Source organism: Rattus norvegicus, chromosome 13 (assembly GCF_021556685.1).
Source record: "Rattus norvegicus strain SHRSP/BbbUtx chromosome 13, alternate assembly SHRSP_T2T, whole genome shotgun sequence".
Lineage (NCBI taxonomy): Eukaryota > Metazoa > Chordata > Mammalia > Rodentia > Muridae > Rattus > Rattus norvegicus.
In genome coordinates, this window is record NC_141546.1 from 34,320,978 (window position 1) to 34,393,066 (window position 72,089).

At 45.5% G+C, this 72,089-nt stretch overlaps 1 long non-coding RNA gene across 3 annotated transcripts; it reads left to right on the forward strand.

The window, feature by feature from the left end:
- Nucleotides 1-13,303: 13,303 nt before the first annotated feature.
- Nucleotides 13,304-47,641, forward strand: LOC134481552 (uncharacterized). Of its 3 annotated transcripts, XR_015636335.1 has the most exons (9): nucleotides 13,304-13,430; nucleotides 19,673-19,802; nucleotides 36,278-36,484; nucleotides 43,517-43,634; nucleotides 44,109-44,364; nucleotides 46,291-46,445; nucleotides 46,631-46,796; nucleotides 47,078-47,213; nucleotides 47,369-47,641. It is a non-coding gene; the product is annotated as an uncharacterized LOC134481552 (long non-coding RNA). The 3 variants fall into 3 exon arrangements; XR_015636334.1 differs by lacking the exons at nucleotides 43,517-43,634; nucleotides 44,109-44,364; nucleotides 46,291-46,445; ... (1 more) ...; nucleotides 47,078-47,213; nucleotides 47,369-47,641 and adding an exon at nucleotides 37,122-37,575; XR_015636336.1 differs by lacking the exons at nucleotides 13,304-13,430; nucleotides 43,517-43,634; nucleotides 44,109-44,364; ... (2 more) ...; nucleotides 47,078-47,213; nucleotides 47,369-47,641 and adding exons at nucleotides 13,564-13,926; nucleotides 37,122-37,575 and having other exon boundaries at nucleotides 36,333-36,484.
- The last annotated feature ends 24,448 nt before the right edge of the window (nucleotides 47,642-72,089 follow it).

Here is a 72,089-nt window from a genome sequence, read left to right on the forward strand (position 1 = left end):
GATAGATAATTAAAATTTTATACAGTTATTTCTCTATATGACAATCCAGCAGATTTCCAAACCTGCCTCATCCACCCGCCCCCGCACTCAACAGACACCCTAAGAATTAGATCAGAAAACTCACAAACTTTCAGTTTAAGGTACAGAAGTCTTCGTGACAAGATCTGAGATTCGTTTTTGGATGGAAGTTTAGACGTCTGGCCAGACAAAGCTTGGTCTTCGTCAAATAAATAACTGGATTCCACTGCTAATATTGTAAGAGCCACAAACAATGTATATGGGTGACTTTAAGGCTTCCACTGGATTTGTTAGAATTGAGTACTCCCAGACAGCAGAGGCAGTAAATGTAAAAAGATTAGTGAAGAATTGCCCTTTCCAGATGCCTGTTATATTTAGGATTAGAGGTCCCGATACATGTTACATATCACACGAACTGCACAGAGTGCTAAAGTATCAGGTTCATCAAGAAGAGGAAAAGTCTTTCTTCCCTGGAATTTAAGAACGGGGGCTGGTTTTTCGGCTACTTACGGCTCGGAAGAGGATTTCCGGATGGTGGGAAGATCCAGCGTTAACGAGAGAGGCGACCTCTTATTCTTCCTGTGCAATTTCCCAGTCTAGACCCCGAACATTCATCTGAGCCCAGACTCAGCCCCAAGGGGTTTGGCTCGAAATTTATCAAATCATACTTACTTGGTTTAGGGGAGGCACAATTCCTCATTTTGATTTTTTTTTGCCACTAAAAAATAGTCATTGCCAAGCTCTGGGAAGCCTTGGGTCTTGCCATTATTATTATTATTATTATTATTATTATTATTATTATTATTATTATTTCATAAATAGGCAAACCAGAGACTTGCCCATTTAGTTCTATTTGAGTTTATGCCACTGATTAATGCAACTTTTTCTTTAGGGAAAATATGAATGCTGCCTTTCAAATACTTCTTACCCAGTCCAAAGGAGGAAGAGGCTCTGAGTTACCAAGCCACGGCTCTTACTTGATGACAACCACGGTCTCCTCAGGCCCTCGAGGTCTCCCAGGCCGCCCTCAAACTCCTTACGTAACTGAGCATGACCTTGAACTCGTGATCCTTCTGCCACCGCCTCTTGAGTGCTGGGATCACAGGCTGGTGCCACCAAGCCCAGCTTATGAAGTGCTGGGGTAGCACCCAGTTTTGTGCATGCTAGGCAGACACTCCTCCCTTTTCGTTTCGGTGTGGCTTTTGGTTCCTTAGTAGTTTGTTTGCATTGGATAGGTGTGGCAGGGATGCTTGGGTCTGTGTGGGGACAGATGGCTCTGTATGGCACAGCTGACATCGTATGTTCAGCACTTGACATAAAAATTTCCCTCCTAATCATACAGTCTTAGCAGCAAGTTTTTTTTTTAATTTCTTCCTCATCATATGTGGTGTGGTGTGGTGTGTATGGTGTGTGTGTGTGTGGTGTGTGTGTGTGTGTGTGTGTGTGTGTGTGGTGTGTGTATGGTGTGTGGTGTGTGTGTGTGTGTGGTGTGTGTGTATGGTGTGTGGTGTGTGTATGTGTGTGGTGTGTGTGTGTGTGGTGTGTGTGTGTGTGTGTGTGTGTGTTTGTGTGTGTGTGCTCCTTCATGCATATGTGGTGATCAGAGATCAACTTAATATTATCCCAGGAGATGACATTCTTGTTTGTTTTTTTTTAAGCTTGCTCTCTCTCTCTCTCTCTCTCTCTCTCTCTCTCTCTCTCTCTCTCTTTCAGTATCTAAATCTTCTGTCTATCTCTCTCTATTATTCTATTCTATCTATCTATCTATCTATCTATCTATCTATCTATCATCTATCTATCCACCATCTATTTCATCTATTTACCCTCTATGTGTGCATGTGTACCACGGCATGTCTGTGGATATAGATGACACCTTGGAGTCATTGCCCGTCTCTTTCCACCATGTGAGTCCCAGAACTGAACTCAGGTGGTAAGGTCTGCTAGGCCATCTCGTTGGCTCTTTATTTTAAACTTTGTAGATAACAATTTTGTGTTTGCAATGTCAAAAATTTGGACATGCTAAAAAGGTACCTATTAATCTCTTTATTTCAAGTTCATGTCAATGTAATATACAGCCATGACGGTCTGTTTGGCCTGGGACGGTCCTGTTATCGCTCCACTGGAGCTAGAGGTCTTCTTCTTTCTTTTTTTTTTGTGATTTTTTTTTATTAACTTGAGTATTTCTTATATAGATTTCGAGTGTTATTCCCTTTCCCGGTTTCCGGGCAAACATCCCCCTCCCCCTCCCCTTCCTTATGGGTGTTCCCCTTCCCACCCTCCCCCCATTGCCGCCCTCCCCCCAACAGTCTAGTTCACTGGGGGTTCAGTCTTAGCAGGACCCATGGCTTCCCCTTCCACTGGTGCTCTTACTAGGATATTCATTGATACCTATGAGGTCAGAGTCCAGGGTCAGTCCATGTATAGTCTTTAGGTAGTGGCTTAGTCCCTGGAAGCTCTGGTTGCTTGGCATTGTTGTACATATGGGGTCTCGAGCCCCTTCAAGCTCTTCCAGTTCTTTCGATAGAGGTCTTCTTACCTCTTGGCATATGTCTGGAGCAGCAGGTAGGAGAATAGGGTTATACCTGTGAATGACAGATCCTGACGAAGAGACTATATAGGGTAGTGAGGCCCATAGCAGACTGATGTGCTAGACTGTCTCATAGGACTGCGGGCACATCCCTGAGGACTTGACATTCTCACTCAGACTGCAGAGGGACACCCTGAACTTTCCAGGGTGTGTTTCTATGTCTTTCTGTCTTCAATGGCCTGTGAATTTCTCTTCTGGTCAAGATTAAGTTTCTCTGTTTGCTGTGCAGACCTGGCATCTCTAGGGACACAGCGAGCCAAAGAAGAGCTCATTTTAACTGGGGCTGGGAGACTAGAAACTGGGGGGTCATTCAGACTGGAACAGGAAGGGCTAGCAGGATCATATAGCAGAAGCAAACGTAGGTAGTGTTCGGTTGGCATTCTTCCTTAATTCTCCCTTTGCTGCGGTGGTGTCACTGAGAAATGTACTACGTTGCACGCCAGACACAGCCTAATGTCAGGCGAATCTGAGCTTACCCTCACCCCTACTCCGTTAAATTGGTTTGATCAGCCTGGTGGCCTGGAATGTCTGAGGGCTTTCGAAAGACACAAGGGCATTTGTTGGGGGGTCTCACATATACTCCCAAATTTGACATGGCTTAGCAGTTTCATGGCTCCTGTCTGCCTCCAAGACAGACTCAGCTCACTGCCCAGCCCCTGCCTCCCGACACAGGACAGTTAAGACAGGCGGACTCCATTATTTTTTCAAGACAGGGCTTCTCTGTGTAGCCCTGGCTGTCTTGGGGCTTTCTCTGCAGACCAGGATGACCTCGAATTCAGAGATCCACTTGCGTCTGCCTTCCGAGTGCTGGGATCAAAGGTGTGCACCACCACTGCCCAACTCCAGGCTGACTCCTTTAAACAGTGTCTGATTATAAGAACATTCTCATTAAAAAAAAATGAAGCCAGGTTCTGGGGAGGCAGCTTAGTTGGTGAACTGTTTGCCCTGGAAGCATGAAGACCCAGGTTTGATCCCCAGAAAGAGAAGCAAGATGAGACGGTAACTGGTTGGGTTAACAGCACTGCGGGGTGGGGATGGGGAGAACTCCGGGATTCACTGGCCAGCCACCCCAGCTCACTTTAAAAGTTGTAAGCCAGGGGTTGGGGATTTAGCTCAGTGGTAGAGCACTTGCCTGGGAAGCGCAAGGCCCTGGGTTCGGTCCCCAGGTCCGGAAAAAAAAGAACCAAAAAAAAAAAAAAAGTTGTAAGCCAGACAAACCCTGTCTAAAACACAAAAGAATACAAAATAAAAGGTAGGTAGCACCTTGAGGCTGATATCTGACCTCCACGGCACTTGTACACACATACATATGTAGCTACCCACACACGCACAATTAACTAACACTAACTAACTAACTAACTAACTAACTAACTAACTAACTAACTAACTAACTCACTAACCAGCTAGTTCACTAACATAGTGAGAATTTCCATGGAAAGTAGCACATAAATACAAGATAGGATCTCCTTGTATCATTCATAGCTCAGGCCGTCCTTGACCTTGAGAGCCTCTCGCCTCATTTCTCCAAGTGCTGGGATCACAAGTGTGCACCACTACACCTGGTCTAAAGAGGATTTGTTTGTTTTGTTTGCTTTGTTTTTATTTTTGGAGACAAGGTTTCTGTGTAGGCCTGGCTGTCTTAGAGCTCTGTAGACTAGGCTGGCTTTGAACTCAGAGATCTGCCTGCCTGCTTCTGCTGCTTTAGTGCTGGTATTAAGGATGTGCACCACTATCACCCAGCTTTCCAAAGGTGATTCTGAGTGTGTGTGTGTGTGTGTGTGTGTGTGTGTTGTGTGAGTGTATTTTTGTGTGCGTGGATGCACAAGCACGTCTTCTCCCCTCTCTCTTTCTTTCTCTGACTCTACCTTTCTCCCTCCCTCCCTCCCTTCTTTCTTCTCTTCCTCCTGTGTCCCTCCCTCTCTTGATCTTCCAGGGTCAACCTCCTGAGTGCTAGGATTAGAAGCCTACACTGCCACAGCCGGCCTTCTGAATAGATTTTTTAAGAGATTTATTTTTTATTTTTCACAACTATGTGTATCCTGTGTATCTGTGTGTGGGCAGGAAGAGGCCAGAAGGTATCAGAACCCCTGGAACTGGAGCTCCCCAGTTGCTCTTTTACATGGGTACTGGGAACCAAATTTAGGTCTTCCGTTGGGACAGCAAGTGCTTTAGCTGGTAAGCCACCATCCAGCTGCTCTCTGAATATTCTTTCCATTGTTGTTTGGTGCTGACTTAATACGCTTGAGGCATTTTAGGCTTAGAGAGCCCTTGAGAAATTTAGTAGCAGGAAGGGCCTTGCTTCCCCAGTGTGTTCCTAGATGAGCCCATGTCCCCTAGAAGCTGAGTGGCCTGCACTAGGTGTACAGCTAGGCTGTCTGCTTAGGTGAGGGTGAAGTTGTTATGGCTTTTATACTTGCTCTGCTAAGAGCTGGCCTCTCAAGGACTAGATGGGACGTCATATCATCCAAGTCACAGGCCATGGGAACCTCATACTGTATGGGTCACTGGACAGTGCTTTGGAGCAGTGAGCTGTAGCCTGAGAGGTTGAACCTGACCCATGGTATGAGGTTAGAAATTAGGATCTAGGGACCTGGGGTATGTGACTCGAAGCCACGTATGACATGCAAGGCTGTTAGTGGTGTCATCAGTACCATAATAAAATTAGCTCATTAGTTAAATAAAAGTAAGTAAAAACATCTCTGGGGAGATGTTTTATTGGGTAAGAGTGCTGGCATGTAAGCATGAGGACCTGTGTTCAAATCCCTAGCACTCATGTAAAATGTCAGATGTGGCTGTGTGACTGTCTGCAGCCTCAGGTGCAGGGATGGGGGTTTTGTGGGTGTGGACAGAGAATCAGTGGGTCCTACAGCCCAGCTCCAAGTTCAGTGAGGAGACCCTGTGTCAGGGGAATAAGGTAGAGAGTGATGGAGTAGGACATCCAATGTTCTCTCTGGGGCTCTCTCCCTTCTCTCTCTTTCCCCCTCTCCCTCTCCCTCTCCATTTCTTATTCTCTTTCTCTCTCTCCCCCCCACCCACAACTAATCAAATAAATAGATAAATTTGGGAATCTGAAGAGGTTGTTCAGTTAGGAAAGTGTTTGCTTCGTAACTGTGAGGAACTGAGTTGGATTCTAATACCTCAGGGACAAGGGACATTTGTAGCTCTGGTACTTGTGAAGGCTGAGACCTGGAGACTCTGGGCCCTCAAACTAGTCTACTTGGAGAGCTCTAGGCCAATGAGAAACCTCGTCTCAGTAAAATAAAAATAAAGTAGACAATACTTGAGGAATGACCCCCGAGACTGTCCTCTGACCCATGCACGTGTGGGCACACACACAAATGAAATAAAATCAAACACCTGAGATGAGAGTGGAGGGGGCAGGAGGGGGCAGAGCACAGAGTGTCCCTTGGACACTGAGTTCAAGCTCTTAGAAGTATTTTCTTCTCTGCTCAATCTTGTTTCTTATCTCTCATCAGCCCACATGGCTTGATGGGAGATGGCCTTCATCGAGGACACCCTCTCAGTAGGATACAGTCTATGGTGTTTGCTGAGTGAATAATAGTGGCAGGCTACTGACACAAAAAGATGGTGTTTGTTTCCATCCTTCCCCCTAGAGACAGAAGGGATGAGTCATTTTACTGGTCCGCACTGTGTCTAGGGAGGGCTAGACACAGGAAGTGGTCACCTGGTTCTTCGCACAAGGATCAGTGGCCCCTTCATTCCATATCCGTAACTCCATACTCGTGCACAACAGCACCAGTTCTAACTCCACTGTGGGTTGCACTGAAGTTTTGAGTTAAAAAAAATAAAACCCAAAGAAACAAAAACCACAAGTTGTTTCTTTTATTAAAGAACTCAATTCATGGACAATTTTTCTTGTCTAGTATGGCAAACAGAACTTGCTATGTTGAGATTAAAAAAGGAAAAAGAAAAAAGAAAAAAAAAGGTTGGACTTGGTGGCACTTACCTTTAATTACACCACTTTCGAGGCAAGAAGCAGGTGGGTCTTTGTGAGTCCAAGACAAGCCTGGTGTATCTAGTGAGTTCCAAGACAGCCAGGGCTACACAGTGAAATCCCGTCTTTTTTTTTTAAGATTTTTTTTTCTTTTTTTTTTTTATTTTATTTTTTTTTATTATCTTGAATATTTCTTATATACATTTCAAGTGTTATTCCCTTTCCCGGTTTCCGGACAGACATCACCCTCCCCCCTCCCCTTCCTTGTGGGTGTTCCCCTCCCAAACCTCCCCCCATTGCCACCCTCCCCGCATAGTCTAGTTCACTGGGGGTTCAGTCTTAGCAGGACCCAGGGCTTCCCCTTCCACTGGTGCTCTTACTAGGATATTCATTGCTACCTATGGGGACAGAGTCCAGGGTCAGTCCATGTATAGTTTTTAGGTAGTGGCTTAGTCCCTGGAAGCTCTGGTTGCTTGACATTGTTGTACTTTTGGGGTCTCGAGCACCTTCAAGCTCTTCCAGTTCTTTCTCTGATTCCTTCAACGGGGGACCTATTCTCAGTTCAGTGGTTTGCTGCTGGCATTCGCCTCTGTATTTGCTGTATTCTGGCTGTGTCTCTCAGGAGCGATCTACATCCGGCTCCTGTCGGTCTGCACTTCTTTGCCTCATCCATCTTGTCTAATTGGGTGGCTGTATATGTATGGGCCACCTGTGGGGCAGGCTCTGAATGGGTGTTCCTTCAGTCTCTGTTTTAATCTTTGCCTCTCCCTTCCCTGCCAAGGGTATTCTTTTTCCTCATTTAAAGAAGGAGTGAAGCATTCACATTTTGATCATCCGTCTTGCGTTTCCTTTGTTCTAGGGATCTAGGGTAATTCAAGCATTTGGGCTAATAGCCACTTATCAATGAGTGCATACCATGTATGTCTTTCTGTGAGTGGGTTAGCTCACTCAGGATGATATTTTCCAGTTCCAACCATTTGCCTACGAATTTCATAAACTCGTTGTTTTTGATAGCTGAGTAATATTCCATTGTGTAGATGTACCACATTTTCTGTATCCATTCCTCTGTTGAAGGGCATCTGGGTTCTTTCCAGTTTCTGGCTATTATAAATAAGGCTGCGATGAACATAGTGGAGCACGTGTCTCTTTTATATGTTGAGGCATCTTTTGGGTATATGCCCAAGAGAGGTATGGCTGGATCCTCAGGCAGTTCAATGTCCAATTTTCTGAGGAACCTCCAGACTGATTTCCAGAATGGTTTTACCAGTCTGCAATCCCACCAACAATGGAGGAGTGTTCCTCTTTCTCCACATCCTCGCCAGCATCTGCTGTCACCTGAAGATTTTTTTTTAATTTATTTTATGAGTACACTATAGCTGTCATCAGACATACCAGCAGAGGGCATTGGACCCCATTACAGATGGTTGTGAGCCACCATGTGGTTGTTGGGAATTGAGCTCAGGACCTCTGGAAGAGCAGTCAGTGCTCTTAACCACTGAGCCATCTCTCCAGCCCCGAGATACTGTCTTAACAACAACACGTGATGCTTCTGTTCTCCCTGAGATGTGTGTTTGTGTGTGTGTGTGTGTGTGTGTGTGTGTGTGTGTATGTGTGTGTGTGTATGTGTGTGTGCGTGTGCGTATGTTTCCATGGGTAGAATCACCAGGTGTATGTATGTATACATGAGTGTGGGAGGGTGTACACACAGTGTGGTGTGTGTGTGTGTGTGTGTGTGTAGGTGTAAAGTGTGAGTGTATATGTGTGTGTGTTTCCATGGGTAGAATCACCATGTGTATGTATGTATACATGAGTGTGGAAGTGTATACATACAGTTGTGTATATGAGTGTATAGAGGCCAGAAGACAGCGGCAGGTGTCATCCCCGGGCACACGGTCTACCTCCCTTGAGACAGTCTCTCTCATTGGCCTGGAGCTCACCAAGTAGCCTGGATGGCTACTGAGCACCAGGGAGCCTCTTATCCCTGCCTCCTCCATGTTGAAGTCCCACACTTGCTACCTTGCCTGGAGCTCTGAGGCTGGAACTCAGGTCCTTATGATTGTTAGGCAAGGGCTTTACTGACTGAATCATGTCTTCTATAAATAAAATAAATAAATAGTTTCAAGTTAAGCATCATACATTGTTCCCCCCTTCAGACATAAAGCTATTGCATAGTTTTCCTGTCACAGTATAGTATAGTTGCAGTTTTTATACACAAAGGAGGCAAAAATGTAGGGGGTCAAATAGTAGTATTTGGCTTATTTGAGAGGCCTAAAAATTAAAGACATAGTATTTCTGAAATATATTTGCACAAAACCCAGAAAAGAGGACAAGATGAAGGCACAGAAAAGTAGTTCCAACAGTGCCAATAAAACACACACACACACACACACACACACACACACACACACACACACACTCCAGAAAGACTAGAGAGGCCTGGTGGTTCACACTCAGGAGGCAGAGGCAGTCTGAGGACAGACCGTGAATTCCAGGAAAGCTGGAGATGTAGAGTGTGTTCCCATCTCAAAATCCCTAATCTATGGCTAAGGGGGTGGCTTAGTGGTTGAGAATGTTTTTTGGTCTTTCAGGGGACTGGAACTCTGTCCCTCATGCCCACACTGGGTGACTCACAACTGCTTGTCTCTGTAGCACCAGGCCTCTTCTGGCTGTCATGGGCATCTTCATGCATATGCACACAGACACACAGACACACAGACACACAGACACACAGACACACACATGCACGCACACACACACACGCACACACACACACACACACACACACACGTAAGTAAAAAATAGCATAAAACTTGAACCCAACAGACAAACTTAATCAGTGAACTATAAAGGAGGTTGCGTATTGAAGAAACTAAAGATGTGTAATAAAGGTAAATTAAACAAAATAATTTATTTGTAAAGAGAAAACATTTTATTTCACTCAATAATTGTATTAGTTTTACGGTCTGGGAGATGTAGAATCCATGTAAAAGCCGGAAGCAGACAGCATCTGAAGTCCCAGCATTCTTGAGGAGAGATGAGAGGTGGATGGGACAATCCCTGAGGGCAGTGGGGCATCTAGCCTGGTGTATGAAGCAAGAAATAACAGACACTGCGTCCCAAACTTGGATGGGCTAACCTGGCACTCTGAGGTTCGCCTTTATGCTGTGACACGAATATACTCAAAACTTACACGAGTGTGCACACACATAAGCAGACACAGTGCATGTGTGTGTGCACGCACACATTATTAGTTTTAGAGTAATGTACCGGAATACATTTTAATGTTAGTTTAACTTTTTAAACATTTAATTCAAAGTTCTGGTTCTAAATTCAGGTTTAAAAATACTTTGCCTTAACAAATGTGGAGCCAAGAAAAGAATCTTTGCAAACTCTTCGACCCAAATGGAAGAAATGCCCCGTTGGCTGTGCTTACTAAATCAAGATGCTCATAAAAAAAAAAAACTGTGGCAATTACGCTCAGGTTTTTACTGAAATTCGTCTAGTCAGCTAGTCGGTTTCCACCTTCCTTAATGTCAATTTGTATAAAATAATCAAAAGACATACTTTAGCAAGTGGGTCTGAGAGCCACTGAAGCTCTTTTTCTGGAAAATGTTTAAATAGGTTCAAAATTGTTTCCAAGTTTGGAAAGCATGCGAGCGTCAGAGCGGCTCCTAAAGGTATAACATGTAGTCGTTCAGCAGACAGAATGGTACAGTCGTGGAGACATTTCCACACATCTGTGCATACCGTATCTTCACAGCACATGATGCTCCAGCAAAACCGTTTGTCACCCACTGTTAGAATATTGCTTCTACCTGGAAGGGAAAGATATTTTTAAAACCTAAAAATATGCCAACTCTAGTATTATAATAGCCAGTTTCGCCATAGACAACCCTTAGATATAGAACATGCATTTTTGTAAAAGAAAAATGTGTAATTCGCCTTAAAAATCAGTTACTTAAAAAATTGAACTGTAATACTTCCTTTGTTTGTTTGCTTGTTCTTTCCATTCTTCCTTTCCTACTTTCTTCTTCCTCCCTCCCTTTTCCTTCCTTCCTTTTCTTTCTCCTCCCTTCCTTCCCCTCCTTTCCTCCTCTCCTTCCTTCTTCCTTTTCCTCCCATCCTTCCTCCCTCCCTTCCCCCTCCCTCCCTCCCTCCCTCCTTTCCTTCCTTCCCTCCCTCCTTCCTCCCTTCCTTCCTTCCTTCCTTCCTTCCTCCCTTCCCCTCCCTCCCTCCTTCCCTCCCTCCCTCCTCCCCTCCCTCCCTCCTTCCCTTCCTTCCCTCCTTCTCTCCCTCCCTCCTTCCCTCCCTCCCTCCTTCCCTTCCTTCCCTCCCTCCTTCTTTCCTTCCTTCCTTCCTTCCTTCCTTTCTTCCATTTTCGATGATAGGCCTATATAGCCCACGCTGGCCTCTGACTCACTATGTAACCAAGTGTGATCTGGAACACTTTTATCTTCTTTACATCCTCTGTCTCCAGAGTGTTAGAATTGTAGGCGTGTGCCTCCACATCCAGTTTATGCAATGCTGGAGATCAAGTCCAGAGCTTTGCTGCTGTATCTTTTATTGTCCCCTCAAACTCTGAGCCAAAATAAACCATTCCTTAAGTTGCTCTCTGCTTATGTATTTTGTTGCTACAAAAATGTAACTAACATGTTGGCAGAAAGAGGGTCATTGTGATGATTGCACTTTAAGGAAGAAAGTTCTGAGGTGAGGCTTGATGACAGAGGTAAAGCAAGAGGAAGAGTGAGAGGATATGGGATGCAGGCCTCTGGCATCAGAGAGAATCTTAACCCAGCCAAAAACAAGAGCAAGCCCCACATCAAGCAAACAAAGTAAACTGGTCAGTGCGATTGAGCCAGGAGCCAGTAGGACAGGGACTAGATTGCAAGTGGCCTCATATGAGCGGTCAGAAAAGCAATGAGAGGTGGGAGTAGGGGAGGGGAAGGTGGAGTGAGAGAGAGAAACATGTGTGCAGAAGCCCTAGGTCAACCTTGGACATCATTCCTCTGGTGTAGTTCATCTTGTTTCTTGACACATGGTCTTCTGCTTGGCTTAGGACTTGCTGCCTTGCCTAGGCTGGGTGAATAGTTATCCTTGGGGACCCACCTGTCTCCTCATTCCCAGGGCTGGGATTGCAAGTGGACAGTACCATCCCTGGCTTTATTGTGATTATTTTTTATTGACCTGGGTTCGAGCTCTGAATTTATATGGTCGTGCCCTCATGCTTACACAGCACACACTTTAGAGATAAAGCTATCCTCCTAAGCCCTGCCCTGAGCCCCACTAGCCCACTGAATCTAGTGAGTGACAGGGTCTGACTGTGTGTTTAGCAGGTTACTCGGGCAGGCATATGGTAGGGTTGAATAGAACAAGAGGAGAAAGTGTCAGGGTAGACACATGCTACTGGAAGAATTCACACATTGGCGATGGTAACTTAGAATAACACCCTGCACACAGAGGTATGAGAAAGATGCATGTTATGACAACCCTAGTAGTTGGTATTATGATCATAAATATCTATATAGAGATAGCAGGAGTTGCATGCCTTTCAGACATATCCAACCTTTTGACATTGTGAAGTTGTAATTATAAAGTTTATGCTGGGGAAATGATGTGATCAAATTAAAAAACCAAAAACCCCAAAACAAAACAAAACAAAACAAAAAAAACCCTAAAAACCAAAGAAGCAGACAACCACAAGCTGGAGAGAGGATGGCTTAGTCAGAAGTGCTGGCCTTGCAAACATGAGGACCCGAGTTTGTATCCCAGGAACCCACATATCAAGGTGTGGTAATGTGTCATTGTAACCCTAGCACTGGGGAAGCAGAGATAGGCAGATGCCCAGGGCTCGCTGGGAAGCCCTAGGACACACTCAAAAGACAAGGTGGATAACACCAGTGCTGGATAGTTTTATGGTCAACTCAATGCAAGCTAAAGCCATTTGAGTAGAGGGAACCTAAGTAGATGTCCCTATAAGATCAGGCTGCAGGCATTTTCTTCATTAGTGATCAATGGGAAAGGGCCCAGCCCACTGTGGGGTGGGGTACCTCTGGGCTGTTGGTCCAGGGTTCTGTAAGAAAGCAGACTGAGCTAGTCCTGGGGAGCAAGCCAGTAAACAACATCCCTCCATGGGGTCTGTATCAGCTCCTGTCTCCAGGTTCCTTCTGTTTTTGAGTTATTGTTTTGACTTCCTTAGATGATGAACATCCCTTTGGAAGTGGAGGCAAAACCTTTTCCTCCCCAAGTCGCTTTGGTCATAGTGTTTCCCTGCAGCAATAGTCTCACAAACTAAGACAGAAACTGAGGAAGGACACTCAGGATTGTTGTTTGACCTCTACACACATGAATGGGTACCCTCACATACCTGTGTACCTGCATATACTTGAACACACATACTACATCCAGATCTCATAGTGTTGTAAGTAAGTTTATGATTTTGTGTCTGGCCACATTTATATCATAGCTTTCGTCTGTCACATGTGAGTGGTCAGTGGGGCATAGGTTGGACACGCCTACTCACTGTCTGTGGGGGATGCCTCTCATCCACTCAGAGAGCCTGCCAGCATCATTTCAAACAAAACACTCGGTGATGTCACTTGGCCTCTTGGAATCAGGGAACACAGTTCCATTTATGCTGTAGAAATGATCCAATGCTATAAACCAGGGCTTGCTGTTTCCTGGAGAGCCAGTCGTTAAACATTTACTAACCCATCACTAGTAACATGCAAGCTCCTTTTACTATCTAGCATCTAAGGGCTCCCTTCCAGAGTGTGCCACACTGTGGCTCAGGGATCTGCTGCCTAGACAGTCTCTCTGCCCGAGCTGGCAACACTCCATGCTTGAGCTGTGTGGGGTGCATCTGGGCAGCTGGTGAGTACACATTCTGAGCACACGGTGATTCAAACTCAGCAAACATTAATAAGCTGCCGCTGTCTGCTGGGAGCAGTGCCTGGCACGGGGTGGCCGCTGGGATGAACTCTGTCTCATCTTTTCTCCTTAAACCGGGACAAATGAACCAGATTCCAAGAAAATAGGTGCCAGGCCCCAGGGGAAACTGAAAATGAAGAATGAGTGAGGTTTCTGGAAGATTTGAGAGAATAATTTGTTGCAAGGGAGAAGTGAGAACAGTGTTGTCTGGAAGTGAGGTGCTAAGGGTGGGTGAGCCTTGGAGAATGAATAGGTCGTCAGAAAGAAGAGTGGAAGGAGGAACTGCTGGCTAGGAAAGAGCACAGAAGGAGGAAGGGATGTGACATGATGCTCTAGTTTCAGTTCTGTCATAAAATATACTGACAAAGACCAGCTTAGGTGAGGAAAGAGTTCATTTGACTTACACTTCCAGGTCAGAATCTTATCTTTGAAATGGAAGGTAAGTCAGGAATTCAAAACAGCCTCAACTTTACGGTTCTCTCTCTCTCTCTCTGCATCCATCCACCTATCCATCCATCCATCCATCCATCCATCCATCCATCCATCCATCCATCCATCCATCCTTCTGTACTATCTGTTATCTATCTATCTATCTATCTATCTATCTATCTATCTATCTATCTATCTATCTATCTATCTATCTATCATCTATATCTATCATCTATCTACCTATCTATCATATATTTTCACTTGCATATATTTGTGTGTGAGTGCGTATGTTTATGCCATGTGTAGTGTATGGAGGTCAGGGGTTACTTGAAGGTTCTCTCATTTCATTACGTGGGTCCCTGAGATGAATTCAGGCTGTCAGACTTGGTGGCATGGCTCTGAGACATCTTGTTTGACCTCATTTATTTACATGTGTATACATCTTCATATGTGTTTATGCACATGTGTGCATGTATGAAGAAGCCAAAGCCAGATGTATTTCTTAATAATCTATTCATTATTTTTTCTTTTTAAATTGAAAATGGATTTTTCATACAATACATTTTTTCCTACAATTTATTCTCCTCATTTCCCCCCAGATCCTCCCAGCTCCCCAGCCATCTCATTCCATGACTTCTTTCTCTTTAGAAAACAAACAAACAAAACAGAATAGAACAAAACGGGGTGGGGGAACCCCAAAAAGAGCATGAGAAGCACACAGACATCAGAGACACATGTACAGAAAACCCATAAAAACCACAAAATCAAAAACCATAATATATATAAGCAAATGACTAGTAAGGAAAAAAATGCATTAGAGACAAAAATATCTCCCTCCAAATCATTGAGTTATATTTTCAAACAGGATTTCTCTAAGGAGCCCTGGCTGGCCTCTAACTTTTTTAACCAGGCTGGCCTTGAACTTGCAGATCCTCTGCCTCTTAAGTGCTAGGATTAAAAGTGTGCACCACAATGCACAGAACCACATTATTATACCTGGAGCTCACTGAGTCTGCTAGACTTGTTGTTGAGCAAGCATCAGAATCCTTTTGACTCTGCATCCTCAGGGCTGTGATTACAAGGTCATGACCCTTGTGATCCTCCCTCCCATTTTTATGTGGGTTCTGGAGGTCAAACTCAGGACCTTATCCTTATGCAGTGAGTACATAGGTGATGACCCACCTAGTCAGTGCCCTCCTTCTGTGCAACGTGTATCTTGTGGGGCATCAGCATGACCTTAGCACGGGGCAGGCTATGTCCTTCAGCAAGATCCCATGAAAATTTACACACATGTTCATGTGTGGGAAGCTCTGGCATGATCCTCAGAGTCCCTTAGATCTGATCGAAATCTTTGCTGACCTCAGGAACAAAGCAAGATACCCTGGGTATTTATCTTTCCAGTGTCTTATGAGCCTTTGAGCATCCTTAGCCAGAATAAAGAAGAGCAGTGTTCTTTTTTTTTTTTTTTTTTTTTTTTTTTTTTTTTTTTTTTTTTTTTTTGAGCTGGGGACCGAACCCAGGGCCTTGTGCTTGCTAGGCAAGCGCTCTACCACTGAGCTAAATCCCCAACCAAGAGCAGTGTTCTTAATGTGCCAACAGCAGGTTCTTCTCTTTAATCAAGTCCATATGCCTTGGGTGACCACCCCCCAGAATGTAAAAATAACCCGTTACCACCTCCTCCTCCTAGTAGCCTTTTCTCTGTAGCCAAGTTAATTCCAAATAGAACATCTGGAAATTCTATTTTGCCGCCTAATTTAAACCAGACTAAGACCAATCTGCATAAAAGTTTATGAACTTTCTGGGGCCTCACACCTTATATTTCCCCCATCTGCAGAAGCCAGCAACTTGGAGACTGGGAAATGGAAGGACATAGGCATCCCTTTCAGGGACTGGGGAGTGTCTGTGGCTTTGGGTATTGGGGCAGGGAGCTGAGCTGTGAGGACAGGGGTCAGTTGCAGGGAGAAGGGAAATGGAAGCGGAGTGACTTGCATGCAAACGTATGCATGAAAATTTAAAGGGTCTTCGGCTTTACGCTGAGGTGGCAAAAGGGGTGCAGGGGATGTGGAGATGCCAGGTGAGGGGAAGAATGGAGAGTCAGGCAGAGAACATGGCCTGGGGATTGAGGGCCACACTGCCAAAAATAAACTGGAAGATAGCTTTTAGCCACAGTCCATCAGATTCAGTGACTGAGGAAATTGGTAGAGGCTAAACCCACTTTTGATTAGGGATCCCAGACTAGGAAGATGCTAGGGCAGCCTAAAAGCGAGGAGCTGAGGGACCCTGTCTTTTGTTAGTCTGGATGAAGGGAAAAGACTTGAAATTGTTCAAAATATTGCAAGCAAAATCGCATGTGTGTGTGTGTGTGTGTGTGTGTGTGTGTGTGTGTGTGTGTGTGCTTGCAAACCAACCATGCTGATTGTGAAATGTATCTGGAACAGTGGCTGGGTAAGGTGGTGATATGACTTTAATCCCAGCGCCGAGAGAGAGAGAGAGAGAGAGAGAGAGAGAGAGAGAGAGAGAGAGAGAGAGAGAGAGAGAGAGAGAGGCATGCAGATTCCTGTGATTTCCAGGCTAGCCAGTGCTACATAGGGAGACCCTGGCTCGAAAATAAATGAATAAAAGCACAGACTAGCAAAGGACTGCCACTAGCCAAGTCAGTTTTGAAGACCAACGACAAAGACGGAGAACTCCTAGAGGCTTATTTCAAGATTTACTGTGGAGATATGGTAAGCAAGACAGCATGGTGCTGATGAGAGAGTGAGTGCATGCATGGTTTGGATGGGAGGAACTCCATGAGAAGCAATCACACTCTTCCTTAGTCCACGTGAATTGCTGTGAGAACCATCATTTACTCTGTGGCTTACGAGCCATACACCCTTGGATTAAGGAGAGAGCTCAGCTGGTAGGGTGTTTGCCCAGCAAGCACAAAGTCCCGGGTCCTAACCTTTGAACTCTTCAGATCTGGTGTGGGAACCCACACCTGTAATCCTAGTGATTGGGAAGTAGGAGCAGAAGAATCAGGAGTTCAAGGTCATCCCTGGCTACATAACAAGCTCCGGTCCAGTCTGGACTGCGCAAGACTTTGTCTCAAAGCACAGATAACAGCTGCACCCTTAGTTTTTCCCAGTTGTGCAGGCTGAGATGCTAAGTATCAAGGCATGTGCGGACCCATGTGAGGGTCACAGGTGACTCCTTTTACTGTGACCTCGAATGAAGGAAAAGATGAGGCAGATCTCTGAGGACACTCTTTTAAAGGGCACTAGTCCCATTTTCTTCTTTTCTTTCGAAACAGTGTGACTATGTCTCCCTGGTTGACCTCAGACTAAGTCTGCTTGCTGTAGCATCTCCGATGCTGGGGTTACAGGTGCAGCACAGCGGTGGGTTTACTGATCCCATTCTTGAGAGTTCTACCTCGTGACCTACTCACTTCCTGTGTTAGGCTTCTCTTTGCTGTGACGAAAGCAACTCCAGGAAGAAAGGCTTTATCTGGGCTCAAAGTTTGGGGGTACAGTTCATCATTGCGGGGAAGCCACGGTGGGGAGAGCCTGCGGTAGCTGGTCATATTGCATTCGTATTCAGGAAGCAGCGTGCTCCACGCATCAGGCTGAGAGGATGAGTATGTCCTCATCCGTCCAACCCCCTGACGGAAGAAGCACCAGGATTTCCCCACACTGCACACAGAGAAGTCAAGGCCAGAACAGTGGTGTATCCACCTGCACAGAGTAGTGGTGGCAGAAATGGGATTTGAACTCAGGCCACCTGGGTCTTACCCTCATTTCTTTCTGTTCTGCTATACCATCTCAAAAGTGTGCATCTAGGGGCTGGGGAGTAGCCAGGATGGTAAAGTGCTTGCTGAGCATATTCAGGCTGAATTTGCATCTCAGCACCTATGTAAAAAACTGAGCATATCTATCACCCTGCTCTTGGGAGGCAGAGACAGGAGACCCTGTTTCAAAAACTTAGAAGAAGAAAGCTTGAGAAAGGCCTCTGGTGTTGACTTCTAGCCTCCACATGCATGCTCACACATATACTGTCTCCCATACATCCCCAATATGGTGGTGCATACCTATGATTTCAACACTTGGAACGTAGAGACAGGAGGATCAGGAGTTTAAAGTCATCCTGAGCTACATAGTAAGTTCGAGTTCAAGGCCAGCCTGGGCTATCTGAGACTACAAAAAAAATAGAGGCAAGAGAGATGGCTCATTGTTAAGAACACTTGTCAAGTTGCCAACACAGACACACACACACACACACACACACACACACACACACACACACACTGCTCACATGTATGAATGATGCATGTATATATAAACACATTGCACAAATGGAAGAAGGAACAACAAACACATAGACACCAAAGGTCACAACTCTCAAGGGAGGGAAGGACAGAGAAACTGCCTTACGTCATGCCCTCCACCAGGAGGCCCCTGATCCCTTTCAAAATTACTTTGTGAGTCTAGTGCTTTGTAAGCCATTGAGATAATCAAATACAGTTCATTTTTAAAAGGAAGGAATTTTTTATGTGTATATGTGTGTGAGTGTGTGCGTGCCTGCCTCTGTGTGTGTGTGTGTGTGTGTGTGTGTGTGTGTGTGTGCGTGCATGTGCCCATGCACACTCACTCTCAGAGGACAGAGTAAGGTTTAAAGATCTATAAGGCTGGGTTACAGGACACTGTGAGATGACCTACATGGGTAGTAGCTATTGAACTCGGGACCTCTGCAAGAGCAGCAAGTTCTCTGTAAGTGCTGAGCCAAGTCTCCGGCCTCCAGTTTACCTTTTGGTTTTAGACAGTTTTATATAGTCCAAGGTTGCATCGAACTTGTTATATATCTGATGATGGCTTTGAACTTCTGATCCTCCCACTTCTAATTTCCAAGTGCTAAACACACCACCATGCCTGTTTTACGTGATGTTGATGCTGGATCCCAGGGCTTTTGCACATGCCAGGCAAGCACCCTATCACTGAGCCACAGCCCAGGCTCTCAGTTAACTTTAAGAACTTTTGTTTTATTTTTGATTATGTGTATGCATTTGTGTTCATGTTTGGATATGTACATGTGAGTGATGGTGCCTGCAGAGGCCATAAGAAACCATCAGATCCTTGGGAGCTGGAGGCAAAATGGTTGCGAGCCACCCACGTGTGTGCTTGGGAACTAACTCGGGACCCCTGAAAGAGCAGAAAGTACTCATTAAAGGCTGAACCACCTCTCCATCCTCTCAGTACACTTTTTGAAATGGAATAAAAAAAAGGTTGGCTTTCATCTTCCCAAAAGGTACAACATAAGACCCACTACCACTCACAAATGAGTCCTTGTTTGGGTTTTTGAAGTGTTGAGGGATTGTAGATTAGCGTAGGCTCCAAGTGGCTGACCCAGAGAGGAGCATGAAAAGATGGTGTTTGACAGCAGGATGATGCAGCCATGAGACAAGTAGACAGCAGGAACCGGAGGGGTAAGGGAGCCTCTCCCCTACAACCTTCAGAGGGCTTGCAGTCCTGATAAAATGCTGACTCCAACTGCCAACGCCTGGAACTGTGTGAAGCACACATCTGTCCTGTCAACCCCAGGAAACAAACACAGTGGGTGAAGTTGAGTTTCTCCTGGACACATGGCTTTTCCCGGGAGCTTCAACTGTAGTCTCCTTCCGGGAGTTCACACTGGTTGAGGTGGCCATCCTGGTTTTCAACCTTCAACACTGAAATTTCATCTTTTGGCATGACTTTTTTTTTTTTCTTTTCTCTGCCATTGAGAACTTTTCTCTAAACGACTCTTGCCGATTGAAGCCCTGAGTCTTCAGGAATCCTTGAGACAGCCTGGGGAGGGATGGACTTTGGAGCAAGTGATTGGGACTTCAATTCTGACTCTACTGTGAGATCAGGGGTAAGTTACCCAACCTCTCTGGGTTTTCCTTGCGAATAGAAACAGAAATATGGCTGGGAAGATGCTCAGTCAGTAAAGGGCTTGCATGAAGAACAATGACTTGAGTCTGTCCTCTAGGACCCGTGGTGGGGAATCAAAATAAAATGTCACAGTGGTACATGCTTGTAATCCCGTTACAGAGCAAGTAGAAACAGAGATCTCTGGTGCTCACTGGCCAGCCAACATAGCCAGTTGAATTGCAGGTCAACGTGAGTATTCATGTGCCAAATGAAGGTGGGCAGGGACTGAGGACGATATTTTCAGGTGTCCTCTGACCTCTGCACGTGGGCACATATGTCTACATGTGCATATGACTAGCACACATAATAGGAATAGTACCAACATTCATTTTAGCAGGCTAGCAGCTTTCTGTTAACATAGAAAAGGACCCCTGACAATCTACTTATCAAGACAAGAGGTTTATGCTGTGTCTATGGTAGTTGGGTCTGATTGTTTTGGACCTATGTTACTGCAGCGTGTCAAGGTAGGAGCATGTGCATCCCAATTCTCCCCTGTATGTAAATCTCCTGTCCCTCTACCATCTCCAACCTTTCCTAGCGCCTCCTCTCCTGATTCCCAGTCAACATTTGGCATAGAATCAGTCACTCAGAGGGGCTACTTAGAAGTTCACATATGGAATGAATATGGAGATTTGCCCAGCCTTTGGCCTTGTCCTGGGGAGGGGCACTGAAGGAGAAAAGAAATTCCGCTTGGAAATAACTTGGAGATGCCTTTGAGATATAACGGAGGTGGGGTGATGGCCTCTAAACAGGATCTCTCTCAATCTCTCTCTCTCTCTCTCTCTCTCTCTCTCTCTCTCTCTCTCTCTCTCTCACACACACACACACACACACACACTTTAAATAAAAAGAAATAAATAGAAAGAAAAAATAGCTGCTTCTTTCGCTCCATTCCTCAGTGACTTCTGCACAACCTCAAGGAGGGGGAGCTTCATTACGAAGATGTGATTAAGCTTACAAAAAAAAATAGGAAATGAAGCCAGAGCCATGAACAACTAAGCTTGCCAAAATAGTTGGAAAATGTGTTCCTGGGGTCTGATTTCTTCAGGGATGGAAGCCCAGGAGACCCCAGAGGTCACGAGGCCACAACTATATTAATTTGACTTATGCAGGGGTGAGGGGTTGATTCTAGTTGACTACTTGCAAGAGTCTGACTGTCCTCATTGTGCTAGATTTTGACTCTACTGTGAGACTATGGAAAAGTTGCTCAACCTGTCTGAGCAGTCAGCTCGTCTATAAAAATAGGAATGCTGGGCTTGGCGGCCACAGCCTGCTTGCTCTTTCTGCTGTGAGGTCCTGTAAAGATTCATAGGTCTTAGCAAACTCTTGTTTTACTAAATAAACTCTTGATTCCCCACTTCTGGCCTTCCCGGGCATCTTCAACTAGAGGGAGTACAGGGACACCCAGCAGTAACAGGTTATTTTACTCAAGTTGGCATGGGCTTGTTTATCTCATGCCAGATTGCTTGAAGAGCTATCCTGCCCTACCATAGTATCTTCCCATCATGCTCTTGCTGTCATGCCTACCACGATGCATTGCATCGTCAAATGGTGAACCTCAGTCTGTTTTTGTTAGGCCTTTCTGTTGTAGCAGTAAGAAAGTAACTAATACAGAGATAAGCAGTGCCCTGGGAATGGGAAAGGGATACAAGACCCTTCAGATGGTTGTGATATGAGAACATGCCTCTGTTACACTGGCCCAAGGCTCACGCCTGCTGTCCTTTGGCCCCAGATTTTCATTTTATTAAGAATAGCCTAGCTTTAGCAGGGCTAGGTGTTGGGCATTGGCTCCCACTCTAGTTTCCTCTCAGTTGCTGTGATAAAACACTCTGACTGAAATCAGCTTAGGGAAGCAGAGGGATTATGTGGGTTACTCTATCAGGCCACAGTCTGCCACCAAGGCAAGTTGTGGCAGGAATTTGAGAAGGAACTTGAAGAAGAAACCATAGAGGGACTCTGCTTGTGGGCTCACTCCCAGACACAGGCTCAGTTAACTTTCTTACTCAGTTCGGACCACATGCCTTAGGATGTGCCTCCTACCATCAACTAACTGTTAGCACAATCCCTTTTAGACAGGATCACAGGGCAATCTGATTCTGGGAAATCCTATAACCGAGACTCCCTTTACAGGTTATTCTGTGTCAAGTTGAAGCTAAGTAGGACAGCTCCCTAAAACCTTGATCTGAACCCCATCTTCCAGAGTTGAGAGCTGACATCCAGCATCAGGGAACCCTTTCACATCTCCCAGAAGTTAGGGGGGGGAGTGGGACTTGTTCCCCATAGGTTCAAACCTTTGAACACTTAGTTCACAGCTCATCCTGCTGCTTGGAAAGGTTGTGAGACCCGTAGGAAGTAGAATCTTACTACAGGAAGTCAGTCATTTGGGGCGGATCTTGAGGCTGTATTGCGACTTAGTTCTACCTCCTTCTTCTATGCACAGATTCCACCAGTCACCTTCCTGTTCCCACTGCCATGCCTTCCCTGCAATGATGGACCAGCTCTCTGGGGCTGTATGCCAGCATAAACCCTTTCCCACTTAAGTTGACTTTGTCAGTGTCAACTGAAAACTAAGATAGGGTTAGCCTGAGAGCCCTGACTAGAGAGCTCATGTCTGTTGAGAACACCTTGGCTACTTTCAGTCACATGACTCAGCCTTGTGGCTTGGGATTTCATGCAAAAATATTTTAATTACTAACATGTATTTGGGGAATGCTATCTCATACCACATAAATGCTAGGGTGAGGTTATGCTTAAATGAGTTAAATACTAAAGACAGGGGGCAACAGAAAAGTTCTCCCAAAGATGTCACAGAGCAAGCAATTTGGCAATAGTGTAAACTAAAACTAGGAGAAACTTCAAATGAGTTTAGGTAAGAGAAACAACAATAACAATGAAAACAAATAGAGCAACAAGATATAGGCACTGAAAAGATAGCTCTGAGGGTAAAGGGGCCAAGGCCTGAGCCCGTTGACCAGAATTTGATCCCTGGAACTCACATGGTGGAAGAAAAGGACTGATTCTTGCAACTATGCACACACACGTACACGTACACATATATAGACAAACATAAAAATACAAAAGAAGGGAAGAAAGAGAGAGGAAAGAAAGAAGGATGGGGGCTGGGGATTTAGCTCAGTGGTAGAGCGCTTACCTAGGAAGCGCAAGGCCCTGGGTTCGGTCCCCAGCTCCGAAAAAAAGAACCAAAAAAAAAAAAAAAAAGAAAGAAGGATGGAAGGATGGATAGGGGAAAGGGGAAAGGAAAGAGATAAAGGGGGAATAAAAACAGCAGGTTCAAACATCAGGCTGGGTGTAACAGAAAAAGTAAGGTATTTGATTATTAGTGCCTGAATTATGATTGTTTAATAAGGATTTGACAGAATCATTCAACTGAAATGTAAGGATGCCAAATCCATGACACGTATTCTGTGATTGTCGTTTGCACCCAGAGCAGACATCACTAATGGATTACAGAACTCTTCACTAGAAAACTGAATTTAGCTTCACAATTTCTTTCAAAGCTGTGCTTGAATAGCCACTGTCAGTTAACTGGGCACAGGAAGTGCTGTCTGCCCTGGACAATGCAGTCTAATCTCTTTTACTTGTAGCTTCATATTCTGAATCCCAGAGGAAGCTTCCAGAAGCTTTTTACTTGGTTCCTGGCTGCTCTGGGTCTGAATCATGTTTTCCTGTTTCTCAATTCTCTATTTTTGGGTACCATATCAGCCTGCTTTATCAACATCAGTCTGACAACAGAATGCCAAGGATTCAGGGATTCTCCTCCCCTGTGAGCTCTTGCCTGATAGTGCTCACTAGCTTTGTGCCTGCTTCCCTGATGGCCTCCCAAGTCATTTTGAGTCAACCCATGGGAAATACAATTGTGTTCCCAGGACTTTGTGCTAGTAAGTCTGGAGGAAGCAAGAGGCTCCATAGTGTTCTTAGAGAAGGTGGTGGGGAGAACAGTATGTTCATGGATTACAGAACCAAAACTCAAGAAAGCCTAAAGAAGGTGTTTCTATACAGTCAGCATAATAACCTAAATAAAGAAAAGACACACACACACACACATATATTCACACTCATACACCCCTCACACTCATACACACACATATACACATATATTCACACTCATACACCCCCCACACTCATACACATGCTCACACACATACACAGATACACTCACATATACACACATGCACTCACACACATACACACATGCACCCACACACATACACACACTCACACACATACACATACATACACTCACACTCATATACATACTCACACACATACATATACATACACTCACACACTCACACACATACATGCACACACAAACACACACATACACTCACACACTCACACACATACATACACACACATACACTCACACACACATATACACACACTCGCACACTCACACTCACACACACACTCGTTTTTACTGGCTGTGAAATTAGTTCATCGACACTTTTATTAGCCTGTCCATGTCCATGCAGAGCTCAGTCTCTCTGTGTAGTGACCAAGCTGGCTCTAAGCAGAGTGAGGTCCAAGCAGACTCCCATCTAAGATGTGTGTAAGGCTGGAAGAGGGCGACTCCTTTCTGCTTAATCCTGGTTCCTTGGTAATTGGGAAGCACAAAGAAAGCTAATTGCCCTGTGAAACTAAGAATTCTAGCCATTTTCTTTCATAGCCAGAGCTGAATGACCAGTGTGTGTGTGTGTGTGTGTGTGTGTGTGTGTGTGTGTGTGTGTGTGTGCATGTATGGGTACATGTGTGCAGAGTCTGAGGACATTCTCTGGTATCATTCCTCCAGTGTTACCTAGTTATTTTTTTTTTGAGATAGGATTTTTCACTGCAATGAAACTACACCCCTTGATCAGAAAGCCCCAGGGATCCTCTTCAGTACCAGGATTTCAATCCTAAGCTGCTACACCATCTATTTCACACTGGCCCTGAGGATTGAACCCAACTGCTTGATTTTGCCTGACAAGCACTTTGCCAATGGAGCCATCTTCTCTGTCTCTCTTAGTTGATCCTTCAGTCATTTTGTGCAGCCCGTTTCTAAAGGCAGGATATTGTGTCAGAGAAGCTGTAAGGTCTGTCTGGTGCCACATAGAAGACTGGGGTCAGATAAGGCTGGGACCCGAATTTCCTACCCCTGAGTGTGGTGTGTATTCTCCATCTCAGACTGCCCAGATATAGAGTCCAAGACAGACAGCTTGTTCCTTCATTGCTCGTTGCTTTTGATGGAGGACAACCTTTTTAGACATCTGCAGAACATCATAATGCATGTTAAGTTTGGGTTAATAAGAAGTTTGGTTTCTGAAGAGGCTCATTTTGGTGATGATGAGACTGTAAGACCCTCTCGGACCCTCAAACGCAGTCCCACGAAGAAGCACGCATAGAGGCACGACGGAATTGCCAATTCGTGGTAGGGACTGATTACTGAACAGTTAGTCCCTGCCCACGGATGGGCTCCTAATGATATGTAGATGAGGCTACAAAGCTCGCCCACTGCATTCCTTGTGTTTGAAGTAGTCACCACTTAAACTGTTCCAGATAGAAGCATCTTCTTGTTCACTTTCTCTCTTTAAGAGTGTCAGTGGAGGAGACTATCATCTGTGGGTCAAACACTTTAGCATTTAGCAGCCCTTTTGGTCAAGTGATTAATCCTAACATCCAACCTGTATTCTTCTTGTTGACTATTTCCTGTGTGGGGACAGTGCACAGGTAGCTGTCTCACTGTTTTGGCTCTTTAATTTAACTTTATTTTACTGTTTTGTGTGTATGGGTGTTTTGGCTGCATATATGGCTGTGTACCATGCATGTGTAGTGCCACCAGAGGCCAGAAGAGGGTGTCAGATGCCGTAGAACTGGAGTTATAGGCAATTGTGAGCTGCCATGTGTGTGGTGGGGTTTGAACCTGGATCCTCTGGATGAGCAACCAGTGCTTTTTTTTTTTAATTTTTTTATTAATTTTTATTTATATGAGTACAGTGTAGCTGTTTTGAGATGCACCAGAAGAGAGCACCAGATCCCATTACAGATCATTGTGAGCCACCATGTGGTTGCTGGGATTTGAACTCAGGACCTCTGGAAGAGCAGTCAGTGCTCTTAACCGCTGAGCCATCTCTCCAGCCCCAGCCAGTGCTTTTTAACCACTGAGCCACCTCTCCACTTTCCTTCCTTCCTCCCTCCCTCCCTCCTTCCCTCCTTCCCCCCCTCTCTCTCTTTCTTTCTTTCTTTCTTTCTTTCTTTCTTTCTTTCTTTCTTTCTTTCTTTCTTTCTTTCTTCCTTTCTTCAGTAACCGGGCTAGTGATATACCTGGATTTCTGACTGCTCTTCAAGATCCTATTTGAAAATCCTTCCTGACTCCTTTCTGCATTCCTACATCATTTTTGGTCTGTGTGCTTGTTTATTCACCTTGAAAGAGGACTAAGCAGAGTAGCCAAGACTGGACTTAAACTTGTGGATGTCCTCCTGCCTCAGCCTCCTGAGTACTAGGATGACAAGCCTGTGTACTATGTCCTGTTTCCTGTGTTGGTTTTAAATTGGGATAGATCAGAGTAGTTCTGGTTACATGAGTCATTTTGCTCCCAGCTGTACACACTGTGTCAGTTTTGCTCCTGCACAATCTCCCATCCACACTGAGAACAGTCACAGAAGAAGAAAAACACACTAACAGTAAGTGTTCAATAATGATTTGTGTCCTGTTTTCCTATAGCCCCAATAACTCTCACTGTTTTAGCACAAACAGTTTACTATGTTTCCTCTGAATCCCAAGTCTGTGCTTTCTAATTAATTAATTACCATTGTTTCTTTTAAAATATTTTCTTTGTATATTGGATTACATCTATGTTTGTATGTTTGTATGTATGTATGTATGTATGTATGTATGTATGTATGTATGTATTATGTAGGCAGGCATGTGCATGTGAGTGTGAGCCCATGTGGGTGTCTGGAGCTAGAGTTGCAGGTGCTTGTGAGTTGAATTGGGAGATGGAAACCAAACTCCATCCTTTGTGGGAGCAGCAGGCTCTCTTAACCTTTGAGACATCTCTGGACCCTAATTTCCAAAGATTTTAAAGGATCCAGCTTAATACACTTCCCTGTTGGATTTAATTTTGAAGACAGAAGCCATGCCTACACTTATGTCTCAGTGATTTAGGGTGTTTCAAGAAAGATTCTGCACATTTTCTTCTTATCCATACAAATGCTTAATGGGTATATCCATCCACTGTCCCTACTGAAAGGCAGAAACAGACAACCATGGTTCAAAGCAGTGGTCTATTGCATGGGTGGATATTCAGACCTAACTTTCAGTTCTCAAAAATGAAGAATCTTTGATAAGGGGCCCCTGAGATAGCTCAGCAGAGAAAGGTGCTTGCCACCAAACCTAATAACCCAAGTTTGACTCCAGGATCCATAGGGTAGAAGAAAACTGACTTCCACAAATTGTCCCCCAACTTTCAGGGGTGTACATAGTGGTATCTGTTTCTGACCCCCCAGTGCTGGGATTGCAAGCTTATATTACACCTGTCTTTTTAAATGGGTACTAGGGATTAAACTCAGGTCCTCATGCTTGTGTGACAAATATTTATCGACTGAGCCACCTCCGCAGAACCTGTTATCTTTCCTGTACTTAGTGATTGCCAAGCTAGACATAGTGTTTTCAGACTCAAAAGAATTGATGATGTTCTTGTGCTGATCAGCCTTTAACTGCCATGAGTTTCCAGTAGCCAATAATAGCTCAGGTGTGTTTTGTGCAGGAGGGGTTTAGAGAGGGCACAGATCAGATTCTGTGACTTGATTTGCCCTGATGAGAAGGTAACTGGGAAGAGTTATGGCCAACCCCATGTTTCCACAAGACCGTGCTGATGTGGTGCCACCCACATTAGGGGTCTAAGTCAAGGTGAGAGTGAGCCCTTCTGCATTTTTATTGCAAATTAGAAAATGATACTTGAGGAAAGCAAATGTCAGGCTTCTAGATTCAGCCTCCGGCTCTGGAAGCAGAAATGGGAGGAAAGGCGCTCAAACTAAGTCAAGAGGAAAATGAGGCTGTGTGCGGAGTTGGCACCATTCCCCAGTCACCCATCTTCAAAAGGGACTGAGATGGCAGGTGCTTGCCGCTGCCACACAGCCAGGGCGTTGCTCCCAAGCAGTAAGGACCTTTTTGACTTAAGTTGCCTTTTTCTGCCAGGCACAGGAAGAGGTTATGAGAGAGATGAGAACTCCAGCTCTATCTCCAGTGAGCTGGGAACCAACAGGGGAATTGGCATGAAAACTAAATAAGGCGCTGGGGGATGGAGTTTATTGGGTAGAAGGCTTGCTACACATACACAAAGCCCAGGGATCCTTCCATCTCCAGCATGGGAGAAACCAGGCGTGGTGCCGCTCTCCTGCAATCCCAGCACAGGAAGGTGGAGGTAAGAAGATCAAAGGTTCAAGGTCATCCTTACACTCCTATCCTGTGATCAAGGCTCATCTGGATAAACTGCTTGGTGCCAAGCCTGACTGACTGAGTTCTGTCCCCTGACTACCTCATACATACTCATCCTTCCTTCAGAATAACTAAGTAAAAGGGTAATTAAAAGGTTAAAAAGTTTGTATGTTGCCGGGGCTGGAGATGGCTCAGTGGTTAAGAGTGTGTGTCACTCTCACAGAGGACCTGAGTTTGATTCCCATCACCCACATGGTGGCTCACAACCATTTGTAATCCGATAGATATGCATGTGGTGGATATTCGTGTATGCATGTAAATACTAATGTTTCTCTGTCTAACCTTGGCTGTATTGGAACTCACTCTTTAGACCAGGCTGGTTTCAAACTCCCAGAGATCCACCTGTCTCTGCCTCTGGAATTCTGGGAGTAAAGGCAGGCACTACCACCACTACCCAGTCATACACATTATCTTTAAAAAGTTTGTATACTGCAAAACACAAAGGATAAATCTTGATATAAACCGGATTTTTGTAAGTAATATGTATCAGAGTTGGCTTATAAACTGTTACAAATGCTCCATACTGATCAAAATCAGAGGCCATCAGGGTCTCTCTGAAGGGGTGCCTGCTACCTGTTGTATTTTCCACTCAGTACTTTTTTGAAAACATGAAGTTGCTAAGGAAATTTCACTTATTAAAATGCCTGCTAACAGGACAAGAAGACTGGAGTACCCAAAGGGATGGTAGAATAGATGTCTCCAGGGGAGAGCCATTTTTCTGTCTAGCACACTTAAGTCTGTCATAGGTCAAACCATCCCTAAAGCTCCTTGAGAGGTGCCACTTTCGGGGAGAGCAGTCAAAGCAAACCTCTTCTTGGGGTACCCAGGTGTCTACTGAAGATTCCATTTCCTAGGCAGTACACCGAGGCTCAGAGACAAAGTCCTGTGGTGCTAGGGGATTCGGGTGTGGTTCCCCCACTCCTGTCAGCTTTGCACACTGAAAACTTACCAGCCATGGCGACAGCAGTCTCCACCTTTTTCTTGTCCTCTTCCCCCAGGACCACTCCAAAGCCAAGGTGAGAATTGGGCTTTCACAGAAAAATGAATGCAAATAAATAAAGAAATAAACAAACAAATTTAGTATATTGAAAAGGTTATCTCCTTAGATGTTTGTTAGAAACGAACCAAAACAAAATAAACAACAAACAAAAAATCCCCACCACAAGACATAGAAACCCCTCATCTCTGAAAGCATTCCGACAAGAGCAGATGGTGTTTAACAGCCTTGTAGGACATTCCCATAAAGTTATAAACATACCTTCCAGAGATTGCGTTAGATAAACAGATACAAGTCATGCAGTTTTCCATACAAGAGACAACTTGTCTTATGGGAAGCCAAATAAAGATTCTGAAATCGAGGTGTACCTGAAAAAAAGCTTAGGAGATCCTATCAGAGAGACTGAAACCTTGTCTGTGTCTCACATTCTCACCCTGCTTGTCGTCTGTCAGAAGGCCTGCTGGCTCCAGTCCAGTGTGTGGGACTTGTGAATAGGACCGTCGAGGAGCAGTTCTTTTCACCCTTGCTGTTGTCTCAAGGTCAAGGCCAGCAACAGTTTTGGATAACTCTGCTCTGCTCAGCTCTGCAGCCGGCAAGCATCCAGCCACCATCTGAGAATTCTAGATTGTGGGTAATGGCCGGGTGACAGCCAGGTGCCATGCACACGGACCTACCCCATGGGTGAAGCCTGTACATGTGGATCTTTAAGCAATTGGGGCATTTGGTAAGCATCCCATGATGCTTAGTCGTCTGGGCTCTGACTCTGCTCCTTTCTTGTTCTATGTCCTGGGGCAGGTTGACCTTCTCCTCTGTTCCTGAGTTTTATCATCTCCAAGGAGACAACGGTGTTAGCTTCAGTGGTATATTTTTATATTAAATACCCCGCATAGATTCCTTTTCTTAGTGTTGTGACAAAATACCTGGCTATATTAGTTACCTTTCTATTATTGTGATAAAATACTGTGATCAAGGCAATTATAGAAGACAGGGCCGATTTGGGATTATAGTCTGCATGGCGAAATAAGAGTCTATGTTGGGGGTTGGGGATTTAGTTCAGTGGTAGAGCGCTTGCCTAGCAAGCACAAGGCCCTGGGTTCGGTCCCCAGCTCCGAAAAAAAAAAAAAGAACCAAAAAATAAGCATGAAGCAGAGAGAGCAACTGGAGATGGCATAAGTCTTTAAACTCTCAAATCCTGGCCCCAGTATATACATCCTCCAACAAGTCTATACCTTCTAAGCGCCCCCAATAGCATCACCAGCTAGGACCAAGTACTCAGATACTTAAGCCTATGGAAGACACTCTCATCCAAACCATCACACGGACCAAAGCAACTTAAGGAAGCAAGGACTTATTTTGGCTCACAGTTTGAGGGCGCAGTTCATCATGTGGAGAAGGCATGGTGGGTGGGTGGGTGGGTGGGGCTTGGAGCATCTGGGCACACTGCATCTGCATTTAGGTTGCAGAGAGAGATGATGACACTCAGCTTGCCTTCTCCTGTTTGTTAGGTCAGGACCAACCCAAGGGATGGTGCTGCATCATTTTGGATGGGTCTCCCCTCCACCCCAGTTAATGTCATCTAGAAATTTCCTCACAGACATGCCCATAGGCTTGGGTACATGATGATTCTAAATCCTATCAAGTGGACAAACAAGATTAACTATCCCATCAGACCTTGATGGGTTCTGAGTTCTGAGACAGGCAGACTCAAATGCCTAGAGAGGTCAGTTTGGGGCAATATAGAGAGAGGATCTGTGGTCAAACAGAAGCACATCCATCTAAACAGGTGGGTTCTAGCTGCATTGTGGCATCTGTAGCATCAGCACATGGGTGGCTGAGACAGGAAATGGATGAGTTTGACATGAACTATGTGAAGAGACTGTCTCAAAAATGTGCAAGGCGATTCCTTTAGAGACCTGGGAACTGCGGACAGCTGTGGCCAGATTAATGGATATTTTAGGCAAGGGGGACTATCTAGAAGTTATGTGAAACTGTTCAGGTTTTAAAAGTTGCCAGGTCAAGTTGAATGTGTTTTTTTAATTAATTTTTTTGGCATTCCTATCTTGCTAGAGAGGTCTTGTTCACGGTGCCAGGCTAGGGCAGCACGTGTAGAAATAGGTTAGAGATGTGTCTCCTGAAGCAATGGCGATCTCCTTAGATGAGACTCTAGATCCAGATCTGGAGAAGCTATTTCTGTTGCTTCCATATTTATAATCCAGGAGTTTGAGGTCTTGGATGCTTATACATCTGGGGAGAGAAGACTTGAGGGCCTTGGGAAATGGCTTAGCCTATAAAATGCTTGCAGTACAAGCACGAGAGTCTGAGTTTAGATTCTCAGCACTGTGTACACAGCAAGACAAGCTTGTGTGTGTAAGTCCAGCACCAGGGGAAGGGGAAACATGAGGATCCTGGAGTTCATTGGCCAGCCAGTCTAACTATTAGTAAATACCAGGCTCAGTGAAAGACTTGGTCTCAAAAAATACAGAGGAGAGTAACTGAAGAAGGCACCAGATATCAGTCCCCCACGACATTCACATATACATGTACACATACTAACACCCCTTCCACGTATATGATTTTCTTTCTCTACAAGATATCTTATCTCAAGGATCAAAATAAGGTGCTCATTGGTCCAGAGATCTGTTTTAAACATGAGACTATGCCTCCACCCCCACCATCATCTCACTGAGCATCTAATCCTGCCTACCTCCACCACCACCACAGGGCACAGCATCAGGTCTAATATACAAGAAGCTGGGTCGGAACAGTCAGTGCATGCATAAATTCCAGCTCCATCACTTTGCAGCTTGACCATCGATAGGTCAGCTATTGCCTTCTGCCTCAGTTTCTCTCAGCATGGACAATTGCATAGGATAATTGAGAAATCAATAAGATAGTATAGAGAAACATCATGGTGCCTGATCAGACTGAGTGCTCAGTTATCAACCATGTTTGTTTAATGATTGTTCTCCAGTCTGGGTGACAGAATATTAGCTACAGAGTGATTGGTAAGGGCCATCTACACAACTTGCTTCACAGAGAGGGAGAATGAATCATCAGAATGTAAAGTGATTACTGAGAACCACAAAGGTTGGGATTAGCTAGGACACACCAGCTACTGTCCAATGGGGACCAGCTTCTCTTGTATTTCTCCCCAGTACTGGACACAGAGCCAATCATGAATGAGCTGTATGTGGAATGACTGAATGGACTGGCACTCAAGGAGGAGACAGATGCTCTTGACAATTCTTCTTTGTTTCCATTATATCGCATTCTTGCATCATTTTGACACACACACACACACACACACACACACACACACACACACACACACACAGAGCTGAGATGGCTCAGAGGGTGGCTGTCATCAATCCCCAGGATCACCACAGTGGGAGAGAACTGGCTTCCACAAGCTATCCTTGACTTCCTCCCCACCCTTGTTTGTTTTTTTTTTCTTTTGTTATTTACTCCTGTTTCTTCCTCTTTTTCTCTCTCTCCTCTGTTTCTCCTTTTCTTCTTTTCCACCCTCCTTCTCCCTGACCTTCAGATCACTGGAGGTTACTTAGTTCACCCCATTTTAATTGACCATCTACTGAAGGCAACATCTTCAGGCACTGTGATAGGTACAGCTATAAAAAGATAGAGCAAAACCCACAGACCCCTCTTTTCCTGGTGCTTGCAGTCTATTGAGAGAAGCCTTAATAGTCAATTGACTTTGCCAACTCAGCAATGGGCACCCTAGGGACTAATGCAGCAATGCTTGTGGGAGGCAGATGGCAGAGACAGGACCTGGATATGACCTGCTGGTGAGGGCTTCCAAAGGGCATGTACTGGAGCCAAGAACTGAGCCCTAGCACAGCCTATCAGGTGAGAGTGTAGGTTGGGCGTGGAGAAGGGTGTAGGCCTGAGGAATGGAGACAGAATGTGTGAAGGCTCTCAGCTAACCCCAGGTTTCCATCTGAGGGGAGCAAAGAGACCTAGAGAGTTTCAGTAAGGTTTATCCTTGCTCCCCATCACCAGTACCGAGGATTGAACAGTGTTTCATGTGGGGATCAAGCACGTGCCTTATGAGCTACAACTCTAATGCTCTTTCTACTTCTCATTTTTGGAGAGGGTCTCACTAGTTGCCCAGGCTTCATTTGAACTCTATTGCCTGGTCAATAAGTCATCCAAGCCAGAAGTCAACCTCAGGTGTCTCCACCTTGTTTCTTTAAAATTATTTATCATTGACACCGACACCATCATCAGCATTGCCATCATCATCACCACCATTGTCATCATCATCCTTGTTATTGTGTGTTTCTGTTCATGATGTATGTGAGGCATGTGAAGGTCAGAAGGGATTTCATAGAGTTGGTTCTGTCCATCCTTCGTCTCTTGGGTTTCAGGGCTCGAACTGGTGTTGGCAGGTTTGTGCAGTAAGTGTTCCAGCCGTGGAGCTTCTTGACCCTGCCATTTTCCTGCTTCATTCTCCTGAACAGTTACAATGACAACCTTAGACCACCAGGCTTAACCTGATCTTGATTCTTGTATATGTGGGTGTGCATGTGTGAGAGTCTCAGGATAATCTCAGGGGTCATTCCTAAGACACCATGTACCTTTTATTAAGACAAGGCCTCTTACTGCATGAAACTCGCCAGGAAGGTTGAAGCCAGAAAACCCCAAGGATCCCCCTGTCTCCACCACCATCTTGCTGAGATTACAGGCATGCACTACACCTAGATTTTGAATGTGAGTTCTGGTGATCCAATGCAGGTCCTTGCAAGGTAAGCACGTCACTGACTGGGCCATCTCCCTCGCCCTTCATCCTGATGCTGACTACAGTGGAAGGCACTGCAGTCTTAGCAGATGTGTGTAGTGATGTCATTGGCTATGCAACAGAGACGATCCTACCTGTGGGGCAGGGCCAAAGCAAGTCCCGGAGAAACATGCCCAACAAGGTTAAGACTCAGGAGGCAAACGTGTCAGGATATAGGCAGTTGATAAATGATGGTAAATCTTTATAGAATGTCATCTCTCAGTGAGGATTCTCCAGGCTCAGGGAGGCAGCAGCGTTCAGCTCCAACTACACAGAGCACAGTGTTTTGAAAGATGCTACGCCTTGTGCAAAACTGATTTCCTATCAGTCTTCATACAAGACTTACACTTCACACAAGACTTACAGAATGCCCACCATGGGCCCAGAAAAAGCAGGAATCTTTGCACTGACTGGGATGGTTCTAAGTATGATGTTACTGGATGCAATATCTAGGTGATAAACAGAGGAGATAAAATGCTTCCAGAAGTTTCCAAAGGACTTTAGGTTGCTGTGGCTATAATGATTTTCAGGACTCCATAACGTCAGCTGAAACTGAGGGTCAGTTTCTACCTCTGAAAGTGGTGAACACGTGGAGAGGGCTACATAAGCTGGGATGCACTGCGTTTTGTCCTTTGGAAGTTTGTAACATGTCCTTGGAGCATCAAAGCACAATAATGCTGGCCATTCCATCTACGTGGCTTTAGATATCAAAGGACATTGCTACAGTTTGGGTGTGAAATGTCTTCCATCGGCTCATTAAAACTTGATCCTTGCCTGATGGTTCTGAGTTTTGGGAGGTTACAGAACCTATAGGAGGTGGAACCTTGATGGAGGACGGACATCACTGGAGACAATCCTTGGGAATTTATAGCCTGGTCACACTTCCTGTTTTTCCTCTGTGATTTATATGTGTGGATGAAATGTGATCAGTTTACTTCCTGGCTACCAGGCCAGCCCTGTACTCCTGCTTTAAGCCTTCCCCATTGTGATGTGTGTGTATATGTGTGTGTGTGTGTGTGTGTGTGAGAGAGAGAGAGAAAGAGTATGAAGGTGAGTGTGCATGAGTGTGAGTGTGTGTGAATGTGTAAGGGTATGTGGGCACGAGGGCCCATGAGTGTGTTGTGTGCACATAAGTGTGTGAAAGTGTGTTGTGAGTGTGAGGATGTGTGTGCATGAGTGTGTGTGAGGGTGAGTGTGCATGAGGGCGTGTGAGTGTGTTGTGTATGCATGAGTATGCATGAGTGTGTATGAATGTGTAAGAGTGTGTTATGAGTATGAGGGTACATGTGTGCATGAGTGTGTATGTGTGTGCATGAGTGTGTATGTGTGTGTGTACGTGTGTGTGTAGTGTGTACGTGTGAGACTATGTGAGGATGTGTGCATGAGTGTGTATGTGTGTGTATGTGTGTGTGTAGTGTGTACGTGTGAGACTATGTGAGGATGTGTGCATGAGTGTGTGTGTGTGTGTGTGTGTGTGTGTGTGTGTGTGTGTACAGACCACACGTCAACCTCGGGTATCTTCCCCTTGTTTTTTAAGTTATGTGTCACCCTCACTGCTATTATTGTGTGTCTCTATTCATGATACACGTGTAGGCATGTGAAGGTGAGAGGGATTTTGTAGAGCTGGCTGTCTCCATCCACCTTCTCATGGGTTTCAGGGATGGAACTGGGGTTGGCAGGTGTGTGCAGCAACTGCTCTCAGCTGTGGAGCCATCTTTCTGGCCCACCATCTTGTTCTGAGGCAGGGTCTCTCAGTTTTGCTCGGAACTCACCAACTAGGCTTGCCAGTGAGCCATGGGAATCCTGTGGCTCAGCTTTGACATTGTGAATGTGCATAGTTGAGGCTGCTTTTGATCCTCATGCTTGTGTGACAAGCATGTTACCCAGTGAGCCGTCTCCTCAGCCTGGCTCATGCAGTTTTGAACAGTGAAGTTGCTGTTAGAACTCTTATGCTTTTCTGCGGCACGCACACTAAAATTTTCACTCTGTAGCCAGGTGCGCAGAGGACGAGCCCTCTGACTTGACTCCTGCTTGCGTGGTCTTCTGGAAACCCCAACTATGTCTCTTTGGCAGCTGTTTGGGATTGGCGGAGCGATTGATAACAGCTCATTTTCTGCCTTGCAGGTGCGGCACAGGGATTTCCTCCTGTGCCAGCTGTGTGATGGTCTGTCCTCCCCAGGTCTCACTCGGGGAGACGCTCTGGGGATGAGCAACTGACTAGGATTTTGCCCTGCTCCGCCCTGTCACCTGCCGTGGGCCTTCACGCTTGCCTACTGACTGGAGAGAAAGCATCAGTGAGTGCAAAACCAAGTCTCCACGGTTCAGGTTCAGGTAAAGTGCAAAGCAGGGATTGGGGGGGCTGCTTTTCTTTTTTTCTTGTCTTTAGAGCAGCGATTCTCACCCTGTGGCTCTTGACCATTTGGAGGTCAGATGACCCTTTGATAGGGGTCACCTATAACCACCCTGCATATCAGATATTAACATTATGATTCATAACAGTGGCAAAGTTACAGCTATGAAGCAGCAAAACAAAGTAATTTTATGGCTGGGGATCACCACACAAGGAGCTGTAATAAAGGGTTGCAGCATTAGGTAGTTTAAAATTACTGCTTTAGGGAGTGATTGAGTGAGGGAGGGAAAGACACACACACACACACACACACACACACACACACACACAGAGAGACAGAGTGAGAGAGAATATGCAAAATGTCAGAATGCACGAGGAGGCAAGGAGCAACTGTGGGTGTTGGTCTTCAGGAGTCATTCATTTTGCTTTTCAAACAGGATCTTACACTAGCTTGGAACTCACGGCGTAGGTTAGGCTGGCTGTCCAAGGAGCCCACATGTCTGTGCCTTACCGTCACAGGATTACAAATGTGCATCACCATGCCTGACCTTGTAGATGGGTTCTAGGTGCTATTTTTCTAGAGGGATCGTGTTTGAGTGCTTCTTATGCTTGTCACAGGTTCCAGGAAGCTCACAAGGCTGCAAACACAATTATCGTGCAAACCACTGAGCCAGTGCTGTGTCCATGGCAGTATGAACAGAGGAGACAAATGACATGTCCAGGCACCACAGAAAACGGTCTAGTGATGCAGGCCTGCATGAGTTCCCGGCATTCAGGAGGTAGAGGCGTGAGGATCAGAGGTCCAAGGTATCCTTGGCTACGTAAAAGAGTATGAAGCTGGGTAGCCTGGGTTCCATAAGACCCTGTCTCACAACGAATCAAAACAAGCAAAAAAGAAAAGGAAATGCCATGCAAAAGTTGCACAAATATGTACAAATGTATTTATGTGCAGGTTTCCACATCCACATAAACGGTGCTTTCAGGAGACCCATCTTGGTCCAGATCTGCTGATTTTATGGGTAATAATTTTTAAATGACAATTCCACAACTCCGAGTAAACCTTCCAGTTCAACTGCTTCTTCTACATTTTACACGAAAGGAATGTTAATTAGCGGTTCATCTTGGAGAGGAGAAATTGACTAAATTCTCATTTGTTGTGTAAAGGTGAAAGATGATTGCCTCTGTTTGCCTCCAACTCTCTTCCCCATTCCTTGTTTTATGAAACAAAGTTTCCTATAGCCCAGGCTGTCCTGGAAGTCACCATGTTGCCCTGGATGACCTTGAACTCCTTCTCCTCACTCTGTTTCCCAAGTGCTGGGGTTGCAGGTATGCACTTCTATGCCTGGCTTTGTGCAGTGCCAGGGACTGAACCTAGGACTTTGTGCAGGCTAACCAAGAAGTTGAGCATTAGAGCCACATCCCCTGTCCATGGTTTGTTTCTTGAACTTGAAAACACATAATGAGGCATCTGCTTCCTGTTGTGAAATCGCCTTTCTCCCAGCAATAGCTGTATGAAAATCACAGCCTCTACTGCAGTAGTATAATTTCCTATGATAAACCAAGATGGATTCTAGTCAAGGTTACCTCTGGGTTCTACTGCACACAGCAAGACAAATGCATGGCCTGACCTGGAGCTGTGACTTGTCATTTGCAGGTGTCTTTGCTCACATCTGACTGGGGCATCCCCCTTTTCTCTATGAACACATGGGTGGAGCCTAGGACTTTCTGTTGGGGTACCTTAGCAGTCTTGATCCCTTAATAATCCACCATCCATTATGTCTGTTCAGGGAAGCACTTTATTCTGTGTGCTTCAGACTTACATTCCAGGAAGCAAAAGGTGATCCTGTGTGCTTCTCCAGGTCAACTCAACTGCTTTCCATAGTCTGGGGGATGTATGTCATCAAATGGGTATCACAGTGTAGATGTTTGTACTTGTGTGTAGGTATGTATGTGTGTGTGTGTGTGTGTGTGTGTGTGTGTGTGTGTGTGTGTGAGCAAGTGGTTGTCAGGGGACAACCTTAGATATCACCTTTCAAGTGTTATCTACTTGTTTTGAGACAGGGCCTCTCACTGGTCTGGAACTGGCCAAGTAGGTTAGGCTGGCTGGCCAGTATGTTCCAGAGATCTGTTTTGTCTCTGCCTTTGTAATGCTGGGCGAACAAACACAACCACTACACCTTATTTATTTGTTCATTTGCTTTCTTTTTGACTGAGCTATCTCAGCAGCCCAGGATTTTTAATGTTTTAACTACGTTTATTTATTTAATTAGTGCTTTTGTGTACCCTGGGCTACAGTATACATGTGGAGGCCAGAGGCCAGGAAGACTCAGCTCTCTCCTTGTACCCATTGTGTCTAGGGATCAAACACATGTGACCAGGCTTGGAGGCAAGTGTTTTCACATACTTATCCAGCATGTAGGCCCAACCCTTTACAGAAAGAAGTTTGTGTGTGTGTGTGTGTGTGTGTGTGTGTGTGTGTGTACATGTGTATTGGTGGCCGAGAGCTTGTATATGCATGTGTGTGGAGGTCAAAAGACATCTTGCAGGAGATAATTCTCTTCTTCCAACATGCAGGTCCCTGAAATCCCACTTGCTGTTGGGCTTGGAGGCAGCCATCTTTACTCATTGAACCATCTCTCCTCCCCTCACACCGCTTTATTTTTCAACCATGAGTATTTTGACTGTAGGAATGAATCTCAAGAAACTACAACTCAGGGTGAGCTTCCATATGGCTATCAGGAACTGTTTACCGTCAGACAAGCAGACCTGCTAAGATCATTCCAGTGTAATTGGGGACTCAGCTAACATCAGGGAAAAGGGAAATCCGTTTCCACCATGTGAAATGGTTCATAGTGCAGGAATGAGCAAAGCTTGCTGAGCTGGGACCTCATAGGCAAGTTTCTGTTGTTTGGCACCTTCTATTTTTGCTGTTTTTGTGAGACAGGCCAGTTGAAGCCAACCAAAGGCCAACTTTATGACCCTCTCTCTGATGGGCCCCGCAAGTCTCTCACAATGGCCTTATAAGGATGAACTCTGAATAGGATGTCCTGGTGTGAGAATCAATCCATAGTGAGGATGACTTTCCCCCCCTCCTAGGTCTTAACCTTTCATAGCGAGACGGGTAACCAGGACAGTAGGAAATCGAAACAAGCTATGTTTAGCAGAATTTTACATACCATAATCTCTTTACCATGGTCAAGCAAGGAAGGAATGCTCAGACTGATCGTTCTGGCTCAAATCCATTTCAGAGTGGAGTGATTTACGACTTAACACCATTCTTGATTTTTCCCTGAGAGTGAAGTTACATGACCCAAGAATAACATTAGTCTGCACCAGGCTGGGTGAGAATGGCCTTCTAAAGGGTGGTCTTGGTCTCAGCTTTTCACCCACGTCTCAGACTTCCTCCAAAGTCCCAACAAGCATGCAGGAGCACTGCTATTGTAAGAGGCTGACAGCCTGGTGAGTTATGAGATCAGAGGGAGTCTGGTCCAAGAGCCTTCGCTGTCTTGTCACCCATGAATCTTGACTTAACCCAAGCACAGGAGACCCAGTGAGTGCTACCTCATTTCCAGCTCCAGTCTTGACCTACAGATCCCTCTGCCCTTTGCTTGATCTAAAGAGACAGTAAAGTGTTAGGAGGTTGGGACCGGTCATCTCAGCTCAGGCAGAAGAACAAAATCAAGGCAAAGCTGAGAGATTTTGATGATTAATGCAGGGCTTGGGAGATGGTTCAGTTAATACAGTGTGCTTGCTCTTACTAGCATGAAGACCTGAGTTCAGATTCCCCAGCATGTACACGAAGAAATTCAAGCATGATGTACCTACAAAGACCAGAGCTGGGGAGGTAGACAGGAAGATGCTGGTCCTTGTTAGCCAGCTAGTCTGTCCAGATGGATGCGCTCCAGCTTCACGGAGAAACCCTGCCTCCACCCAACCCCTGCCCAACAGGTGGTGGAGAAAGATAAAAGAAGACCCCAGAATAGGCCTCTGGTCTCCATACACACACACACACACACACACACACACACACACACACACACACACACACACACACACACACACACAGAATAAATGGACGTAAAAACTAGTCCCTTAAAATAGCCCAAGTTCCTCAAAACCCATCCAGCCAGACTTGTAAACAGGCGATTGAGATGCTGAAACTGCTTCAAGACAGATGTCTTTTTAAACAGTGTTCAGGATTCCTTCTGGGGCTCCTAGTTACGCAGTTCCTCAAGCAAGAGGCACTTTATCTTCAGACATCTGCAACTGTCAGAGAGGTGGTGTGGCAGCACAGATGTGGGGCCTTGTGCATTAAAGCTCACAGGCACATCCTGACCACCATCTCAGAGCAAACAGTTGGTGGGCAGCTCAGGGGAGAGCTATGCTCCTGTGGACTCACTATGACCAGCCTCTGCCCCTGCTCTGCTGAGCCTCTCTCTTTGCCGAGCGGCTAAAACCTGTAATTTCTGGTTTTCTTGCTATGTAGTGCAGGCTGACCTTGAACTCACAGAGATTTGACTGCCTCTGTCTTCTTAGTACTGGGATTAAAGGTATGTGCCTATACCCTGACACTTGGTTTATTTTCTCAGCTTTTAAGAGTGGCTGAGAGCTGGGGAATTGGCTCAGGCAATAAAGTGCTGGCTGTGCGAGTGTGAGGACCTGAGTTCGTTCTCCAGGACCTATATGAAAAATAAACAAGCAAGCAAGCCATCAGCAACAGCGAGGAGTGGGGTAGCAGGCTTGGGATCCCAGCCTTTCAAGAGACAGAGATAGGTGGGTTCCCTGAGGAATGGCAGCCAGTGTAGCCATCATGAGATGTTCCAAGACAGTGAGAGATCATGTCTCAGAAAACAAGATGAATAGATCCAGAGGAAGAACATCTGAGTGGACCTCTAGCCTCTAAGCTTACATGCACCTGCATAACACTCGAACATGCACACACACACACACACACACACACACACACACACACACACACACACAAAATGTGATTGACAGGGTCCTCTCCTGTTTCCTGCAGGGGTAAAATTTCTTTTATCTCATCAAAATATAGCCCCGACACACACAGACATGCTTGGTTAAATTTGTAATATTAGCCCCCAAATATCTCCGCACTTACTTGCCTAGATCCTTCCACTAATTTGATGGGGATGATTTTGGGACAGATGACAGGGAGACACCGACAGCTCTCTGTTAATATGAAAGGGACCACTGTAGCACCTCTTTTCTTTCCCATGGTAGGTAACGCCTCATGCTTAAGTGAGACCCAAGTGGGTTACCCCACATAGCTGGAACTCTGAGGAATCAGCCCGTCATTAAGAAGCAGAGTGCTGGTACACAGTTCAGTGGTAGAGCAACTGCCTGGCATGCACCGAGTCCTGGATCAGATCTCCCATCCCCAAACCAAAGCAAGCAACCTAACCCACAAGATCTAATGGTATCTTCATATAGCATTTCAGAGACAAAGGATTAAAATTGTTTTAAAAACCGTAGCCCAAGGGGGCTGGTGAGATAGCACAGCAGCTAAGAGACCCACGTACAGTTCTCAGCACCTGGATGGCTTGCAACTGCCTGCAACACCAGCTCCAGGGGATCTGCTAATGTCTTTTGGTCTCGAAGGCACCTACACTCACTTGCATGCACACCTACATTTTATTTGAAAATGTAATGTGTTTTCAAAACGAAGAACTGTGGGTCAAGACCATATCTGAACCTTGAATGCAGGCCTATCCGGGGGTTTAGTGGAAGAAATAAAGAAGAGAACTCACCAAGAACTAAGCTAGAAAGTCACACCGTCTTCTTACCAGTTGTAGTAATAAAATCAATACTGTTGAAAATAATGAAAGTTTTGAGGGTCATTAATCAGTTAAAATATTTTTTTTTGCAATGGGGAGAGTCTTATCCATCTCAGGCAAGTGTATTATCATTGGTCTACACCCTTAGTCTTGCTATTGGTGTGGTGCAGTGGTGTGTGTGTGTGTGTGTGTGTGTGTGCTCATGTGTGTGTGTGCTCATGTGTGTAGGCGTGTGTGAACATGTGTGCACCTGCATGAAGGTCAGATGGCAACTTTGGGTGTTGATTCTTGAGGAATAGTCTACTCTTTGTGTGTGTAAGTGTGTGTGTGTGTGTGTGTGTGTTTTGGGGGGTATCTCACTGGCCTGCAATTCATCAGGTAGACTGGCTGACTGGCCCGAAAGTCCCTCAGGGATCCACCTGCCTCCATCTCCTGTGTGCTGGGATTGTAGGATTTGACACCATGTCCAGTCTTTATGCACTAGTTCTATGGGTAGAACTCAAGTCTTCCTGTTTGCTTGACAAGAACTTTGTTGATCAAGCCAGATCCCCAATCCTTTTGTCAGTTTTATTAAGGAGTTTCCCTTGGTGGGAAGTTAAAATTGGCTGTGGGGGCCTTTACATTCTCCGAACAGTTCTTGGTCGACAGCTGCTTGTAGCAAAACCCTTCCAGAGTTAGTGTACAATCTCTGTCCTCACTGTTGGCTTCGTTCATCCATAGTGACATTCTGGCCACTAAAAACATCATTTAAATTAATTTCCTGGCCAATAGAATGCGGTTTCCTGGAATTTGAGCTATGTGTGTTGCCTGGACCATGTTAGGGCTGAAGCAACTGGGCCAGGCATGGCCTAGGGTACAAAGAGGTGGTGATTAATTTAGGGGTCAAGTGTTTAAACATCTGGCGCCCGTAGACTGCTTGCTTCAGTTCAGACACCTCTGCTTGGGAAGCAGGAGCAGCGGCGAGCCCCCCTGCTGTCCTTATTTTCAGCCTAGTTGCCTGGTGCTCTGCCCTTCAGCTTCTCTGAGACACAAGCCCAAGGGAGAACGTACACTGCAGTTTGTACCACCCTGTGGTGACTTTATGCTATGACATACACTCTCTCCACTAGCCTTCTTAATCTACTGCTAGCTCCAAGGGTCACAATTTAGCTTCCTTCCCATGTCCAGACATTTTGGAGGGGCTTGGTCAAACCTGAAGTGGGTTTCCCTGTCTTTAAGGACCCTGAGAATCACCTGTGCTGAACTCTCGATGCCACTATGGTTTCTCCTATTTTGTAAGGAATTAACCAGCACCAGACCAACCCAGAATGAGGGTGCTTCAGACATGGCTCAGCAGGTAAGACCATTTGCTGTACGAGAGAGAGAGCCTGTGTTCAGATCCCCAGCATGTGGGTAAAGAGTCCATTGTGGCTGTGTAGGCGCTTGTAACCTTAACGTTGTGCTCCATGGAGACATGAGGATCACTGGGGTCAGCTGCCAGCTTAGCTCCTGGATCTGTGAGATACTCTGCTTCAGGGGCATAGAGCAGAATCTGAAGTTGTCCTTTCTGGCCCCTGCATTCATACACCTGCATACACAGAAACCACATATACACACTCCACACAGGTAAACCACATACACACTAATAAATAAAATAAGCAAACACCTCAAAACCCAGAGCAAGCTCTAGCCTAAGCCAAGGGCAGCTCCCCAAGTTCAACGCCCACTAGGGTCTGGTGCTGAGAAAGGAAAGTGGATGGCCTCCGATGCCCACAGAAGTGTTTGCTTTTTCTCTCTATCCACAGATCTCCCAAATGTTCTTTTTCCACAGTGTACCCCCAACCCCCAATTTTATACATAGCAGATGGTGTTCAAACAAGTCAAGGAGCAGAAGCTGCAAAAGGCTTAGAAGTAAAAAAAAGACAGTGAAACTCATATATTTCTTCAAACGATAAGATGAACTACAGATGTTTGAGGACTGGAGATGGTGCCGCCTGCAACTGCAGCCCCACTTAAAAGAAGAGTCCCTTATGTTTAACGTTGGACAAGCCCGGTAGCTGTCACGGCATGATTTACGGAGGGTGTTTGTAAGATTTTATGTTACTGGGGACCTGGCAATGAAAACCCCATTCCTTCTGCCCGTAGGCATTATCTCCTAGAGTCCACGGTGGAGTTGTGGGGGTGAACTTGGCGCTCCATAGCCAGTCTGTGGTGCTCTGGCTTCCTGCCTTCTGACCAATGCTTCCTCCTACCCTGGATACTTAAACTGACCCCTTTGTGGGGATCTTGGTCCTTGGAAGTGTCCTGTCCCTACCTGACACCTGCAGTCAGATTACTCTCAAATTAAGCTTGACAAAGTTGCTAAAGGTGAAACAGTTGTGTGGCAGAATCCAGCTGCAGATAGAAAACAGCTGCCTTCAAGGCTTCCCCCCTTCTTCTTAAGCAAGGAAAGAATCTCCATAGGATGTTTAAAATGTGAACCTAAAGGTTATCTTAAAAAGGCCAGCCTGTGATCGGAGAGTGCCATGGCTGCTTTTGGGGTGACTTCTCACTCAGTCATAAATATTACCCACTGAATCCAGGGACCCAAGACCTCCAAATATAGGTTTCCTTTCCTGCCTCTGCCTCCCAAGGCTTTTTATTCCTTTTATATCTTTATATATTTACTTATTTATCCATTTATTTGTTTGTGTTCACGCTCATGAACATGCTACTCTGCATGCATATATAGTACACACACACACACACACACACAAGGTCAGAGGGAACTTAAAGGAGTCCGTTGTTTCCTTCCACAGTACAGATGATTCTGGGCAGGAGGCTTAGATCATCCAGCTTGGTGATGAGCATCTCCCAGGCCCTGAGGCTGATCTTAGGGATGTTGAAAGCATTAGACCTTTTGGACATCCATGCCTATCCTCAGATACAGCTAAGGTGGACTCAGACATTTAGGCTTATTAAAACACATGCAGAGAGCTCTTCCCGCAGGTGGCCGTGGAATTGGTATGAGTCCAGGCAGAGGCAGGGGGAGGGTCCCCAGCCATTTCTGGAGCTGAAACGTGTGCTGTCTTTGAAGTTCCCACAACTCAGGTGCCAGCCTCTCCCAGCAGCCTAAGAGGAGGAAGTCATTTCTTTTCAAGCAAGGGAGTGAATTCCCAGGGAGCTGGATGTTTCCACTAAGCAAATCATTGGGAAGTTATTTTCTAGAGGATGAGGGGTGGGGGAAGGCTGCTGGAGTGCAGCATGAAGAATGCAAGCTAGGTAGGAGGCATCACGAAGTGGCCAACAAGGACTGCAGGAGGAGGCCAGGAAGACAGTAAGGGACTTTCAAAGTCAATGCTGCTGAGGAGGCTGACATAGCTCAGTGGATGGAAAGTGCTTTTCGTGCAACAACTAGAGTTGGAGTTCTATCTTAGAACCTGGAACCAATGGGTTGTCATCCAATAACCCCAACCTTGTACTCAGAGTGGGATAGAATCAGACATTTCATAGATATGCAGTGTAGAGGCGGAAGGAGAGAGAGAGAGAGAGAGAGAGAGAGAGAGAGAGAGAGAGAGAGAGAGAGAGAAACAAGGCAGAGGAAGAGCCTTCCTGTAGTTTCCACACACACAGTACACATCATGTACCCCTAGTTCTCAAAATAAATCAATACAATAATCTTTAAAAGTTCACATCTGTGGGCACAGAGGCAGGAGGATGGGAAGGTAGGACTTCTCGGGATCTGGTCTGCTTTCATAAACATGAAAGCATGTTAAACATGTTAAACAACAGAACCATAGCCCTTGGCTCTTTATCTTGACCCCAGGTTTGGTGGTGAGAAGGAGGCACAAGTCTAAGCCGGAATGATCTCTTGGAGTCTTTGTCCTCCCTTCCCCGTATTCACACAAAACCCCACCAGGAAGCTCCTACAGCTATGATTCATGTTCAAAGGTTTAGAGTTAAGCGGTAAGCACACAGCGTGGTTTTACTTTCGTGGCTTCAGGTTCTCATGTCCCTTTTCTTCTCTGAGACAGGGTCTCAGGTAGCCCAGGCGGACTTTGAACTCACTATGTAGCTGAACTCCGGGGGCTCCCTACTTCACGTCTGAAGTGTCGGGAGGAGATATGTACACCGCCATGCTCGGCTTGTGCAGGGCTGTGGATGGAATGGATGGCTTTGTGGATGCTTGGTAAGTTCTCTACCATTGGAGCTGTATCTTTAGCTCTCACCTCGCTTCTTTCCTCTGTGTGGGTGGATTCCCTACTGTCTAAGTGAAAGTGATGGCTGGGGGTGGGAGGGTAGAGACAAAACTGCTCTTGTGCCTGTGATTGACCAATAAGGACATTGCCTCTCTGCTCTCCTCCCCCTTTGCAGGCTAAACTCTTCTCTGAGCCTTTTTCCTCATCTTCAAAGACCAGGGAACTTTCTAGGATGAAAGAAATGATTAAACAGTGCTGGAGACAGTGTACTGGCTCCGTGCCTGCCACCCAGCAGGGACTTAATAAACAGTGAGCTTTCTGCTACCTGCAGGGAAATCCAGGTGAAAGAAATGCCAAACTAAGGCTGGCGGGGTATGCATGACTAGATTGGGGTACTGCATCATAGCCACCACGACCCATCCTTAAATGGTGCATGCGTATGGTTAATCTCAATTAGATCTGCAGGATCTAGAGCAGTGGTTCACAAGCTTCATGATTCTGGGATCCATTAATAAAGTTCCTTATGTTGTGGTGACCCCTGGCCATAAAAATATTTTTGTTGCTATTTCATAACTAATTTTGCTACTGTCAAAAAATCCTAATGTAAATATCCGATATGCAGGACATCTGATATTCAACCCTAGTAAGGGGTTGTTCCAGCTCCAACGGAGTTGAGATTCACAGGTTAAGAACTGCTGATCTAGAACCCTCCTTGAGCCAGGCCTCTGGATATACCAGTGAGATATTATCTACATTAGGTAAACCTCAAGGCCTGCCTGTAAGGGATTTTCTTGATTAGGTTAATTAAAGTGGGAAGCCCCACCCTAAATTTGCATGGTACCTTCCTGAATGTAGAGTCCTAGTGAAATGCTTTTAATATTTTGCCTTCTTGCCTTTGTCTCTTTCTGGCAAGTGCCTCTGCCAGTGCTGCTGCCACTGCTTCTGTTGCCACCGTCCTTCCTTGACATAGAACCCAGTTTCTTTGGACTTATAGCCTGGGCTGAAGAGCCATGAGTATCCAAGAATCCTCCAAGCCTTTGGCAACAGGTTGGGATGGCTGAGTCATGCGAGTTCACGGCTGAGCAACCCCTGAATCTTCACTCTCTACAGTGTGAAGACGGCCATTGTTGGAATACCTAGCTCTTATTGTGTAAGCTAATTGAATAAAATCCCCTTTCAATATGCATTCACTTTATTGGTTTGTTCCTCTGGAGAAGCCTGACTGATACACATTGGTCTCAGATACCAGCATCACCCTCAAGGAGCTCCTTCCCACAGCCTGGCTGGGATCTGGGTAAAGGGATGCCAGAGTTTTTCTCTGTCTGTTTTTCCCATCCCCACATCCATCGCTTTCCTTCTCTGCTTTTTACCTCATGGATATGGATCGCTACTCTTGGATCCCTTTCCCTGCCTAGGTTGGGGCAATCACAGCTCAGTTCCAGCTCTTACAAGGCTCTCACTGGTTCACCAAGGTGGATTTTGTTGGAATTGTTACTTAGCTGTGTTATTACTTCTCTGGTATGAGAAGAAGTTTGTTCATGTACCCCAAGGAATAGTGTCACACAACACCCCTCCTGCCCTCAGCTCTGGTCCTTGAGCTCCTTCAGGTCACTCACTGGTTTCTTTGATTGACATGTGAGTCATGCCCCAAACCACTCGTTGAATGGATAAATGACAGAGACCCAAGTCATAGAGGTTCTTGCAGGGCTATATTGGTCTCCATCTCCTTGCACAATGTCCCCTACTTGACCCTCTATCTTTGACTCAGTTCTCCAGCACACACTCCTGTGAATTGCACTGCACATGTTCAGTGGGAGGTAGTCTCTATTCTGGTGTAGTTCTCACTAGCCTGTGAGGTTCTGTGCCACCCTTGTTGCATGCATGTACAGTTCAATCATGGTGATGATTTGGGAGAAGAGAAAGGTGTTGAGCCACCATAGTTTACCCAGGGGCAGCTGCTCTCCAGTTCTGCCCATCCCTACGGGGCAGGAGGGACTTCAATTCAAGCTGAGCCAGAGGAATGGTTTCTCACAAGGCTCTTCTTCTCTGATGAGGAGCCAGACTCTATAAATATATGCTGTGCCTGAGGGCAAACTAAATCAAGAGTAAATAGTTGGTGCGATGGTTAGCTAGACTGGATTAATGAACTAGTAAAGCACACCTCTGGGTGTGTCTGTGATGATGTTTCACAGATGAGTAGTAGATCATGATGAGTCCGATCTAACGAGTGGATTAACTTCCTGATGGATTCATAACATGATGAATATGATGGCATTATTGGGAGGTGGTGAAAGGTCAGAGGTGGGGTCTGGTTGGAAGAAGTAGGTCACTAGGAGCTTACCCTTGGGGGTTACGTTTGTCCTGCCTGTTTTCTGTATTTCTTTTTCTCTGTTTCTTGTCCCCCATGATATCACTCTCCTCCTCTGATCCCTCCCTGTAGTAATAGATTAGAACTATAAGATACAATGAACATTTCTTTCTTTGTTTTTTTCCCCCCCTTGGGTGTTTGGTTTGCAGTGACTCAAAAACCTGACTAATAGGGTTGGTTCATAAATCATTTCTGTTCTGCCCTAAATGGGCTCCTTGATTGTCTAGGGAGGAGTGTCTATCCCTGTTGGAGTAGTTGGCATCCTTGTCGTGGGGAAGGAGGAGTTGGAATGCTGAGCTCCTGACATGTGCTGCTGATGACTGAGCCAAGCTATTGGGGAGCTAACCCTTTCCTGTGGTATCTCTTAGAGGACAGTGATGTTGGCGATGAAGAGGATGGTGGTAATAATGGAGTAAAGATGGTGATGGTAGTGATGAGGTAATGATGGTGGTCGTGATGGTGCTGAAGATGGTGATCACAATGATACCCTGCAGACAACCCGTCTTGTAGAGCTGCAGCATAGGCCTAATGTACCCATCACATACTTTTCAAATGTATACAAATATACTCCCGCTTGGGCTTAAGAATCAGACTGCACAGATGACTCTGTCCCAGGTTCTTCTGTACTGCAGTGTGAGGAAGGCTCAGAAGGGGCACAATCCACAAGGACATTCTTTGCCCATTTTGGGTCCCAAACCTTCCCCTACACAGGGACGTAGTGAAAGAGCAAGGATTGCATCATAGTTGGTGTGACCATTCAACCATTAGGAAGCCAAATCATGGTCCTATACGGTTCTACTCCAGTGGCATGATTTATGGCAGGTATTTGTGGGCTTTGTGTCTTGATCAGGAATGGTCCATTGTGAAAGTGCTGCGTGGGTTTGGCTTGCTGATGTTGGCAATGCAATTATGATTTAATTGATGAATAGACATGAATGACTAGTAATTAAGGTATTACCTGTTAGCTGGGAAAAACATCTCACATACCCAGCTCATTGTTATTAGCCTATTGATGGAAGGGTGCCTTTGCTTCTGGGGATCATAGGGTGCCCCTTTGCAGGGTGAGTTATAAAGAAAACAAATGACACTCATTAACCTATTCCTGAGAACCCACAGATTGTCCTTTCAGCTACTGTAACAGGTGAGCTTTATTGATATGAAATTAGCCTTAAGCTCTGATCTGAAGGTGACCTGTCTAGGAGCCAGCCTTCCTGGAGGTTGGCATAGGAAGTCTATGTAAGTAGCCTTCACTGTCTTCCTGGGCTCCCATTGCCTCTTTCCTTCTTTGAGTGTTGAAAACTTTCCTCTGTGGCTAACACTGAGGAACAATGTAACATGTAACTTCTAATTAAACTTTTCAATATGTGGCAAAATTGTACTGCATGAATAAGTAAAGGCTGCATAATGGAAGTCTATTAGCCAAGTGAATATACTCTTTTTAAGTCAAATTTCTATACCACTTTTGTATTATCTCCCATCAGAAGAGAACGTGCAATTACCAATTTTATCTTATCTAGGATTATTATGAAAAAGTAGTAAAGGAAACTTCATTCCAGGAGCCATAATGTGATTTTTGATTAATACGAGCTCTTATGTGACAAGAATATTTCTTTCTGGCAAAGTGTGCATTTGGCTTTCTGTGTGAACCGGCTTGAAAGCTGTATCTCAGAGGAATGATTGTTCAGTAATTGAGCATATGTGTCTACATAGAGGTCAGACTTGCAGGGCATGCCAAAGTATGAGCAGGGCAGGTACTCTAGTTAGCACTGACTGCCAACTTGACAATCTAACATCACCAGGGAAAACGTCTCAGTTGAGTACCGTCTTTATCAGTTTGTCTGTGGGGGATTGTCTTTATTGTCAGTAGGTGTAGAAGGGCCCAGGTGACTGTGAGGAGCACCATTCCCCAGGCAGGCACTCCTGGGCTACATAGAAAACTAGATAAGCATGACCCTGTGAGCAAGCCAGCAAGCAGCATCCCTCCCTCCATGGTTTCTGCTTCATGTTCTTGCCCTGATTTGCCTCAGTGAAGGACCTGGAAGTGTCAGCCATCTAAATCCTTTCCTCCAGTAAGTGGTTTTTGGTCAGAATTTTTTTTTATCACAATAACAAAGGGAACTGGATGAGCAGGGAAAGGTTGACTGGGCTTCAAAAGTCTAGTTTAAAAAACAAATGTGTATGTCTGTGATGTGTGTGTGTGTGTGTGTGTGTGTGATGTGTGTGTGTGTGTGTGTGTGTGTGTGTGTGTTTCTGTCTTTCTGTGTATGTGTCTGTCTGAGTACATATGTACCATAACTCAAGGATGGAGGCCAAAGGACAGCATCGGTGTCAGTCCTTATTTGAATCAGGTTCTCTTGTTGTTCATTTCTAGCTTGCCTGGGAACTTCTGAGGATTCTCTGTTCTCTGCCTTCATAAGAGTGCTGGGCTTACAGATGTGAACTACTGTACTGTTTGCCTTTACATGAGTTTGGGGGCTCGAACTCAGGTCCTCTTGCTTGACGGGCTTGTGGTTCATCTTCCCAGCCTTCTAGCCTAATTAGTTTGTTCTTAGCATACCTGACACATTGTGGATGAATGTGTAAGTGGTTAAAATTTATACAGAGATCCAGGTCATAAGTGCGTACTGGAAACCTCAGCCTGTATCTGTTGTTTGAGTCAAACACATTTTCTTTTTAAATTTTTATAAAAGTGTCTATTTATTTATTATGTTTTATGTTATGAATGTTTTTCATGCATGCATGTGTGTCCACCATGTGCATGCCTGGTGTCTGTGGAGGTCAGAAGAGGGTGTCGTACTACCTAGAGCTGTAATTATGGACAGGTGTGAGCTACCTTGTGAGTACAGGGAATCAAACTTGGGTCTTCTGCAAGAACAAATGTCTTTAACTGTTGAGCCATCTAGCCAGCTCCCAAAGCACATTGTTAATGTATAAAAGACACTTAAGACACAGACGTCCCTGATGTCAGCACCTTCTCCCACTCCAAATACATAAGGAAATGGTTTGGATCTGAAATCAAGTATTTTGAACTTATGCTCCCTAGAGAAGTAGGCTAAATAACATTGCTTCTGCTCTTGTCCTTGCATGGGAGTGACCTGTATGCAGAATAGTCACTTGGGAAGTATCAGGGAGGGACAAGGAGGGAATTGCTCTATTCCTCTGCAAAGAACCTAAGTGGACCAGTATCCATACTCACCTGTTTTCTAGAGGTGCCAGGGGTTTGCCAACATGACACAAATGAGAGCCATCTAGGAGGACGGAAGTTCCATTAAGGAAATCCTTTCATCAGACTGGCCTGCAGGCTGTCTGCTTGGCATTTTCCTTGAGTGTCAATTGATGTGTAAGAAACCAGCCCACTGTGGGTAGGGTCACCTCTGAGCAGGTGGTCCTGGGAGGTAGAAGAAAAGTAGCTGCTCGTGACTCTGGAAGCAAGCCAGTAGGTAGCATTTCTTCCTGTCTTCTGCCTCAGCTTCTGCCTGAGCCCTGCCCTGATCCCTAGTGGTGATCCATTGTGATTAGGATGTGTAAGCCAAATAAACCCTTTCCTGTCTTGGGGCTTTACTGCTGTGAACAGACATCATGACCAAGGCAACTCTTAGGAAGAACTTTTAATTGGGGTGGCTTACAGGTTCAGAGTTTCAGTCCATTATGATCAAGCCAGATGCTTGGCAGTGTCCAGGCAGACTTGGACACTGGAGGATATGAGTTCTATATCTTCTATATCTTCATCCAAAAGCAGACAGGAGAAGACTGGCTTCCAGGCAGCAAGGAGAAGGGTCTTAAAGTCCATGCCCATAGTGACACACTTTCTCCAGCAAGGCCATATGTACTCCAATAAGGCCACACCTCCAAATAGTGTTGCTTTTTGGGCCAAGCATATTCAAACCACCACACTCTCCAAGTTGATATTGGTCAAGGTGTTACCATAGGAGCAGAAAGAAAACTAGGAGGTTCTTGAATCGTTCTGTTTGGGACTATCACCTATCCTCACTGTGCAAGAATCCTAGCCTATCTGGAACTCTACTTTGCTAGGTAGGAAACAAAGATACCACCTTCACATGGGCTGTCTTAGTTGCCGTGACAAAATACCTGAGAAAAATTCAGTTGAAGAAAGAGAGATTGATCTTGGCTTACAGTTTTGGAGGTGTCTTCCGTTCACTTTTTTTTTTTTTGGTTCTTTTTTTTTTTTTTTTTTTGGAGCTGGGGACCGAACCCAGGGCCTTGCGCTTCTTCCGTTCACTTTTACAAGGCTCTATTATTTCCAGGGTGCTGTGAGACAGAGTGTCATGGTGGGGAGAGAGTGGTGGGGCTCATGGTGGTCAGGAAGCAGAGAAAGGGGGAAGTGAGGGAGGGGAAGACTGAGAGGAGGGAGGAAGAGTGGGGGAGGACAGAGGGAAAGTGAGGAGGAGAGAAGGGAGAAAGGAGAGGGAGGAGAGAGAAGGGACAAAAATGGAGACTGAGGGAGAGAGAGAAAAGGAAAGGTCAAGGGGGAGAGAAGGAGTAAAGAACAGGGAGAGAAAGTAAGGGGAGAGAGGGAGGAGTGGGAACATGGCAGTTGAAGGAGACGGGGAAGACAGGAAAAGGATGGAGAAAGGAAAGAAAGGAGAGGGAGAAAAAGAGGTGGTGGAGAAAGGGAGGGAAAGGAGAGAATGAGCTCTGGTCTTATTTGTGTCACCTCCAGCAGAGGTGGGGGTCACTGTTGGGAGCCGCACATTTGCTAAGAAAGAGTGAGAATCGGTAGAAGGATGGATACTTACAATAGCACATCACCTGTAGCCAGTTTCTCAGAAAGAAAATAACTGGGCCTGGGGAGGTACTGAGTGCGTAAAGTACCGGCTGCATCAGCATGGAGACATTGGAATGGACCCTCAGAACGCACAGGAAAGGTTGGGCATGGTGTCAGATGCCTGTAATTCTAGAGCTGGGGAGGTGGAGACAGGAGGATCTCTGGAACTTAGTAGTCAGTCATTCTGGCCCATGGATGAGCTTCAGGTGCACTGAGAAATCCTTCAGAAAACAAGTGTAAAGTACACTTGAAGAAGACACTCAACACCGGCCTCTGTACACACGTTAGTAATCCCCACCCCCAGAAATCATTTGGGCCAGCATGAAAGTTCCTGTGCATGCAAGGATGCTTACAGCACTACTGTGTGCAGAGCAGAAACTTGGGGTAAACAAAAAACATGAGAGGACTTTTGTTTAGACACCCTAAATGAGCCTAGGTAAATGCACCAGTGATGCATTTAAATTTTGGGATCTTGCCTGTCAGTTACAGGTGATCTCAGCAGATCATCTAACACCGTGGGACTACCTGGAGGTGAAACTCAGGGATGTTACAGTCTTAGTCACTTTTCTGTTGCTTTGATGACATATCCCCATCAAAGCCAACTTAAGGAAGAGTTTATTTGGCTTATAGATCCAAGTGGATGGGAGTCCATGTCGGGGAGCAGGGGCATGGCAGTAAGTGGCAGGTGTGGCAGCAGGAGCAGGAAGCTGACGGCTCACACTGTGAACCTTAAGCAGAGAGAGCAGGCTGGAAGTGGTGGAGGTTTTTATTCTGAAAACCCAGACCCTGCAATGTCTTTCCTCCAGGCAGGCTGCAGCACCTAAACATCACAACAGCCATATCAACTGGGGGCAGATGAATGTCCAAATGCCCAAGAACAGGAGACATTTCTCAGCCGAGCATCCACATAACTAAGATGATAAACAGTAGTGAGAAGGCTCAGCCAGTAAAAGTTCTTGTGGCCAAATCACAGGAACTGGGTTCAATACCCTCGATTCACACAGAGGAGGGAGAAAACCAACTCATTCAAGTTATCCTCTGATCTCCATATACATGTCCTGGCACACGTGAGTATGTAAACAGACACACACACACACACACACACACACACACACACACACACACACACACACACACACACTCAGACCAAACAAACAACACACCTTTTACCTATCCATTAGGTAAAAGGATAATTATTTTAGGATACTTGACTCAAGAGTTACCTTATAGTTTCTCTCTTTTGTTATTTCTAAATTCTGATTTTTTTTAGAAATATTTGATATGGATTACATCTAAGTTTTTAAAAATATATTTAATAGCACTGGCTGCTCTTACAGAGGATGTAAGTTTAGCTTAGTTCCTAGAACAACTGCTTGTAACTGCAGTCGCAGGAGTCTAATGCCCTTTTCTGGTATCTGAGGGCACCTGCATCTATGTAACACACACACACACACACACACACACACACACACACTCACTCTGATACACATATATTCGCATATATAGAATATATACATATGCCCACATACACACCCTTTTGCACACACACACACACACACACACACACATTCTCTCATTCACACACACTCTCACACACAACACACACCACAGGGAAAAAAATAAAATAAAACAAACGTTTAAAAAATAGGCCTTTGAAAAAAGTCAATAATGTCTGGGAATGCGATTTAATTGTCTGGTCTGCCAGGAGCCCTGGGCTTCATTCTCAGCACCGTGTGAACTGGGCATGATGACGTACATCTGTAACTCCAGCAGGTGGAGGCAGGGAGATCAAGAATTTGACCGTCATCCTGTGCTACATACTCAGGGAAGGGGGAAAAACAACACAGAGTAAAACGTTTTATAAACTCCTCTTTTTAAATTGAGTCTGAAGAATAACAAAAGTTCCCGTGAAAGCAGTGTGAGGTGAGGACTTCAGTGGCCTTGAGGTCCTTTGACTTTTCCGTTTGCAGCTGGGGGTAGGGCCAGGGTCGTAAGCGTTCTCTACATCAGTAATGTTCTCTAGACTCCTGCATTTTCTTAGGATGGACAGCCACACAATGCTACCCAAGGAGGCCTACACCTTTTTGGTATATACCTGGGGTGCTCAGAAATGAGCAGAATTCAGTGCCCTTTCCAGCTCCACCACTTCGACTTCCGGAGCAGTCTACTTCCAGCCAGCATGGGATAAACGCTTTGCCCCGCCCAGTGACTGCATTTGGTGAGACACAGGCCCTGAGAGTTAACTTCCTGTCTGGGACATCTGAGGTCTAAGCGACTCCTGATAGGTCTGAGGCACTTGAAGGAAAGAGTCCTGCAAGGCAGTGCAGGAGACCCCAGAGCCTGGAGACTTCTTTCAGTGGATCTGGGCCTCACAACTGCAGGAAAACAAAAGACACAGGTGCTCACCACAAAGGGTAAGGGGTGGGCCCAGGCAGGACTGGCTCCTGCCCGAAGTGGGGTGGCACCAGCTCCTGCCCACTGCAGACCAGGACTTTGAAGGGAGAGGGATAAATTTAACCAGAGAGGCTGTGTAATTGGCTTCTTCCTCAGGATGGTTTCCTTTTTGAGGCAGAATGCTATAACTGGAAGGCCACAAACACTGGCTGCCTGAAGATAAAGCCACCAAAAAGAGGGCGTTTGGGGGCCACAGGTGTTGAGCCTTGTCATTAAGACCCTGGGCTGTGGTTTGGCCAGGCTTTCTAAAACCCGTTCTGAACACAGCTGGAAAGCTGCCAAGCTCAAACCCAACCTGTAGGTCCTTTTTATGAGGGGAGACCTGAGCTGCCCACCCGGTGACCTGACCTCAGCTGGCCTGCAGCCTGGCCAGTTCTCCCAGTCAGTCTCTCCCATCTCTGCCATAGCCACATAGAAATTCACATCAACAAAGGAAGCACCAAGCAATAAATATGCCGAGACATTTTTTCTTGCGAATTTCACAAAATGTGTATGGTACCCCCGAATAAAAATCTCATCTTTTCTAATTGTGAATCGATGTTCAAAATAATGTTTCTGCCATAAATTTTTGTGCCTGTACATGTAGTCACATGTGTGGGTAGTCACATTCATATATGTGCTTAGGTGTGTGGAGACCAGAGGTCAACCTCAAGTACATTCTTCAGTTGTTGTTCATCTTGTTTTGAGATGGGGTCCCTCACTTTTACATGGAACTTACTGATTTGGCTAGGCTGCCAAAGGATCCTCCTGTTTCCACTCCTCAAAGCTGGCTTCACAAGTATGGGCTACTCTGTCTAGCTGTCTGTCTTTGTGTTCTCTGTCTCTGTCTCTGTCTCTGTCTCTGTCTCTGTCTCTGTCTCTCTCTCTTGTGTGTGTGTGTGTGTGTGTGTGTGTGGTTGTGCATGCTAGGATGTATACATGTTCCTGTGTGTATGGATGTATCTATGGAGGCCCAGGGGCTGATGGAAAGTGTCTTCTGGACCACTCTTCACATTTATATTGAGGCACAGTTTCATACTTGAATCCGGAACGCTAAGATTCATGTAGTCTACCTAGTGAGCTTGCTTCGGGGATCCCCTGCCTGTGTCTTCTGACTGCCAGATTTGCAAGCGAGTGGCTAGGCTGTCTAGCTTTTCTGTGAACGCTGGTGTTCCAAATTCAGCTCTTCATGCTTGCACGGAAGGACTTTACTTATTGAGCCGTTTCCCCAGCCCCACTGTTTGTTTCTAAACAGATCATATATTTGCATAGCTCAAAATAGGTAGCAAAAAGACACTAGTCCCATATAGTGGACGCACACCGTCCACTGAAGACCCAGAGATGTCCTCCCAGTCCCCTGTCCCATAGATGACCAGTGTGATTAGGTTCACCTAAGCACAGGAACTCTAGTGTTGTACCACACAGAGGTTTCCCCAGCTTAGACAAACAAGGTTACACTGTTTGCTCTATGCTACATCACCACCCCTTTTAATTCAACCATTTTGTTACACAAAACCGGTCTGTAAATTGCTCCCCAATGGTCCATTAAATTCATTTATTTTCTTCTTATTAGGTCCAGAATTCTTTTGAACCAATCGACGGATTATTCTTTCTTGAACTTGGCCCCTAGGATGGGTATTTAGGTGGTTTCCAGTCTTTTGCTCTTGCAAACTGTGCTCCAATAGACAACAGACTCTCCAGTCAGTTCCCAGAATTCCATGTGGGTGAGGGTATTTGTAGGATAAATTCCTAGAAGAAGAATCTCTGGGTGACAGTCCTAACAGTGCTAATTGTGATAGATATTGCCACGCTGCCCTCTATGAAAGCTGTGATAATTGACATCCCCACAGCATTGCTGGACTTGGTTAGTTAACATCTGTCTTTGGCCCTTCTGTGTGAGTCCCACAAAATGTGACTGCAGGCTACAGTTTGCCTATAGGGTGCCAATTAGTGAACTCTTTCACTTTTTGCCCAAACTGTAGCAGACAAATGGCTTTGGCCTCAGCATACGTGTGCCTAGGGACCCACCTTCGACTCCTAGGTGCACGCCCTTTCTATCTGACATGGGTCAAAGGCCAGTCTTGACCTCAGAGATGATTGGTTTAGGGCGTGTCAGATGAGTTAAGCTGGACAATTATACGTGTGTGTGTGTGTGTGTGTGTGTGTGTGTGTGTGTGTGTGTTACCCACCATTTTTTTTGGAGAGAGTTTTTCACTGGTCTTATGCTTGCCAAGTAGGTACAGTTTACTAGCTAGTGAGTCAAGCATCTGCCTTTCTCCAGCCCCTAAGCACTGGGCTAACAAACATACACTAGCTTGCTTGGCCTTTTTCATGTAGATTCTGGGGCTCACACTCAGGTCCTCATGCTTTCCTGTGTGAGCCACCTCTGCAGCACACTTGGGTTGCATATTAGATCACTTAGCCATTACTCAGAAGGTGCCATTTGTAGAGATACTCGGAACTCCCAGACCACACGCTACCAAGATAACTACGCCGGATTTCCAGGTGACTGGATGTGGTCATGTCTTCATGACCTTGCCTATGTCATTCCTGTCGGCTTTTTAATTGTTTAATTAACTTTTTTTTTGTTTAATTAAAAAATTCGAACCAGGATCTCATGGAGCCCAGGCTGGTCTCAAGCTCACCATGCAACCAAGGATGACCCCAGTCATCTGAGTCTTCTGTCTCTACTTTGAAAGTGCTGAGGTTACAGTGGTGCCACATCCAGTTTATGCAGTGCTGAGAACACGGCCCAGGGCTCTGCATGCTAGGCAAGCACCCAGTCAATGGAGTCACACAGCCAGCCCTCTTTTCATCTTTTTATATGGAGAGACATTCCCTGAGTTGTAAAGCGTTCATGTGCACGGAATGTACCCTCAGAGCTGATGTTTATTCCCCATGGCCTTTCAGTGTTCACCCCTTCTGTTCAGTTCTCGTAATGACCTGAACATCGCCCTGCGGGCAAAGCTGGAAATTGGCTTGTTGTTCATGAGAAGATAGGGACTGGATCTACTACACATCTGGAATGGTCAATCAGGAACATTTGTCCTTAGATTTAACATCACAGCAGTGACGAACCTCCCCAGGCTAAGGAAGAGGGACAGAAACATGTCCTGAAGCATTTCTCTTTGTTCCAACTCCATGACGCCAGTGTTCTAAGATTTTGACCTCCGCAATAATAATTTATAAGAGCTAGGGAAGCAGTTATGATTTACGTTAGCTAGGCAACGCCTCTTTGTACTTAAGGCTGAAGTAAATTAGATAGCAGCCTGGAGTTTTGGCACAATATTTTGTTTGAAGAAGATCCTGAGGATCAAAAAAATATGAAAAACATTGGGAAAGGACATCCTTTTGGCAATTCATTTAAAAGTTAGAATATTTCTTCTCCCAAACTCTAACAGATCCATGCTCCCTGGAGGCCTGACAAGCACTCACAGCAGTCTAGCAGAGGAGTCTGAGGACCACTGGCCTTCCAGAGGAGGTCCAGGATCCTCGCACCTGCAGTGCTCAACAGCCAGCTTCTTGACTCTACCCATAATCCTCAGACTCCCCTAGGTAGTTTGCTCATCTCTGTATTCTTGGACATCCGGACCAAACCCTTTTTTTCTTTGGAAGGAAGGCCAGGTTTTTAAACCAAAGTGTGTCACATGGAGCTATAATGGAAACTGTGTTCAAATATGGCCTTGTGAGAACTTTCAGCCCTGTTTTGAAGATTTTATTTTTTATTTATTGTATGTATATATGTGTGTGTGTGAACATATGCCACATATGTTCAAGCTCCTGTTGCAGCCAAAAGAAGGCATTGGGTCTCCTGGAGCCAGGGTTACAGGTGTCTGTAAACTGTCCAACATAGATTCTGGGAAGGGAACTTGGGTCCTCTCGAAGAACTCTGTTACCCATCACGCTCTGGCTCCCATGTCTTCTGGCCATGGAAGATGGTAGTTCTAGGGAGAACTATGAGCCAAAAGGAACTTCCCTTAAGTTGCATCTCATCAGGTATTTTGTCACAGAAATAATCTTTAAAAATGGTTCATATACCTGCCAAGCAGTTAGTTGGTTTGTCAAGGAACCTTCAAAGTCACCAACCTCAAAAGCAGAGGAAGCAGAACCTGTCTCATGGAAGGACGAGGAGAGTAAGAGATCTAGGGAAGCACAGAAGTGTGGTTGCCTTAGAATTAGAATCTAACTCTAATTTTAATTTCCAGACCTCTAGCTGGAGCGCTTAGCCACTGAAGTACTTGCTGGACACGCATGGGAATCAGGAAACATTGGGCGGGTGTGTTGGTTCACTTGTAAATACCAGCCAGCCTCAGAAGGTGGAGACTGGATTCCAGGGTAAGCAGGCTAAAGAGAAGCCATATCGACAAGTTCTGGATTTGACTGAAAGACTGTGCCTCGATGAATGAAACACAGCAACTGAGAAAGATTCCTAGAATCGATGTTAGATCTCCACAGGCATGGTCACACAGGTTGCACATGCCCCATACACATGTAAACACACATGCATCCTCCACACACACACATTTATGAGTGCAACAACGCATTCACAGACACATGAAAAAGTAATCAAATAATTACAGATACCAAATCCTGAATGTTAAGACAGTGGGAAAATAAAAAACACCATTCTCAAAGAAAGTTCCAGTGGTTGGAAAGAGAGGGAAGATTTAAGGTTCTAGTGAGGGAGGGTGAATGCGATTAGGAAGAAGATGCTGATTGGTCATCTTGGCCAGGCACCTGCAGTCACCAGTGTCTCTCTCCCTTTCATGCTCCCAGCCATATCGAGCCTCCTTTTGGAAGGCTCTTCGGGAGACACTGTGCTGTGATTAAAATCTTTTAATTAAGGAGACGTTTGCACAGGATGCAGCATGTGGCTGAAGGAGAGTTTGCTTAAATTGGAATTATTTTCCCTCTTAACTAGAAAAATAATAAGGTGAACCCTGCTTTGTGTAATTAAGGAGGACATGTTCTGAATGGGGCCTCAGGAGCCAGCCGAGAATGAATTTGTCTACGCCTTTGTTCGTTCCCTCCCGGTTCTGATGTGCTGTGATACAGCAGCCAACACAAGCAACCCGAGCACGGCAGGGTTGGTCTGGTTCACGGTTTGAGGGGACAGTCTTATTTCTGTCGCTGTGATACGATACCCTGACAAAAGGCTACTCAGGGAAGAAAGGGGCCATCTTAGCTCACACCTCCAGGGAAGTCAGGACAGCAGGAGCTCAAAGCAGCCGGTCACATCACACTCACAGTCAAGGTCACAGAGAAACGAATGCACCCATGCTAGCTCTTAGTTAGCTTTCTCAACTCCTGTATAGCCCAGACCCCTCAAGCAAGGAACGGAGTCTCTGAATTACAGACTAAGTCTTCACCCATCTAGACTGTCCTCCACAGACATGCTCACAGGTTAGGTGAGTTTAGGTGGTGTCTAACTGACAATTAAAATAAATCACCACGCAGTTCGGTTATGGTGGAGAAGGCACCGAGGCAGCTGCTCATCCTGCATCACAGGAAGCGAGCAGAGAGGCATGCTGTGTTCAGCTCCCTTCCTCCTTTCTCTTCAGCTTATGGGATAATGTCACTCACATTTTGGGGCGGTTAACCTGATCCAGAAAATCTCTTCCAGAATCTTCTAGGTGATTCTAGATCCTGCCAAGTTGGCAGTCAGGATTAACCATCACAGGACTGTAACTCCTGACCTGCAGACACCGAAGCTCATTGTCTAGCCTTTGTGTTAGCTGCTTTCCTGATCCATCTTCTTCACTGCATAGTCCTGAGAGGTATGCACAGGGTCTCTCCTTTTCTATAGATAAAACCAAAGCTCTTTTGTGGGGACACTTTCCTTGGAAAGTTCATCTGGAGAAGCAGCTAGGAAAAGAGATGGATCTTAAAAATCAATTTCTTTCCACGTTGCCCTTAATGTTTTTACTTTGCATTTGGAGGGCCCCGACATATCCTTTTCAAACATGTATATCTGACCTAAGCTCCCTGTTCTGTTCCAGTTATCCTCAGGGGCAGATTACAAGCTATGCAGACATCCCCTGGAGGGCTGACTTTCAGTCCTGAACCTAGACAGGCAAGAGCATGCTCACAAGGACCTTGTGCTGGTTTGACTAGCAATGGCCCTCATAGACTCATGTGCTTGAATGCTTGGCCCACAGGGAGTGGCTGTATGAGGAGGTGTGGCCTTGTTGGAGAAAGTGTGTCTCAGTCTCCTTCTTGCTGCCTGCAGATTAAGATGTAGAACTCACAGTTCCTTCTCCAGCACCAGGTCTGCCTGCACACTGTCATGTTTCCTGCCATGCAGATAATGGACTAAACCTCTGAAGTGGAAGACAGCCCCAGTGAAATATTTTCCTTGAAAAGAATTGCCATGGCCATAGTTATCTCTTCAAAACAATAGACACCCCAACTAAGGCGGACTTCACCCCTTCAGTAGCCATGCAGTTGCACATCTGGACTAACTTCCCCCCACCAGGCTCCACCTCCTGAGGGTTCTCCCTCCACACTCCAGGAGTGTCGTAATCTGTCAATCAACCTGGCAGCACGTGAGCCTTTGGGTAATCTTCTCTGGACCCCCGTGTACCTTGCTAAAATCCGAATCCAGTTGTGACACTGGATGGGGAGATGGCTCAGCAGTTTGGCTGCATCCTCTTGTGCAGAGGATCAGGGTTTGGTTCTCAGCACTCATGTCAGGTGGCTTACAACCCCTGTCACTTTATTTCAGGGGGACTAACACCATCTTTTGGCTTCTTCAGGCACCTGTACACATACAGTACACATGAACGCATGGCGGCACACACAAGCACACATCCTTTTAAAAAGGAGCATGGTTGTGACTGTTTTCTGAGAGAGCCTCTTCTTGGTCAATATCCAAAGTTTGGACAAGAGACAGAGGGGCAAGGAGGGTGGAAGGAATACATGCAGTGGTGTTTTCTGCTTTGAATCTTCATTTATTTACTTATCAATGTGTGTGCACCTTGTTTGCACATGTATGTCCCCATGTACATGTGAGGTCAGAGGGTAGGATGGAGTTAGGTCCTAGGTATCAAATTCATGTTGGGCTTGTCCTGCTTGCCATGAAAGCACCTTTACTGAGTCATCGTGCCAGCATCTCTTGTGCCTGTAGCATTAAATCCTCTCTTACCCAGGGTCTCATATGCTAGGCAAGTGCTCTACGAATTGGTCTGCACCCTCACCTGTGCTTCTGTATTCAAAGAATAGTCCACAACTAAGTGTGTGCAGGACTAAAAACGTTAAGGGGCCTGGGTGGAGCTCAGTTGGCAGAGTGTTTGCTTAGTACACAAAAGGTCCTGGGTTCGATCCTCGGCATAGGCTAAAACTGGCATGGTGGTGTGCCCTTATAATTCCCTTTGCTAGAAGGAGGTTCCCAAATGGCCAGACAGACCCATCCTTGGAAGTGATCTGTCCTTAGTCCCTATGTCTATAATGATGTTTACTTCCTTAATGTCCCTTGACTAGGGTTAAGCAATCAGTGAGGCACATGCCTTCGGGACCCTGTCTTTGACTCCCCAACTTTCATAGCCCAATTGTGTCTTAGAAGAATATGACAGTCTGATCTCAGGAAGGGAAGACCTCAGGCAACTGTGAGCTTCAGGAAGGGAGGTGTGTGTGTGTGTGTGTGTGTGTGTGTGTGTGTGTGTGTGTGTGTTTCTGTGCACGGGCACGCGCACGTACGAGGAAGAGAGAGAGAGAGAGACAGAGGAGACAGAGAGACAGAGACAGGGAGTCCATCATGTATGTCAGGGAAGGTACAGTGGGAAAGCCCAGTTCATTGTAGCAGGAAAGTGTCTGGGAAAACTCTTCACATCACAGTAGAGTAAGATATACCTAAATCTAACCTTCAGAGGCCTTCCTTCCTTGACCTACTTTAGCCAGCTATAATGTTGGGTGTGCCCAGATCCTCTGTCTGGAGTTAATTGGGATTAATTATTGCTAACTCTACTGTCTCATTTATGTTGGCTAGACTCATTAGTAGCTTTTAAAAATGCTTTAAGGATGAAAGAATTGCTGTTTATAAAGTGAGTCCTTGGCTGTTGTGCAGAGCCACTCTGTCCCCAGTTATATGGACTCTGTTATATGGCTCCTGGCAGAGCTTCTGTAGGCCTCTTGGTATGATGGCTACTATTGAATCTCACCTCAATAAGAAGCACCAAGGTAACAAAAGTCTAGGAATGCCTGTGAGGGAGTGTCTGGATTGGGCTGTAATACGGGAAGGCCCACAGTAGTTGTACGTAGCAGAACTGTTCTAGAGCCTTGGGTCTCAGGCTGATACAAGGGAGACAGCAAGCTGGGCACCAGCATCCCCCACCGAGGATGTGTAGAGGTCAGAGAACCTGCAGGACTCAGTTCTCTCCTCTACCATGTGGGTCCTGGGGATTGAACTCTGGTCTTCAGACTAGAAGGGCTGATATCTTTACCTGTCAAGCCATCTCTGTGGTTCTAAAAGTTCCTATTCTTATTATGATTCATGATTCGAAAGATGCCACAAGACACCTTATCAAACTTGCTGTGCTCTGAATCTCTCCAGGAAGTCTGTGGATCCCCATCTCAATAGGTTTTTAAGTGCAAGAAACAAGATTGTTCACTGCTTCAAAAGACACACATTTTCTTGGTCTGCTCAGATCACTATAACAGAATGCTGCATTCCGGATGACCTAATCAACAGAAAAATGTTCCCGTAGTTCCAGAGGTTGCAATTCAATTCTGAGAATGGGGTGCCTGTGTTGTTATAAAATTATAATAAAGGTTTGTCTTTTATCCCCCCACTTGGTCTGGCACTGCAATGCCCCAAGATATCTACTAGATATCTTGCCAGAAACATACATCCCAGCGCCGTGGCGGCCCAGTGTCTGCTGCCACATTCAAACTAAATTCTCACAAGAAAGAACGCACAACACAATAACCTCTGATTCAATTGATAAGATATAATGGCCCACCTAAGCATACAAAGTCCTACACACAACCATCCCTTAAGAATATTCATAACAACCTGTAAATACACAGAGTGGAATCTTTACATCCGCTTCCATTTCTCTGCGGCTTCTCTGCCTCTCCTCTAGTCTCTAATCCTTTCTGTTCCAATCTCCTCCTCTTCTCTAAACTTTTCTCTTGCCCATCCTTCCTTCTTGTCCAATGTCAGGCCTCGTTCTATCCGGTACCCGCCCTCACCTGTATGACATCCTACATGCCTGTATGTGTGAGTCCTGGAGACAGAGGGCTCTTGTCTTATTTTTTTGGTTGGCAGGCAGTTGCTTCTTGACAAAGATTTCTGTGTCCTCCTCTTCCTACAAGAACACAACCAGAGTTCCTTTCGCGTTGTCATGATGGTAGCATTGCAGTACCTGACACAGTGCTTATTTTAACTTGAGATTTCAGGGGACAGGGAGATGGCTGCTGGTAAAGTGTTTGTCTTGCAAGCTTGAGGATCTGAGTTAATTGATAGAACTCACTTTGGGGGGGATACTTATAATCCCAATGCTGGGGAGACCGCACTGGGATTATAAGTATCCCCCCCAAAAGTATCCCCCTATCCAACTCCATGCCAGTGAGAGGGTCCATCTCAAAAACAAGGTAGACAGTGCCTGAAAATGACACTTGAGGTTGGACTCTGACCTCTGTATGCACACATGTACTTATGCATCTACCCTTACACATACCTGTGTGTGCACAAACACCTCACATATGCTCCCTACCATAATATCTTTTAAAAGAAATAAATGGAGTTTATTTGTAAGACTCATAACAAATTACAGAAGAAATCAAGAAAGGGTTTCAGGCACTTTGGCCAACAGGAGGCCTTGGAAGCTAAAAGAGTTCCTCCATCTTGCTGAGGGACATGTGCTATGCTAGGTTCAGCCTCTCCACCTCCCTCTATCTGGTCTCTGTTTTCCACCAGGACAGTGTGATGCTTGTAGCCTGAGACTGGCCTTGCCTGCCAGAGGATACTGGGACATTCGGGTTTCCTGTTCATCAAAGCTGTAGGGGAAGAATGGAGAAAGTCAAGACAGGCCACCATTCTGAGACAGCAGGAAATGAATGCATTTATTGGGACACTCAAATAAGGGACTCCAAGTGTCTGAGGGGTGAGTTAGCAGGGACTAGCCTCATCCAAGCAGCCCAGGCTTGCCAGCTGCCATGATGACCATTGAGGTGAAGCTATGAATTACAGAATGTGTTCCAGCTAATGGCGGGGCTCATAGACTAGCTTCTGATTCAAAATATGTATTGCCCACCTCCAATTTACTAATACAACTTGGGAGCCAAGTGACTTTAGATACATTATGGATCACCGGATACCTTAAGCATTAACTGTGTACATGAGTTAGACCAAGAGTAATACAAAATCAACAACTAAAAGCTATATGGAATTTTAAAGTTTGCAAAAGTAAACCCACGTTAGAAAACATTAGCTCTGATCTTCAAAGGAGTAAGAGGGAGGGTTATTTTGGAGCCAAATGTGAGTGACCGTGTCCTAAGGACACAGATTTGAGTTCCTCTCAGTTCCTCAGTCCTGTATTCTAATGAGGTAACAGGTTGTTTGTTTGTTTGGTTTTGGGGTTTTGAAACTGAACAGGGGTTAGAGAGAGAGACCTCAGCAGTTGAGGCTGCTGCTTGCTGCACTTGAAGAAGACCCAGTTATGGTTCCCAGTTTCCTATACTGGGGAAATTACAACCACCTGTAACTCCAGCTCCAGGAAATCCAACCTTTTTTTCTGGCTTCCATTGATCCCTTCGCCCACACAGACACCTACGTATACAAATATACTTACAAATGAAATGGTAATAGTAATAGAACAGAGACACTAGTAAGTAAAAGTGCCTTTAAAATAAAGAGGCAAGGACATTAGGTAGGTAGTCACAACAAAGCAGAGAAATCTACTATACGTCTCAGATGCTATCTGCGGACATTCTTCACATTTGGGTTGGTGGTGGTTAGTAACCTAGTTAGTACATTGCAAAAGGATTTACCTGATACTCGCTAGGATGTAAAGTCTCTCTCTCTCTCTCTCTCTCTCACACACACACACACACACACACACACACACACACACACACAGAGAGAGAGAGAGAGAGAGAGAGAGAGAGAGAGAGAGAGAGAGAGAAAAGACAATGAATGGCTATTAAGGAGTCTAGGATAGTCCAAGATAATTTGGCTCTGTACCTGCAACCTCCCAGCTCTCTTTAACCACAGATGTTCTTGTCAGTTAAGCAGCCTAGTAGAGTCCTTAACAAGAAAGGGTGCAGTTTGTTTGTTTGAGAACATAATTTCCTCATTATTCTCAACCAAATTTCACGAGGGAGTCGCTGCACTGACTGGTTCATGGGATGACTGATCCATTCATTCATCCACGCAAAATGCTGACTGACGGGCTTCCCCCCACGTACCAAGCTGTCTGGAAAATCGGTAAGAAGCAAGCCCTGCCAACACTGAAGCTATCTGTGAATCAAGAGACTGACAGAAGTAACAAAGGCGGTTTCAAATGAGTGGGATGGATAATCTTGACATCAACTCAACAGGACGTAGAATCACCAAAGAGACAAGCCTTTGGGATGTTTTCTAGATTGGGTTCATTGAGGTTGGCAAAACTTATCCTAAGTGTGAGCAGTACCATGGTGTGGTTTGGGTCTTGGACTGAAGAATAAGATTTATTTATTTATTTTATGTACACTGTCACTGTCTTCAGACACACCAGAAGAGGGCAACAGATCCCATTACAGATGGTTGTGAGCCACCATGTGGTTGCTGGGATTTGAACTCAGGACCTCTGGAAGAGCTGTCAGTGCTCTTAACCGCTGAGCCATCTCTCCAGCCCTGGACTGAAGAATAAAAATGTGAGCTGAGCACCCCTATTTATCTCTCTCTGCTTTCCAACTGGGGATGCAATGTGAGCAGCTTCCCTATGTTCCTGTTGTCATGACTCCCCATCATAAGGGACTGTCTTTGTCTTTGTTTCAACAGTGAGAAAAGTGAAGGGGTACCGTGAAGAACCATGGAGTGGGCTGGGAATGAGAGACAGACAAAGGCTGCTTTAGTGTAAAGAACACTGGCTACAGTTAGAGACTCTGCTTGGCTCTTAGGTGAAGGACAAACTGGAGTTTCCAGACTGTTCTCTGACACATCAGAAGAGGGCATCAGATCCCATTACAGATGGTTGTGAATCACCATGTGGTTGCTGGGAACTGAACTCAGAACCCCTGGAAGGGCAGTCAGTGAGTGCTCTCAACCGCTGAGCCATCTCTCCAGCTCATCTATGAACTCTTTTAAGAAGTGCATATATATGGCATAGTGGCACACACCTTTAATCCCAGCACCCAGGGGGCAGAGACAGATCTCTGAGTTCGAGGCCAGCTTGGTCTACAGAGTGAGTTCCAGGCCAGCCAGGACTACACAGAGAAACCCTGTCTCAACAAACACAAAATAAATGATTTTATTTTATTTATGTATATGCATGTGGGTTTGTGGGTATGAGTGCAATGCCCACAGAAGCCAGGAGAGGGCATGAGATCCCCCGGAACTGGAGTTCATAGTAGTTGTGAGTTGCTTTACAGGGTGCTAGGATCTGAGTTCTGATCCTCTGCAAGAGCTGAGCTAGGCCTCCAGCCTGTATTTTTGCAAAAGAACTGAGTAGCAATTTTCAATCCTGGTGGTCTTTAGAATCCAGGTGAACTTACATCACCTGACATTGACTTCCTCCTGCCTTACTGGAGAGTGAACTTGGAAGCATCAGTAAGAGAAGGCAATGGCTAGTCTAAACATTTTTTTGTGAGAACCTTGGCATGCACATAGTAACAGGAGACACCAAAGAACACAGAACAGAACCAACAGGCAAGATAGGATAACAAACAGATTCAAGAGTCGGCTCTTGGATAAAGGATGGGTATCCAGAAAAGGTTAAAGACTTCCTGCCAGCCAATCACAATAAGAAACAGACTGTCCATCCAAGGAATGACAAGGGAAGCAGGGGAGATGGTTCAACCAGTAAAGGGCTTGCTGTACAAGCACAAGGCCCTAAGTGTGATCTCCTAGAACCATGCAGAAAGAGCTAGGCACGGTGCTGCACACTTCTGATCTCAGCTGGAATTAGGGGGACAGTAAAGATGGAGAGCAGTTAGGGAGACACTCAATACTGATCCCTGGCCTTCACATGCACACATGCACATGTGTATGCACACACAAGAGAGAAGACACAGAAAACACACACACAGAGGGGGGAATTAATGGCAAAAGATCCTGTTGTGGTTAGGGTATGAAATGTCTCCCCTAGTCTCTTGTGTCTCAACATTTGATCCCCAGCCTTGTGCTGTTCAGTACAGTAATGGAACCTTTAAGAGCTGGAGACTTGCTAGAGGAAGCATGGCCACTCGGAATGAGTTTGGGGTGGTTATGGTTATATCTAGGTTCTACTTCCTGTTCTTTCCCTGTGTGTGGGAGAAATGTGATCTCTCTGCTTCTTGATTGCTGGCCCAACCTCGTGGTCCTACTGCCATCCATGTCTCTCTGGAGCGTAAGCCAAAACAGACCCTTTCTTTGGAAAGTTGCTTTTTTGTTAGGATATTCTTCTACTGTAACCGAAAAGTAACTAAGAGACACCAGTAAAGATTCTTCTGAATGGATATACAGTTCCATGGCCAGTAAGTGCATACGATATTAATGGTCATTAAGGGCATATGATTTCAACCTAGTGAGAGATATACATCACACACATCAGGAGGGCTGTTATAAAAAACAAACAAAACCAGAATGAACAAAAATAGAAAATAACTGATGTTTACAGATGTGGAAGAATGGGAATGCTCCTACCTGACTGATGGCAATAGAATACAATACGAGAGCTGTAGAAAGCACAGTGGTTCTTCATTTAAAAATGAAACCAGTGGTCAAACTGTTACAGTGCATACCACACAAGAATAAGGAGCTGAGGGGTTGGGGATTTAGCTCAGTGGTAGAGCGCTTGCCTAGGAAGCGCAAGGCCCTGGGTTCAGTCCCCAGCTCTGAAAAAAAGAGCCAAAAAAAAAAAAAAAAAGAATAAGGAGCTGAGTGTAGGTCCCTAGGAATCCACATAAATGCCCAGTGGGTGTGGCAGCCTGCCTGCAGTTCTAGCCTCTGAAGGCAGAGAAAGGGACTGTTCAGATCAAGTGGATAGCAAAAGTTGCCACATCATGCACTGTAGGCTTGATTGAGAGGCCCTGTCTCAATAAATGAGGTGAAAGTGTTATTGAGGATGATTCTGGACATCACCTTCAGCCTTCAACATGGACATGTAGCCATGCTCACAACTCTCCCACACGTGCATCTACCCACATGCAGCACATGCTCACACACATGCACATCATGCATATCTTGAAAATGTGGGGAAAAAAGCTAAACAGAGCTAACACATGACTCAGCAGTTCTGAGAGTGTATTTGGACAAGTCCAAAGCAGAATAACCAAACAGATCTGTGCAGTGTGTTGTGATATTAGGAGGTTGGTCACAAATGGATGGGTTCAACTAGCTTGAGAAGATGAGAGAAAGCTCTGGAAGTGGACCCTAGGAATAGTTGCACAGCAATGCAAATGTACCCACCAGCAATGAGCCAGGCACTTCAAATGGCTGGAATGGTAAATTTCATGCTATGTATTTCTAAACCCAACTAAAACTATTCATTTATATATATTTATGTGAGCGCTGTGAGTCTTTGGGAGTTTGTGTGCATGCAAGAGCCCATGGAAGCCGGAAGATGGCAGCAGATCCTCTGGAACTGGAATTATGGGTGATTGTGAGCCACTGTCTGGGTGCTGGGAACCAAACCCAGGTCTCCTGCAAGAGCAGTAAGCATTCTTCACCACTGAGCCCTCTCTCCAGCCCCCAGACAATTCCTCTGTCTCTGTCTCTGTCTCTGTCTCTGTCTCTGTCTCTGTCTCTGTGTGCATGTGTGTGTGTGTGTGTGTGTGTGTTCATGTGTGTGAATGCAAGTGTGCCCATGCCACAGCCCAGGTGTGGGGATCAGAGAACACCTTAGTTGTGGGTCCTCATCTACGAAGGTTCCTTGTTTGCTTTTTGTTGCATACTCCAGGCTAGCTAGCCTAAGAGCCTCTGGGTTCCCGTCTCTGCTTCCCATCTTGCTGTAGGAGTGCTGAGATTACAGATACGTACTACTGCGTTGGCTTTGTGTGGACTGTGAGCATTTGAACTCAGGTTTTCATGCTTGCACAGCAAGCGCTTTTCTTAGACTCAGTTAAAATGTTTTAAAAACCCCAAACCACATCTGTCCTTTGATTTCCCCAAAGGAGCCTTGTCTGCACACTGCTCTTCTCATTCTATTTGTGGCTATTTACTTACTTATTTCTACCTAGATGTAAATCTTTGTCTGTAACATTTCTGCCCCCGATTTTCTGAAGGAACTCTAATTTAGTTTTCCCTGCCTGTACTCTCTGGGTCCAAAAGTGCAAATGTTTTAAAAGCATTTAAGTCAAGTTAACAAGATGTTTTCTACTCCCCAGCTCCCAGCCCTTCCCAGTGGGTAGATGCCATTTTCCCCCAATGGTCTTCAGCTGCATCCCCAGCCTACAGACCACAGTATAACACACAGTGCAGCCACTCATGTGGTCTTAAGTATCCAATAGAAAGGGTGTTTCATCCTGGTAGTCAGTCTCAGGTCTTCTTCAGTAAAGGAGTTAGAGGTGCAGGTGCTGGTCGAGCGCAATGGGCAGGAGTTCTGGTGGTTTGTAGAATTGGCACGAGGTCCTAGGAGTGAGACAGAGAGTGGAGAGGGACCTACTGCTGGGTCTGCACTCCTGTGTGTTAGCAACAGTGCCAAAGCTGGAAGCTGTGAGGAGGAGTCAAGGAAACCGGAGCCCTGGAATTTCTGAGGGAGGGAGGGGGAAGGAGAGTAGGCCCAGCAGAGGCAGAAAACTGAGTGGGTAAGAGTGGGTTTGGAACCCTCCCTTTGTTTATGAACAAGAGTCTCCGAGATACACAATCCGAGCTAGGGAACCCTGGAGTGTGGAAGGGCTTGTCTAACATCTTGATCTACTTTCCTAAAC